Here is a 72,089-nt window from a genome sequence, read left to right as displayed (position 1 = left end):
CATTAATAATGCACATTGTGCCCCCTAATAGTAGTGATGCCCACTGTGCTAATAATGCCCTCTGTGCACCCTCCATAGTAGAAATCCCCATTGTGCCCCCTTCACAGTAATAATGCCCTCTGTGACCCCTTCATTTTAGTAATGCCCTCTGGCTCTGTGCGCCCTCCATAGTAGAAATGCCCATTGTGCCCCCCTTCACGTTAGTAATGCCCTCTGTGCCCCCTATCCATAGTAGTAATGCCCTCTGTGCCCCCTCCATAGTAATAAAGTCCTCTGTGCCCCCTCCATAGTAATAAAGGCCTCTGCGCCCTCTCTGTTAAAATAAAATAAAAACACAGTGACTACTCACCTTGTCCTGTTCCTGAAGATCACACCTCTCTTCCCTGCAGGCACAGATCACTCTGCAACCTGGTGTGGGCGGAGTCTTTGCAGATTTTCAGGCTGCAGGCTCCGCCCACACATACCAGCAGTGCGATCTGTGTCTGCAGGCTGAATGGTGAAGAGGGGGGAAGTCTTCCTGCTTCATCATTCTGTGCCCGCCAGCCTGAAGGAGGGGAGGAGAGCGGGGAGCTGAGCTGTGAGTGACAGAATCGCAGCTTCCAGAGCTCCAGCAATGAGCGCTTCCATCTGTATAAATGGAGCGCTCATTGCTTCTGGCACCCCCCTGAGAGTCGGCACCCAGGATGGACCGCCCCCCCATGCATCCCCTTTAGTACACCACTGATTACACTGCTAGATTTAGTAGATGATTGTTGGGAAAAATGCATTCCTTCCTGACCATCACCTGCTTGTCAGTGAAGGAGACTGCTACATTTACATGCAGTCTCCTCATTATGGGGGGGGGGGGAGTGATTGCTAATGCCATCACTCGTCATCTTTCAGAATCATTATTTCTCGGCAGCAGAAAGTGTTTAGACAGCACGATCTGCTGATGGCAAATGATGATTTTTGTGACCAAATGAAAGATGCATGTCGCTTGTTCATTGGGTTATTGGAAGTACCTTTACACTGGCAGATCATCTGTAACGAGCGTTCCTATGAGCGCTTGTTACTGCGTATCTGGCTGATTTTCAGCCAGTGTAATACAGTCCTAAGTCTATTTTTACATACAAAATGCTAGAGCAGGAGGTAATTGCAAATTGTTTGCTGTTTAATGCTTGTCATGTTAGTTAATGTCATTTTATGCTGTGTATGCCCAGTATGGTAATATATGGAAGTGACAGAGTTAATCAACTGTGGCACTGCCCCTACAGGAAGCTCGGGTGTGGATCCTAGATCCGCCCCAGCTCAATATAGAGTGCTCCTGTCTGAAGTTAGCAAGAGTTGTTATGTAATGTAATGTTATACTTTGTATTGCACCCAGTATAACCATGTATGGATGGCACAGCCAGGGTTAACAATCCTGGCTTAGCCCTTGTAAAAGGTTAGGTGTGGACTGCTTCCACCACTGACTCTAGTCTAGACTGGAGTTTGGAACAGAGAGTAAGCTGTGACTTGTGCTCCTTCTTCTTAGGCCCAAAAAGCCAAAGAGACTCACCAGTCTCTTCATAATCTACAGAAGAAGAGAAGGAGTAAGACAAAGGAGATAGCTGGAGATATTAGAGTCTTTATGGCCAAGCTTTGAGGTCAGTAAGGTAACCTGCTACCAGAAGCTGTTAAGACTTTACTGCAGTTAGGGACACTGTTAAGATACCCTGCACATCTGGACATGACTTACCCAGTCATATCTCTAAAACCCTGTATCCCTCAGTGGACATTACAGCAACCATGGCACAATTGCCCACCATTGATTCTGCAGGAAGAGACTTGAGATGGATAGAGAGATAAAAGGGCCATACATCGTTGTCTGGAAAGAATTGTAATGTGTACAATTGGAACTGTGTTTTGCTATTGTTGGATGTACTACAACTCTTATTTTTGCACTTCAGTAAAGAGAGAAGTTTATTCTGCTACATGTTGCCTGGTTACTGATTCCTTCACTATACTCTAACCATTGCATTCTGCACCCCCAGCCTTGCACCCATACAAACACTCAACTTCACAGACACTCTGACTACCATCAAGCAGGAGCCCCAACATCAGGGCGAAAGGGTGTGCCCTCCTTTCACTCCATAGTCCTAGTGAGCAATGACATGAGAAAAGCCTCTGTGATTAACCATAGCAGCCAGAGTTACTACCATTTCCAATTTCCACTCATGGTCCTGCTGGGCCGCTGGAGATGTAATGGACAGTGGGGGGTGAACCCACTGTGTAACTAAACAGTTTGTCTTTGGTCTAGACCTGTGGGCGTTGTCTTGGCTGTCCCCTGGTTTTCACTGTTTAACCCCTATACGAGGATCTGGCCTTAACTGCAGGGGACCCACCAGGCTGCTACATACCTCCTGGAATAATCCTAGTGTATTTGGCAATTAAACCATGTTGGTCAGAGACACCGGTGTGAATATCCGAGGGATAAGGCAAGACTCGTAGTCAAGAAACTGTTTGAGGTCAAGGCAGACAGAGTTTATGTGTATCTGTAAAACAAGTCTGAGATGTGGACAGGCAATAAATACACATAAGTGACCAGCCATAGGCTGGGGCAGATGTCCTCATGCCCTAAGGACAGAGGAGGGGGCTATAGCTTCAGGCACAGGCCACATGCATAGGACAAGAACAATCTGTTTTACAGCTACGTATCATGCTCTGTGATTAAAAGAAGCAATGAACATAACGGCTCTTTCACACTTGCGTTGTCCGGATCCGTTGTGTACTCCATTTGCCAGAATTACACGCCGGATCCGGAAAAACGCAAGTGAACTGAAAGCATTTGAAGACAGATCCGTCTTCAAAATGCGTTCAGTGTTACTATGGCAGCGAGGACGCTATTAAAGTCCTGGTTGCCATAGTAGTAGTGGGGAGCGGGGGAGCAGTATACTTACCGTCCGTGCGTCTCCTGGGGCGCTTCAGAGTGACGTCAGGGTGCTCCACGCGCATGGATGACATGATCGCATGCCACGTCATCCATGCACATTGGGCGCTCTGACGTCATTCTGGAGCGCCCCGGGAGCCGCACGGACGGTAAGTATACTGCTCCCCCGCTCCCCACTACACTTTACCATGGCTGCCAGGACTTTAGCGTCCCGGCAGCCATGGTAACCATTCAGAAAAATCTAAACGTCGGATCCGGCAATGCGCCAAAACGACGTTTAGCTTAAGGCCGGATCCGGATTAATGCATTTCAATGGGCATTAATTCCGGATCCGGCCTTGCGGCAAGTGTTCAGGATTTTTGGCCGGAGCAAAAAGCGCAGCATGCTGCGGTATTTTCTCCGGCCAAAAAACATTCCGGTCCTGAACTGAAGACATCCTGATGCATCCTGAACGGATTTCTCTCCATTCAGAATGCATGGGGATAATCCTGATCAGGATTCTTCCGGCATAGAGCCCCGACGACGGAACTCTATGCCGGAAGAAAAGAACGCAAGTGTGAAAGAGCCCTTACCTTGATTTTTGCATTGATTACAAACTATGAATAGCCCCTGGCCCTATCTTATATGAAGGATGGCCTTATGCCTATCCCATCCATGCTTAAACTCCTCCACTGTATTTGCAGCTACCACTTCTGCAGGAAGGCTATTTCATGCATCCACTACTCTCTCAGTAAAGTAATACTGCTCCGTACAGTATTAGAACGAAGTTTTATGGGAATTGACTTTGGATGTTTCATCTGAAGTTGATTTGCTCATCCCTAGTCACTTGTGTTGTCGATCGCCTGAACGACTATCCACTCATCTAAAATTAAACCTTACTTTTTCTGTGATACAATGCAACAATTACAAGTTTTATTCTTTTAATTAGCCTAATAGAAGTAGTGATTTGGGGCAACCAAATGGCTTTGCCACTATAGACATGTTAATATAGTCATAGGATATGCCATAAATGTCTAATAGCTAAGGGTTCGATCCGACTGTATTTTCATGGCAGTTATGGAAAAGCCTATCAGTCCCATAAAATGACTAGAACCTTGCAAATAAGCAGCTACCACATCACTCATCCATTGCCTGGACTGGACACATCACCCTTTTAAATAGGGATCCCAGAGGCATGGCTCGCCACCATTTATATACATGGTAGGATAATCCCTATAAACATAAATTTCTTCCCCAATGTGTTTTAACTCTTGGTATTCTAGGGATCACTTTTTTAAGTCCTAACTTTCCATGTAACAGTTACGAGAAGGGGTAGGGGAAAAGCGTCATGGAGGCTAGTCCTGATCCGGTAAACACTCTAGTAAATATGTGTGTTTGGCTGATATTAGGGATGAAAGTCCAGAGCCAGCAATACTGCAGTAGAGAATTGCTCCTAGCAACCAGGAGGATAACTGGTGTAAGAAGGGTGGGAAGAGAAGTGCAACAAAGTATAGGTATACTATACAATATATATATATATATATATATATATGTGTGTATATATATATATATATATATATATATATATATATATACTCTCATACATTGCCATTACATTGATCTAACATTGGAGAATAGGGGGTTCTTATAGTTACAATTAAATACGTTTTGTGTAGATTTGTTGTGTAAATGAGCAAGTGGGCTAAATATCTTGTTGTTTAAAGGGAACGTGTCATCAGAAAATGACCTATTGTTTAAATCACATTTTTATGTTCATCATATTTTTAAAGAATTTTTGATGATGTTATGTTTAATTTTCCATGTCGATATTTATTTTTAAACAAAAAACATGAAATCCTGCAGTTTTCCCACTGGCCACTAATCCTAATCATAGGCACCACTTTTTGGTCTGTACAGATCACTTTAGTTACCTGCTTATCAATACACATAGGTGATATCATTACAGGCAGGACTAGAATGGCAGATAAGACAGAATATACTTTTCACAATAGGTGATTATCAAAGCTTATCTATTCTTTCCTCGTACAATGACCTCCGCAAAGGTCACAGAGTATGGCTAGAAAACTCTACCATAGAAGTCAATGAGTTCCCCTTGAGTCCAATGTGTCTATGGACAATAGAATAAAAAATCTGCAATGAGAAAATAAAAAGAGATTAGAAAAAAGGGATGTGTGCTGCTATCTGGTTTTAACTGGCAAAAATAAAAAATAATGGGTGGCACATTTCCTTTAAAATAATGGGGTCATTATCAAACTGGTGTAAAGTAGAATTGGCTTAGTTGCCCTTAGCAACCAATCAGATTCAGCCTTTTATTTTCCAAACGAGCTGTCCAAAATAAAAGATGGAATCTGATTGGTTTCTATGGTCAACTAAGCCAGTTCTACTTTACACCAGTTTGATAAATGACCCCATAGATGCGAGAATTTAGACCTTTAGGGTTTGCCATGACAAAAGGCTGCAGAGTTTGGGAGATAAATGAATAGAGGCAACATAACTCTGGGTATAAGTATATTCATTCATAAGACAAATGCTATAATTAGAGATCAGCAAATTTTTCAAAAATTTGATTGGGCCAGTTCGCCAAATTTTCCAAAACGATTCGATCTTAATTTATTTGCGGCAAATCGCATTAAAAAAAACAGCTATTTCCTGGCTGCAGGAGCCTTTATAGTTGTGTAGAACACTGTGCCTTGCAGTAACACGCATAGGGAGTCTGCTGTGATAGTGAAACAATACTGTGAGTCAGTATGACACAGAGATGACAGGCTTATCTCTTAGAATAACTGCACACTTCAGTTATTTGGGCAGTTAGGGGGCCAAAACTGAACAAATAACTCAAGTATGAACTCAGCCTTACAGGTCGATGTTAGCACCAAGAAGAAGGGCACTCCTTTTACACCGTTGTCAGCTGATTCCACATAGATGTCTAAAAGATCCTGTTCCTTTAAAACGCTTATACAAGTAGAGCCCCTTCCCCCCCCCCGACAGAATGGAGAGGGTGTCAGCAGTAAGTTTGTGTTGATGTCACTGATTATTTTTCTACCGTGTGCCCGGATCATCTGACTCATCTTTCTCATCTCCCTTTTGCTCCTCCTGCTGCTCCTCCTCTCCTGTCACCTGTGTATAAAAAACATCCATTTCGCTACACATTGCTTGTGCTCCAATGTCCTGCTCTTCCTCCAGTTCAGCCTACATGAGATGTAGGTGCCACATCTCCAGTCCCCTGACCAGCCAGATTTACCAGCATCTTTTACAGGATATTAAGCAGTGGAATGATGTTGTTCATCCCATAGTCATGGCGACTGACAAATAAAGTGGCCCCCTCAAAGGGCACGAGCAAACGGCAGGTGTCACGCATGAACTGCCACTGTCACATCGAAGTTACACAGGGGAGTACCTCTGTCCGCTTGGATCATCAAGAAATAGTTTATGGCCTTTCTCTGTTTCTATGGTCTAACATATGGAGGGTGGAATTCCAACGGGTGTAAATGTTGCATATCAGCCTATGTTGGGTAACGCCGTTCTGCAGCTGCAGCTCAAGGAGGGTGTGCTTGGAGGTGTACGAGTGGCTGAAGTGCATGCAAAGTTTCCTTGCCATTTTCAGGATGTCTTGCAGTTGGATGGAAGTGTCATACCTTGCCCTGTGAATGTGCGGAGGTCTGTCAGACTGGCTGCACATGTCTGACTTCTCTGTTTGTTTTGATTTGGGTTTGAGCTGGATCCACCTTCCCTCAGGTGTACTGGGTTTCATTGTTAGTGAGGCTATTTATCCCTCCTTCCCCCCAGTGGCCTGTGCGGGTTATAGTTCTTTCCTGGGAGCTCTTGATGTGTGATAGATTGGCTGCTCCAGCTCTGCTCAAGATAAGTCCTCTTCATTATTTCCCTTTGTGTGTTTTATCTAGGCCTCTAGGGAGATGCTTGTTTCCTCCTGGTTTGAAGAAGCAAGTTGCCTCTTCCCTTTTCCCTGCTGCTTAGGGTTTGCCTAGGGTGTTTAGGTTAAGGCACAAGGGCATGTGCATATCCACATGGGCACAGCAGTTTAGGGAAAGCTTTTAGGGATTGCTAGGAGGTGACCCTTTTCTCCCTAGCTTTTGGGCCTAGTCGTTTGTTCTGTTTGTTTTCCTGTGTTTGGTTATTTCCTTGCTTACCTACCTATCGTGACAGGAAGACTTCAGGAACTGCTTTACAACCAGACTGAACACGTGCGCCATGCAGGGTGCATGACTCAGCACTCCTTGACGCAGTGCCGACACCATGTTCTTCCTATTGTCGGTCACTATGGTTCTGATTTTGAGTTGTCGCGGAGAAAGCCAGGATTTTATTTCTTGATGAAGGACACAGAGCAGTTCCTCCCCTGTTTGACTCAGTTCGCCCAGACAAACGAGGTGCAGAACAGCGTGACACCGCCGCGCTCTGCACATGTCATATGCTGGAGGAGCACTGTGAATTGTCCCTGCAGTGAAAGCTGAGGACACAGTGGAGGATGAGGAGGCAGAGGCGAACATTGTCGCAGGACCAACAGCATGAGAATGTGGAGGCAGAAGCAGCGTCACCTGGTCAAGTTGCTGGTGTGGCTGGGCAGGTGCGAATCAAATAATTCTTGAAATTCGGATCTAATTCCATTTCGTCAGCTTTGGTTCGCTCATCTCTAGCTATAATGCTTGCTTGGGTTCATTAATCAAACTGGTGTAGCATAGAACTGGCTTAGTTTCCCGTAGCAACCAATCAGAGACCACCTTTATTACTTGGAATCTGATTGGTTGTTATAGGCAACAGCCAGTTCTACTTTGCACCAGTTTGATAAATCTCCCCCACTGTCTCTGGAAAAAAATCAAGGGTTGCTTGTTGTGAAATTTTGGCTGTCCTGGTAAAAAGTGGACTCATCTTCATTCTCCAACAAACGATTATTATTTTTAACAACATTTTGGTGCCGAACACAAAGGTCAGGCAAATGCTGGTAGTAGGTGACTCTATCATGGCAAACAGTGTGTTGCCTTCTGGGTACTCGGGTTTGGCATATTGTGGATCAGATAGACAGATTGCTGAGCAGGGCTGGGGACGACCCGGCAGTCATGGTACACATTGGTACTAATGACAAAGTCAGGGGTGAGATGGAAGGTCCTCAAACATTATTTTAGGGAACAAGGATAAAAGCTCAAGTCCAGGACCTCCAAGGTAGTGTTTTCAGAAATGCTACCATTGCTATGAATGTCACTAGTGAGACAGAAGGAGCTTAGGAGTTATATGCATTTGTTGAATGTCGACCCAGCAAGCAATATAACAGACTAGTACTGCTAAACTCTGTTAATCACATCCCTGTACACAAATACGGAGATATCTGTTAATTATAATGGTCTAGGAAGCGAAATCTAGAATGGCACAACCGAGTGGAAACTTCTGAGACTGGCAGACAGCACTGGCTGTGATCTACTGTTATCTCTAAAACACATCAGCACTTGTGTGAATTAAACATAACACATTATGACTGTCAGACTAATCACTAGGGGTACTTATACATGGCAGATTTCCAGCCCTTAATGAATGCCAATCAATGATAACATGTCAATGAGCACTCATTTAAAGCTCCATGCAATCATCATGCATGTAAAGTATATAGCGCTAAATACCGGTAATCATTAATATGGTCATTTATCCCCATTCAGTTTGCATTTGTCAGCAGCACTTCCCTTGTTTATATGAAGAGATTTGCTGCCTTCAGTAAACATTTTCATGCATAAAAGTTACAATCAGCTGTCAAACACTGATTTGACTTTTTGTTGGCAGATCGGCAGGAAATTAGATATGGCAAAAATCATTTGTTCACCAGCCAGCGTGTCCATAGTTATGATCTTGGTGGATACCCTTTATGAATAATATAATAACCACTGCAACAACTGGCTTCCTCTGATCTCATGTGGTGTCTTGTCTCGGATTAATAATGTGAACAAGGTTGGATAGATCCACCAAAAGATTTGTGGATCTTCTAGGAAATGTTGCAAATAGATATGTGCAGGTTCCTTATAGTTTGACAATAGGTTCTCAGAATACTTTCCTCCGGCAGGCCCAAGACAAACCATTTTGACACCGTCTTTTTTAACTTAACATGCACTGGGTAAAATCGCAACACCGAGAAAGAAAAACAAGCTGTAAAGTTATGCAAATCAAAGAAGTAACAGGTGTCGCTAAGATCTCCAGATAATGAAATTCTCAAGCACCTAGCTCTAATTTGTGGCACGTGGGAAGGGCCAAAAACCCATATTTAATGCAAACTTTTTTTTGGCACAGATGATACAAATGGAACCAGCTCCCCTTCATCCACTATGTTGGTGGATGAACACAGGGCTGGCTTCCAGTTGATATATGGAAAATAGATGTTTGTCAAGCACTCAGATAAAATCCATCATACTTTATTTAGTCTTGAAACATAAAGAAAAAATTATAATGAATTTTATATACACGTTTGTGGTAGATTACCACCCTTAAAAATAATATAACAGTAACAAAGACAGGTGTACTCTGCGGTCTTACGAACCTTCAAACTGGTGTAAAATTGAGAGATTAGCCAACATATCCTACTCACTCACTGGCTCCTGGTATTGCCCATATGGCTCTGGTAGGTTTAGCGTTAGGTCCCGAGCTACTTAAGAAACCTTAGCGTGGTGCTCGGGCTCAGACTTGTCCTCCAAGTAGGATATGTTGGCTAATCTCTCAATTTTACACCAGTTTGAGGGTTAGTAAGACCGCAGAGTGCACCTGTCTTTTTTATTGTTATATTATTTTTACTGCTTATCACATCCACACTTTTGCTATCCTGTGTAGGATTTCCATTGAGGTACTTGTGGTCCGCTGCAGGCATCCTCCATTGTATGCATTTTTGCTGGGGTTTGCCATTAGAAGCGGACCACAAGTGCAGGATCTTCCCCCCTGGTATAGATGCACCACTGCATATGGGGTTGAGCACTTCCTGCTTTTTAACCTCCTCCCGACAGCCCAACACAGGTATGCGTCCTGCGGGCGGCCGGTTAATTCCTCCCTGACGCATTGATGGGTCATCTCGCTAGAGCCGAGATTATGCGTGAACGCACGCGTTCACAGCGACGCGCAGCTGAGAAGTTGATCTACAGCCTGCCAGCAGCAATGATTCGCTGGCAGGCTGTAGATGCAATTTTTTTTTACCTCAAAAAGGTATATTAGATGCTGTTTTGTTAACAGCCTTATAATATACCTGCTACCTGGTCCTCTGGTGGTCCCTTTTGCTTGGATCGACCACCAGAGGACACAGGCAGATCTGTAAGTAGCACCAATCACCACACTACACTACACCCCCCCTGTCACTTATTAACCCCTGATCACCCCATATAGACTTCCTGATCACCCCCCTGTCATTGATCACCCCCCTGTAAGGCTCAATTCAGACATCTGTATGTGTTTTGCGGATCCGCGGATCCGCAAAACACGGACACCGGCAATGTGCTTTCCGCATTTTGCGGATCCGCACATTGCCAGAACTATATAGAAAATGCCTTTTCTTGTCAGCACTTGCGGACAAGAATAGGACATGTTCTATAGGCTCTACAAAAAAAAGCAGTGTTCGCATACTTGCGTTCAGTCCGCCCCACCGCAGTGACAGAATATTTTTTTTTCTGATCACTGCAAAAACACCGTAAAATCGCCGCGGCGCTATAAAGATCACTTTTGAGGGGCATGGCGAGTTCATAGAAGATGCATTTTTTGGGCACAAGTTAGCGGAAATTGATTTTTTCCCCTCCCCCACGACAGCACCACTGAGAGATGGCTCCGCCTCCATGGACAGGAAACCTGTAGCATAAAAAAGGTGGAGCCACTCTCCCACCTCAGTGAGGTTTCCTGTCCCTGGAGCAGGAGACGTGTAGCTGTTTTTTTCTTGTAGGGACCCATGGCTTGGAAATCCTAGGAAAGCCTAGAGAGCCATGGGTCACGCCAGCCTTACCAGGCATGTTACCTGAGGGACGGTGGTTGGTCCGGGCCGGCTGCTAGTCCTAGGGCTGAGGACACCGGTCCCTCAAAGGAGAGGCCCGTGTGTTGCCGCCATGCAGGGCGGCAGAGGGAAACGCGCCAGAGGGCGGCTGTCCCAGACGCGCACCCGGTGAGGACTGCGGGCGGATGCTGGCGCAGTGGAGCGCATCGAAGCGCCAAACCGGAAGTCGCAGGAATGACGTCGGTTAAGACGTGCGTTCCACTGACGACTTCCGGTCCGCTGCCGGAAATAAAGGTATATTGTGCGTTTCAGCACCCGGAACACAGTTGGAGGAGAACACGGAAGGTGGCTGTGCTTCTCATCTGGGTCTCTGTGCGGCCAGTTTTTTCCCACATTCCTTTTTTCCAGGGGATCAAAGGGTGAGAGAAGGTCGCTTCGTCTAGGCACGGCGCTCCCAGGGAACTTGTGGAAGACTCAGAGGAGAGGTGCTGTTCCCTGCGGTATATTGATTATTATCCTCTATGCCTCCAGGAATATCATGGAGGAAGAGAAAAGACCAGAAGAAACGGAATCTGAAAAGCAGCCGGTATACAAGATGCTTCAAGGGGGTAAGACACGGAGTTTTTATGAAATCACTAATGTATCCCTTCGTAGCTATCATTGGTTTTTTAGATGGCAGCTAAGAAAGCCACATCAAAAAACAAGAATAAGGAGTGTGCATTGTGTAGATGCCCCTTGTCCACTTCCTATAACAAAAAGTTATGTCAGGATTGTATTGAGAAGACCCTGGCGGACGAATCCCCTAATTTTATGAAGGACATTAGAGAACTAATTAAAGCGGAGGTTAAGGAGTCCCTTAAAACTTCAAAAAAATCTAAAAAATCTGTAGACAGAACGGATTCAGAACCAGAGTCTATTAGCGAGGACGATAGGGACGATAGGTCAGAAGATTCATCCTTCGCGGAGGAAGAACAGGAGAAAAAATTCTTGTTCCCTGTGTCCGACACGGAAAAATTACTAAAAACAATTAGAGCTACGTTAGAGCTGGAGGACATCAGGGAAGATAGGTCTGTGGCGGACGCAGTCTTTGAGGGACTGCGTGAAAAGAAGAGAAGATGTTTTCCCTTACATAAGAGCGTATCGGCTTTGATAGAAAGGGAATGGAAGAAGCCTGACAAAAAGCCTTCGTTAGTAGAAATTTTAAGAGAAAGTACCCCTTTGAGGAAGAGGCTACAACTTCGTGGGATAAGGCACCAAAATTGGATGTGGACATTTCTAAGGTTTCCAAGAGATCTTCATTACCATTCGACGATATGGGATTTCTGAAGGACCCACTAGACAAAAAGATTGACTCTTGCCTTAAGAATACTTGGGAAGCATCTACTGCCTCCTTTAGGCCTAATATAGAAGCAACCGTTACGGCTAGATCCTTAGCCTTATGGCTAGAGAGGTTATAAGGTCAGTTGAGGGATAAGTGCCCTAGAGATCAGATCTTAAATTCTTTACCAACCCTGCAGAAAGCCGTGGATTGTCTGTCAGATGCTTCAGTGGAGGCAGTTCGACTAGCAGCCAGATCTGCTTCCACCTCCAATTCCGCCCGTAGAGCTCTTTGGCTTAAGAACTGGAAGGGAGGCGACGTGGCCTCTAAACAACGATTGTGTAGCATCCCCTGTCAGGGATAGTTCTTGTTTGGACCAGATTAGATGCCCTGTTAGAGAAGGCAGCAGATAGGAAAAAGAGAATGCCCCAGGAATCCTCCTTTTCGCAATTTAGACCTTACAGACGTCCCTTTCAGAATGTCCCCAGGTCTCAGGGAAGGAGACAGCGGGGAGATAGAGATCAGTTTCCCAGGGGGGTCAGGAGGTAGAGGTTTCATGTTTGGAAGTTCCTCCTCCTCTCAAAAGGACGAACTGTCTAAAAAATGACGCCAGACTACAGGTAGGAGGGAGACTAAGGTTCTTCCCCTCTGCCTGGAGAGAGATCGCAGGGAAATGGGTAACCGATATTGTAACAGAGGGCTTAAGGCTGCAGTTCAGGAGTCATTGTCCTCAGAGGTTCGTGGTAACAAAAGAATCCAAAAAGTTGTCAAAGGAGGTAGATCAGCTGTTAGAAAAAAGGGTGTTAGTACCAGTACCAAGGGCAGAACAGGGAAAGGGCTTCTACTCTACTCTGTTCTTGGTCAAAAAACCGGACGGATCCTACCGAACAATTATAAATTCGAAACATTTGAACAAATATCTACCATAAAAGACCATAAAATCTGTGACTCATTTAGTTTTTCAGGGTTGTTTCATGGCGGTGGTGGATTTAAAAGATGCATATCTACATATCCCGATGCATCCCCTTTTTCAAAAATTTCTAAGGGTAGCGGTTGCAGAGAGCAATGGAACCAGACACCTTCAGTTTCAGGGTATGCCCTTCGGCCTATCTACAGCTCAGAGAACCTTTACCAAGGTGATGGCGGAGGTAGCGTCCTTTATTCGAAAGGAGGATATCTTGTTCCTACCCTATCTGGACGACTTCTTGATTATTGCAAAGACGCGGGAAACATGTCAAAATTCGGTCCAAACAGTAATTCGGATCCTGGAGCATCTGGGTTGGATGATCAATTTGAAGAAATCCAAGTTGGAACCCAACACATGCCAGATATTTTTGGGACTTCAGTTGGACTCTGTGCGACAAGGGACTTTTCTTCCAGCAGAGAAGATAGTAAAGATCCAGAACGAAGTCCGGAGAGCCCAGGAAATTCCGAGGATGTCAGTCCGAAAGGCAATGTCCCTGCTAGGATTAATGACTGCCTGCATTCCAGCAGTCCGTTGGGCTCAATTTCATTCGAGAATATTACAGGGGGAAATTTTAAATTTGACAAAACAAAGGGAGATAACCTTGGACTCTCAGATATATCTCAGCCAAAAGACTCTGATCTCCCTCAATTGGTGGTTGGAGGTAGAAAACCTAGACCAGGGTATCCCGTGGAATTACCCCGATACAGTAGTGATTACAACAGACGCCAGTCCTTGGGGATGGGGTGCACACTTCCGGGGTCAGTTGAGGCAGGGAGTCTGGTCCCCGTTGCAGAGAGAGTTCTCTTCCAACAGAAAGGAATTGGGAGCAGTATTGTTGGCTTTAGGGACAGCCCTTCCAGAACTCCAGCACCAGCATGTCAGGATCATGTCAGACAACAGAACGGTGGTGTCGTACCTAAACCGCCAGGGAGGTACCAAATCCCCATCTTTAATGAGGGAGGCAGAGATGATATTCTCGGAGATAGAGATGCAATTATCCTACATATCCGCTCTACACATAAGAGGAAGGGAAAATGTCCAGGCCGACTTCCTAAGCCGTCATCGTTTGAAACAGGGGGAGTGGTCCCTAGACCCGTCTATATTTGCAAAAATTGTGGATCTATGGGGTGTACCGGAAATAGATCTATTTGCCACCAGGGAGAACAGGCAGGTAGGAAAGTTTTGCTCCCTCAATCCCTTCGAATCCCCATATGGGGTGGATGCCTTCCTCCTGGAATGGAAGTTCCATCTGGGATATGCCTTTCCTCCTCTTCAGCTCCTGTCCAGAGTTCTCAGAAAGATAAGGGAAGAAAGGTCGGACATGATGGTAATCGCACCCTTTTGGCCAAGGAGAGCATGGTTCTCTCTTCTCAGGTCCATGTCGATATCAGAGCCGTGGGTTCTTCCCGAGATTCCAAATCTCCTGAGGCAGGGTCCGGTAATGCACCCAGAAATAGGATCCTTAAATCTTACGGCATGGAGATTGAGAGGGTGCACTTAATTAAGAAAGGCTTCTCAGAAGCACTGACTTCCACCATTCTTAGTAGCAGAAAGAAGGTGACTAACAATATTTATGCAAGAATATGGAAGAAATTCCTTTCCTTTTCAGGTCTGGACACCGATGTTTGGCCAGAGAGAATTTCCACCAGACAGGTCTTAGAATTTTTACAAAGAGGCTTGTCCTTGGGATTGGCCAAAAGCCCTCTGAAAGTTCAGGTTTCGGCCCTCTCAGGTTTAAGTGGTAGAAGCTTGGCCATAGATCCCTGGATAGTCAGGTTCTTCAAGGCAGTTGATAGGGTTGCACCTGTTAGGGGTCCCAGATTTCCCCCCTGGGACTTGAGCCTAGTCTAAAAAGCTTTGACCAGTCTCCCCTTTGAGCCAATTGAGGAGTGCTCTATTAAAAATCTTACATTAAAGTTGGTTATGTTGATAGCCTTAACTTCAGCATGGAGAGTTAGCGAGCTTCAGGCACTTTCTATTAACTCCCCATTTATGACCATACGTGAGGATAGAGTAATTCTTAGACCAGATCCAAAATTCATTCCTAAGGTACCTTCTAAAACTAACAGGTTGCAGGAGATAGTCTTGCCAGTCTTTTTTTCCAGATCCAAAATCTGAGGATGAAGATAGATGGCACTTATTGGACGTAAGAAGGTGCCTGATCCAGTACCTAGAGAGATCAAAGGATTGGAGAAGATCCTCATCCTTGTTAGTATTATACGCTGGGGCTCGAAAAGGTAATGCTGCCTCCAAAAGTACCATCGCTAGGTGGATACGAGAGCTTATTTCCTTAGCCTACTCTTGTTCTGGTCTTTCTCCTCCACTGTCCTTGAAGGCTCACTCTACTAGGGCGATGTCTACCTCCTGGGCAGAAAGGTCTAACGTTTCTATTGACCAGATCTGCAGGGCGGCCACGTGGGCTTCTCCCTCTACCTTCTATAGGCACTATAGACTTCATCTCGACTCTGTTTTTGACCTCCTTTTTGGTACTAAGGTGTTAGAGGTGGTCACCCTCCCTTGAATTCTACGTAATCTCTCTCAGTGGTGCTGTCGTGGGGGAGGGGAAAAATGATGATTACACTTACCGGTAATCGGATTTTCCTGACCCCACGACAGCACCCGTCTAATTCCCTCCCTAAGGTGGTGGTTGGTGCTAAAATTCACGTGGTGTGATGCAAAAAAAAAAAGATGGATATATTGTGTTAACCAAAAGGGGAGTCCCTCTCATGCTCTGTAAACCCACTGAGGTGGGAGAGTGGCTCCACCTTTTTTATGCTACAGGTTTCCTGTCCATGGAGGCGGAGCCATCTCTCAGTGGTGCTGTCGTGGGGTCAGGAAAATGACGATTACCGGTAAGTGTAATCATCATTTTTTTGTTTTTTCTTACAAAGTCTCATATTCCACTAACTTGTGACAAAAAATTAAATCTTACATGAACTCACCATACCCCTCACGGAATACAAATGCGTAAAAATGCCCTGTGAAATCCTAAAGGTACTCATTGGAATTTGGGCCCCTTTGCGCATCTTGGCCGCAAAAAAGTGTCACACATGTGGTATTGCCGTACTCAGGAGAAGTAGGGCAATGTGTTTTGGGGTGTATTTTTACATATACCCATGCTGGGTGAGAGAAATATCTCTGTAAATTGACAACTTTGTATAAAAAAATGTAAAAAGTTGTCATTTACAGAGATATTTCTCACACAAAGTATGGGTATATGTAAAAATACACCCCAAAACACATTGCCCTACTTCTCCTGAGTACGACCCTACCACATGTGTGACACTTTTTTGCAGCCTAGGTGCGCAAAGGGGCCCAAATTCCAATGAGTACCTTTTAGGAGGGCATTTTTAGACATTTGGATTCCAGGCTTCTTCTCACGCTTTAGGGCCCCTAAAATGCCAGGGCAGTATAAATACCCCACATGTGACCCCATTTTGGAAAGAAGACACCCCAAGGTATTCCGTGAGGGGCATGTTGAGTTCATGTAAAATGTTATTTTTTGTCACAAGTTAGTGGAATATGAGACTTTGTAAGAAAAAAAATAATAATTTCCGCTAACTTGTGCCAAAAAATAACTTCTATGAACTCGCCATGCCCCACACAGAATACCTTGGGGTGTCTTCTTTCCAAAATGGGGTCACTTGTGGGGTATTTATACTGCCCTGGCATTTTAGGAGCCCTAAAGTGTGAGAAGTAGTTTGGAATCCAAATGCCTAAAAATGCCCTCCTAAAAGGTACTCATTGGAATTTGGCCCCTTTGCGCACCTAGGCTGCATAAAAGTGTCACACATGTGGTATCGCCGTACTCAGGAGAAGTAGGGCAATGTGGTTTTGGGGGTATTTTACATATACTCCTGCTGGATGGGAGAAATATATCTGTAAATTGACAACTTTGTATAAAAAAATGTAAAAAGTTGTCATTTACAGAGATATTTCTCACACACAGTATGGGTATATGTAAAAATACACCCCAAAACACATTGCCCTACTTCTCCTGAGTACGGCGATACCACATGAGTGACACTTTTTTGCAGCCTAGGTGTGCAAAGGAGCCCAAATTCCAATGAGTACCTTTAGGATTTCACAGGGCATTTTTACGCATTTGGATTCCAAACTACTTCTCACGCTTTAGGGCCCCTAAAATGCAAGGGCAGTATAAATACCCCACAAGTGACCCCATTTTGGAAAGAAGACACCCCAAGATATTCCATGGGGGGTATGGTGAGTTCATGTAAAATGTTATTTTTTGTCACAAGTTAGTGGAATTTGAGACTTTGTAAGAAAAAAAAATATTCAATTTACGCTAACTTGTGACAAAAAATAAAAACTTCTATGAACTCACTATGCCCATTAGCGAATACCTTGGGGTGTCTACTTTCCAAAATGGGGTCATTTGTGGGGTGTTTCTACTGTCTGGGCATTGTAGAACCTCAGGAAACATGACAGGTGCTCAGAAAGTCAAAGTGCGTAAATTAATTTATTTGCACCATAGTTTGTAAACGCTATAACTTTTACCCAAACCAATAAATATACACTTATTGCATTTTTTTTTATCAAAGACATGTAGAACAATAAATTTAGAGAAAAATGTATATAGAAATGTAGTTTTATTTGAAAAATGTTACAACAGAAAGTGAAAAATGTCATTTTTTGCTAAAATTTCGGTCATTTTCGATTAATATAAAAAAAAAATGTAAAAATGTCAGCAGCAATGAAATACCACCAAATGAAAGCTCTATTAGTAAGAAGAAAAGAAGGTAAAATTAATTTGGGTGGTAAGTTGCATGATCGAGCAATAAACCGTGAAAGTAGTGTAGTGCAGAATTGTAAAAAGTGATCTGGTCATTAAGGGTGTTTAAGCTAGGGGAGCTAAGGTGGTTAATACCACAACAATCTGTAGTTAGATTACCACCCTTAGCCATAGCCATGCTATGACTAAGGGTGGTTGTCCACAAGAAACGCATAAATGACAACCACCCTTAGCCATGCTAGGACTAAGGGTGGTTGTCCACCAGAAAATCGTAAGCAAAATTCATGACATTTTTGTATATGTTTCAAGACTAAATAAAGTACAATGGATTTTATCTGAGTGCTGAATAACTTTTTTAGGCACATGAAACCCCAGAAATTGGATGAAGACATGTGAGATGATTTTGTGATGCCTCCTGCTTGTTCATGTGCCAATTATTGCCACTTGGCGCAAAGAGGGACAGAAACCTTAAACAGTTTTATCACTCTGGCAGATCACTACGTGACTAGATCAAGATATCAGCAGTGTTCAAAGTTTCATGTCCTGGTGATTGGGAGAACAATAAGCAACTGGAATGAGAGCAAGAGGTGCAGAGAGGCTAACCTCTGCATGGACAAATCATCTGATTAGATGAATAGTGCATAGTGATCCATTCTGTCCTGCAATTAAAATTGGACATGACATCCCAAACCTAGGGTTCCAAACAGTATCTACACAAATCATTAGAAGGCGTTGAGCTACATGTCCAGCTACATTTGTTCCATTGACCTTATGCCACCACTTTCAAAGCCTATCATAGTGCACAGCAAGACAGCAATGGAGGCAGGAGTGGAGGTATATCCTATTTAGTGATGAGTCCAGCTTTTGTCTCAGATGCAATGATAGTCGGAGAATGGTGAGACCACATGGACAATACCATGAAGAGGCCTTCACAAGGAAATGTCACATTAGTCCTACTCCCGGGTTATGGTATGGGGTGGCATAATGTATGGTTGTCAGACCCCTCTAGTCCTCATTTCTGTTACACTATCAGCTTGGAATTACATTGATTTGATTAGGAAACCAGTGGTATGGTCATTGCTTCAAAGTGTCCCAGCAGCAATTTTTCAACAGGACGTCAGGCTGCATGTTGCTCTTGCTACTGTGTGTAGTCTAAATATGCTACCATGGCCTGCAGAATCTTTAGACTTGTCTCCTATTGAGCATATTTGGGATGTCATTTGTCAGCAATTGTAGAGAGAGCTACCAGCAGCAGATCTTGATGATTTGCATGCCCAAGTGCATTCAGTGTGGTAGAACATTCCTTAGACAATCATTAATAACCTCATTGATAACATGACAAGGTGTGTTAAGGTCCCTTTACATGGGACAATGTTAAAGAAGATTGTTGGGAAGGAAGCGTTCCTTCCTGACAATCTGCTAATTGCTGGTGGAGGAGAGGACTCCATTTATATGCTGTGATCTCCTCCAGAGATGGGTAGTAGTGATCCCTAATGCCATCGTTCTTCCCAATAACTACTCATTGTTTCACGGCAGGAGATCTTGTTTATATAGCACCATCTGCTGTCGTAAAATGATGATTTTTGTGTTTGCACAAACCATCCAATTACCCAATGAACGAGCATGACTATGAATGCTCGTTTGCGATAACCAATGCAATTCTTAGCCCATGTAAAGGGCCCTTAATTGTGTGTATTTCTGAATGTGGTGCTTGATACTGGAAAAATTTAGATATTTTGAATATTTAGTTTCTATTTTTTTTATCATTTGCATATCATTAACATATCTACCAAACCTATGATTTCTATTTCACCTGTTATTTCACTGCTGAGGACAGCATGTAAATATGAAGTGTAAAGCAAGCAATGGCTTTCACCTATTTGCATTCTTAGAATTATTACAATTTAATTTGCTACGTAGCTATTTTTAGTAATACGATACCATAAAGCTATACAATGAATTCCTAAATGATATGCACTTTGGATTACTTAAAAACTGTTGAAACTCTCCAGTATCTGAAATTTATCAAAGTGTCTGCAATTTGTACTGCTAAATAAATCAAATTCACAAGATAAAATGGAATTTGTAACATTCTCCCACTAGAGAATATGTGTCATGACTTAATGAATCTAGGTGCTAATGCTAATATAAATGACAAGCACGGAATTCCTACTTCCTGTTTTGTAATTTTGCAAGTAACTTGAAAAATAGAAGATGCTGAAACTTTCTCGTAATGCTGTTAGCTGTTCTGGAAATTACACCTGGTTTGTCAGAGCAGTGAGCATAATAATAACTTGTAAGTGCATATTTAAACGGTGCTGAAATTACTGGCGTACTGAGCACAACATGACTCCTTTGATGGAGTAATTGTCTCACTGTGGGAAGCTGATGTTGCTCAAATTTTCTGGCATCTTGACTATAAATTAATCCTTATATTGGTTAATGTAAGGCATGGGAGCACCACCAAGGATACAGGGCTGCCACTAAACAGTTAATGATTGTCAACTAGTGCATGAACGGAACTCCAAAGAAATGAGTTAGAAAGTAGCAGAATGATCCTGTACCCGATTCTGTCAGCAGCCATACTTTCACATAAGAAATAAATTAGATTAAAGCTTATTTTTTCCAAGTCTTCAGTTTTCAAGTATGTTATAGTTATCAAAAGATTTATAAAACAAAGAGATTTGAGAAAAAAAATCTAATTTATGCAAAAAAAGTGTTCTTGATCAAGACCACTGAAAAGGTGCTAATTAATATATGATCCCAGAAACTGGTAGGGATACATAACACTGGTGCCCAGGAGGCATTTATGAGATAAACATGTATTTTGGTGGATTGACTTGCAGTATATGGATTTATTATGGAAGGCCTGTCAAGGGGTTTTCTAGCTAAAGTAACAGTGGACACATTTACATAAAAGTTGTGTTTCTGCATCTATAAATTAGGTGAATATGGGTAGGTGAGGGTGGCTATTGCTTTTTGTCAGCTGCTTTCACCACCCTGAATATGGGCCATGTATGTATGAACGCGGCATCTGAGGGGTACAATGAGTGGAACTGTGCAATCACAGCTCCCTCTCATTGTATCCACTACTTACACAGAAATGTGCTTCGTGACCAAGTAATTCATTACAAAGCAAGTTTTTTTGTAAAATTCGGTGAAGCAGCCGAATAGAATTTTTGAATAATCCACTCATCTCTAATAACCACTTTAAATCTGGAACAAACCACAAATCAATCAAATCAAGCATAATCATAATGACCTGTAAGTCTCCCTTAAATGAAATTCACAATTTTTCTTCTTATATCGAATGAACCAGAGTTAAGAAATTGTCCAGGAGCACAAAAAAATAAATGGGAAATATGAAGGCTATGTCCTAGCAGCCATAATTGACAAATTAAAGTAAGTCTCTGTCTTTCCTTTTAGCAACATAGGGTTTTGTCAGCAAAAGATGGATGAGTTATTCCTCAGGGTCTACTTTTTTGGCTTTGGCATGACATATCCTATTACCTTCATAAATTCTTATCGTCTCCATCAAGTTTTGGAAACTGCTCAGAAAAAAAATAAGATAAAAACCTGAAACAGACATTTTTCAAAGTGGCATTTATTTCAAAAGATAATCTTGATAAATGACATATTGGTCTTGGAGTGTTTCATGTACTGTTCAATTATTTTGATTTAAATTATGCAGTTTTTAATTCAGGCCAGAAAATATGAGCAACATCAGCTTCCCACAGTCTTTCATACAGTTAGGGTTCATTCACACGACTGTATATTTTTTCAGTTTCAGTTCCGTTTGCGGAACCATTCATTTCAATGGGTTGCAAAAAAAACTGAATGTACTCAGTGGGCATTCCGTTTCCATATGCCTGTATTTTCGTTCTGCAAGATTTTGAGTCTTGTCCTAATATTGTCCGCAAATCACGTTCTGTGGCTCCATTCAAGTCAACGGTTCCAAAAAAAGCGGAATGCATATTGAACGCCTCCGTGGGTCATTTTTTGCGGATCTGTGATTTTCTAACTATAGGACAAACCCACTTTTGCCATGTGCTTTGTGTTTATCAACATTGCCTTGCCAATGTTCAGGCCTGAAAAACTCCAGCAAAAAGAGCTTAGTGAATTTCCTCCAAAAGATGGATATAGAGAAACTCATCTGAGTGATCCAGGAACACCCAGAAATATGGAACACCAGAAGTGATTGCGACCATAACCGGTTAACAAAGGAGCGGGCCTGGGATGAGGTGGCACATACGATGCTGCCACGACAATGGGAGAAGGTGAACTTCAAGAAACGGACAGATTTAGGTTAGACCTCCCATGACTAATATCTTAGTGTGTTAATTTTTAAAAAATTGTGTATAGTAGAATCTCGCTAAGTTGCCCCTAGAAAACAATCCAAATACAAACTTATTTTTGGTCAGCTAATTTTGAACTTGAAAGGTTTTTAATCTGATTGTTTGCTGTGGTCAAGTAAGCCAGTTCTGATGTACAACATTTGAATTTATTACCACATACGTTTTAGTTCATGTCTTTTTGCACATTGTGCATTTGCATATCTATAGTGGAATAGGGCACGGAGGCAGCTGGGGGCCAACTAAGTAGCCCCCAACCCCAAAGACAACGGACATGTTGGAGAAGAGGGGCTAGAGTCACTTCTGTCTCTGGCTCAGATAGTAGATCAAGTGTAGATACTGAAATTTTGCAGTATCTGAGCCAGAGGAGGAATGAAAGTCCAGAGGAGAGTATGTTGCGGGGCCTAGATCTCCTTATCCAAAATTGGCCTGTTCAAAAAATGCGCCTCTATGATAGCGCTATGGCCTCTGTAGCTGCAATAATGGAGTCCCCCCTAGACCAAGTGGAACTAAATTGGTTCCTCGACCACATGAAGCAGCGGGCGGTTGCGATGACAATGGATCCCCAGCCAGGGCCAAGTTTTCACCCACAACATCTCAGCCCAGCCCCTTCTTCATAGCCCTTATATTATTAGGAACGGGAGCATATATTGCCACATCATTATTCCAGGCTACCACAATAATACCACCCACAATGTCCTGTGGGTGGGCAACCAGGCCCTATGCCTGGTCCTTTCACCAGGGAATTGTTTTATTTTAATTGTTATGTTAAGACTTTTTTATTTGAGTGCTGAAAATGAAGCTATATTTTATTTATATTTGTGGAACATAAAAAAAAAATGATACCTTAAAACATGGTTTGAATGTATTTTATTGATGTTCATATTTATCAAGTAGATATTACTTGAATTAAAATTTCATTCTTCAAACATAGTTAGAAGAATGAAATTAGGTTTTCAACAATTAATTAGATGTTAGGCCATGTATTGAAAGCAGAAGTGGATTGTCCAATCAGATTTGTATGTTACCTCATTCAAATCTCAGGCCCATACACTTATTGTACCTTGGACAGTGCCTTCAAGTGTCAGTTTGTAGTGAGTCTTTCCAGGATGACCAACCGGCTTCAGCACCACATTTGCTGTCAAAATACAACTCTAAACAGATCTTGCTGGAGAATAATAGCTTTAGCCTGTCTGGCCATGATGGGATTTGTACTTTGACAACAGCTTGAGAGCCACTGTTTACGCATCCCTTGAGTATTGCTTAGTACAAATCTACTACATTTGGCTACATGTACACATAACACACATCACAATACATGTTAATGTGGTTTATATTTAATCCAAAAAAAGGTATTTGAGGATTACAGTAGGCCAAAAGATGTCGACTTAAACATTATCTATACTCGTACACATTTAAAGTGCACTGGAAATCAAGATCACTTTTGCAAATATATTTTGTCCTGCTATCAATCCCAGCCCGCAAGCTCATGTCAAGGGTCCTCTTTGTCTTGCGAGTCCCTAAACTATCTTCGAAAAATAAAATGAAAAGCTGTCTACAAATTTAAATTATAACAAACCTAGGCCTAGTCCAGATGTAATTATTGTCTGCCCTGAACTGCATCGATCTGCCATGGTAATGCACCCTCAGGTCTAGAGACGTACTCAGCATAGAGGTCTCGAACTGCAAATCCTGCAGTTCTAGGCCAGCTATGACGAATCAGGTCCAATATGCCAGATGAGACATATGTTCCTGATTCCTCCAAACTAGCATCTAAGGGAGCATCTTCAATTCTGACGAAGTTGTGCATGATCACACATGCTTGAAAGGAATACTCTCCACTTGTTGGAAAGTATTCCAAACGCACACTCTACAAACTACAAATTGGTGTGGTATTAAAAAGCAGGAAGTGCTCAACCCCATATGCAGTGGTGCATCTATACTGGGGGGGCAGATCCTGCACTTGTGGCCCGTTGCTAATGGCAATCCCCAGCAAAAATGCATACAATGGAGGATGCCTGCAGCGGACCACAAGTACCACAATGGACATCCTACACAGGATAGCAATTGTGTGGATGTGATAAACAGTCAAAATAACATAACAAAAACAGAGACAGGTGCACTATGCGGTCTTACTAACCCTCATACTGATGTAAAATTGAGAATTAGCCAACATATCCTGCTTGGAGGACATGTCTGAGCCCGAGCACCACGCCAAGGTTTCTCAAGTAGCTCGGGAACCTAACGCTAAACCTACCTGGGCCGTATGGGCAATACCAGGAGCCAGTGGGCGAATTACAGGTGCGCAAGGTCCGACTCAAAGCAATCTCCCAGTAACCTCCAGCATGTGACCATGCATACAATGGGAGGAGGCAGAGAGCTCTGAGCCCCACCCAAGACTGGCTGATATAGCCCGGGCCTCACATGTGCACCAGAATGCTGCCTGTGGATGGAAATAAAGGCACATTCAGACTAGGAGTTTCTACACCTCCAAAACTCCTAGCAATACTCAGGTAGGGGCTAATTTTTTGTGGGATAAGGTGATGGTTAGATTGGTGCTATTTTGGTGGGCAAAGCCTTTTTGATCGCTTGCTGTTGTACTTTTTGTGATGTAAGGTGACAAAAAAATTGTTTATTTAGCACAGTTTTTCAACTTTTTTTACTTTATTTTTTGTCCCACTTTGGGTCTTCAACTTTTGGGGGTCTAATCCCTTTTACAATGCATTCCAATACCTATGTATTGGAATGTATTGGCTGTATGAGTAATACAGTCTGTATTTCTCATACAGCTTCCGGCCTGTGAGATCCAGGGGGCTGGATCTCACAGGCGCGTCACCAGAAGGCAGCGCAGATGCCTAAGGAAGGCATCGCGCTGCCTTCCATGCCATTGGGTCCCCCCTACAGCCGCAGGGGGACCCGATGGCACCGCCACCTGCTGCCCGCCGGATAAGGTAAAACTGAAAACCGCAGGACTGAGCTGTTGCTGCTGTTCAGAGCAGGCCAGAGGACTCTGTGCCACTGGCTTGTGTCACAAAAGCCACAACTGCCTCAGCATCCTGAGATGAAATTGGGTGGCTGCCACTACCCAAAAAATCCAGGATGAGGCAGATGCCCCTGCCAGCCTGCGCCACGCCCCTCCGTGGGTAGAAGAGCAGTCCTGTGCTGGCAGCAGTCCAGCACTGGAACCAACTCCCCTACCGTGACCAGGGCTGCCGGCACACCCACGGCTGCTCATGATCGCTAAAACACTATACTGAAGCCATACAGACAGTTTTTGCGGACTCACAGAACGGAAACACAACGGAACGCAAAAACGGAACAACGTATCCGTGAAACACGGATCGCAAAACACATGTGTGAACAAACCCTTAATTGCAAGTTTGTCATACAGCTTTCCTATGCATTGTAACAATCAAGAAATTGTGCCCTTTTCATGTAATATTATATTACAAATACATCCATAGATTAAATAGAACACAGAATCATTAACACAATTCACACAAGATCATTGACATAGTTTTAAAGAGACATCTTTAGCATGAATTTGCAAAATACATTAAAGGGGTTATCTGATTTCTTAAACATCCCCCCCCCCATGTGCCGGGCACCTCACAGGTAATATTCTTACCTTGCTCCCCGCTCCTGGTCCCCGCACCGCGACTTCTTATTTTCCCTGCACACGGATGAAAACATCCGGTGTCGTGGGGGAAGGAAGGTGCAGAAGATGTCCACTCGTCACAGTCACAGTCCTGGGGATAAATAGATGATGGGAGAGATCACTGTACTGACCCCTGATATATTTATACACACTGTAGTTATTAGATCTCCCCTCAGTCGTCTTTTCTCTAAAGTGAATAACACTAATTTTGATAATCTTTCTGTGTACTGTAGTCAACCCATTACAGTTATTACTTTAATTGCCCTCCTCTGAACCATCTTCAGCTCTGCTTTGTCTGTCTTGTTCACAGGAGCCCAGAACTGTACACAGTACTCCATGTCTGGTCTGACTAGTGATTTGTAAAGTGGCAGGACTATGTTCTCATCACGGGCATCTATGCCCCTTTTGATGCAACCCATTATCTTATTGGCCTTGGCAGCAGTTGCCTACCACTGGTTTCTACAGCTTAGTTTGCTGTTCACTAAAATTCCTAGGTCCTTTTCCATGTCAGTTTTACCCAGTGTTTTACCATTTAGTATGTACTGGTGACTTGCATTATTCCTTCCCATGTGCATAACATTACATTTGTCAGTGTTAAACCTCATCTGCCACTTCTCTGCCCAAGCTGCCTCCAATCTATCCAGATCCATCTGTAGCAGTATACTGTCCTCTTCTGTGTTAATTACTTTACATAGTTTAGTGTCATCTGCAAAAAGTGCTATTTTACTGTGCCTGTTACCCACATACAGACATTTTCCCCCAGTCCAAGCATTCTCATTTTATATACTAACCTTATAGACTACATGCATTGATTTGCTGCTGTCAAGTCTAGAACTTGTCTCCTTATAGAAACTGATTAAATTAGTTTGACATGACGATCCCTCATGAAGCCATGCTAATATGGCGTTATTTGCTTATTTTCATTGAGGTACTTCAAGATAGCATCTCTTAGAAAACCTTCAAACAGTTAACCCATAACAGATGTTAAACTTACTGGCCTATAGTTTCTGGGCTATGTTTTTGGACCCTTTTTGAATATTGGCACTACATTTGCTATGCGCCAATCCTGTGGAACACTCCCTGTCAGTATAGAGTCTATAAATATTAGAAATAAGGGTCTGGCTATGACATTACTTAATTTTCTTAGGATACAGGGGTGTATGCAATCTGGTTCCGGCGTTTTGTCCACTTACATCTTTTTAAGACGTCACTGTACTTCTTCCTGGGTCAGACAGGGAACTTTTAATGGGGAATTTACTTTTACATTCTGTATTTCATCTGACAGTTTATTTTCTTCAGTAAAGGTGGATAAAAAAAATATTTAATAGCTTTGCTTTCTCTTCCTCACTCTCGGCAACTCTCCCCTCATTACTCTGTAAAGGGCCAACACCTTCAGATTTATTCTTTTTACCATTTATATAACTGAAGAACATTTTAGGGTTAGTTTTACTCTCCTTGGCAATTTATCTCTCGGTCTCTAGTTTGGCTGCTTTTATTTGTCTTTTACATATTCATTTTTTTTCCTTACAGTTTTTCAATGTGTCACTGAATCACTCTTTTCAGTGGTTCTGTTCATGGTGCTCACCTCTTCTGTCTTCACAAGCGCCACTGTGTAACTGGCACTGTTGTGGGAAAAACTTTTATTTCATCTTGAGAAGAGGCATCTAAGGAGGTCAAGATTGGCCTATATAAATATATAACTGGACCATACAAAAAATTATGAAAAGGTGTTCCATGTAAAATCGCCTCAAAAGACAAGGTGGCACTGCCCAGAGGCATCAAGGCTTCTTTGCTGTAAGAACTGTAAGTCTGTGGAATAGTCTAGTTCAGGCCCTGATCACATCAGGAACAGTGGCTAGTTTTTAGATGAAGGTTCAGATGAATTCTTAAAAGTAAGTAACGTAAATGCATTTGAAAATAAGTAGAAATCTGTGTCTCACTCCCCTTTTCTAAAATTCACATCCTCACCTCCCTTGATTGAACTTGCTAGACTTATGTCTAATTTTAACCGTATCAACTATGTAACTATAAAGCTCAGATAGCTGCTGCTTTATGAACTCTTCATACACAAGCACTGTTAGGCCTGGGCCTTCTGCCATGCCTCCCGCTGTCTCACCTGTCATGTCCCCAGCATCTCCTGCTTTGCTGGTCGCTGCTGTCTCTGCCAGATGTAGCAGGCGCGTGTGTGAAGAATACCGCACCTCGCGGCCTGGCCTGACGTCAACTACGTCGAGCTCACGAGATACAGTTTCGTCAATGGTTTCCAAGACTTGACGTTACACCCTCTCTGGAAACACAGAAAGTCAGCTTGATACAGTGTATACAGACACCTCCTGTCCATACGGGCACAAAGAGACTGGGGTTGAGAGAAGATTGTCCACGCAGCCTCCAGTGTAACTCCACACTCGCTCACAGCCCTGACAAGCTGAGAGAGCCTTTTTACTGCCCCAGTGAATCAGAGCTTTCTCAGCCCGGTATATTGCCACCAGTTCCTCATTTGATATAAGCCCGATCCGCTAACGGGAATATATAGGGTGAGAAACCAACCTGCAGTAGCGTATAACTATGCCGAAACACACACATGGGAATTTGCGGACCGAGATACAAGAACTGCACAAGATTAAATTATATATTTAATTGCCTTAAGGGCGCACTAGACAATACATGACACAGAGAATATTTACAGTGGTCGGATGTGCAAATACAGGTGGTATGATACAACAGAATTAGACAGAGCAAGGGTCAGTTACCAGATGGATGAGTAGTCCTTTGGGTTACAATGAGTTCTGTAATGCTGTAATGCTTGGCTGCAATCACATGGGAGCAGTGATGTCAGAAGTTTGTCCACGGGCCCTCCATGCACATTACTGTGGCCTGCATGGGCCTTTTCACCTGTAGTTGGTCACGCCCTTCCCTTTGGGGGGAGTCCACCCTCCCTTCCTTGTCCTGGTAGCCAAAGACCCACAACATCCATTATGGCCTATAGCTCCAGACCCGAAGGTCACAGAAAGATGGTTCTGGGACCAACGGGCCCGCCTGGGTTCCGGCTACAGGTGGAGACCAAACATGGCGCCGTTATTAAGTTCCTGCTGTGAGATCTCTGTATCTCCCATTCCTGCACCCGACCCCCAAACTACGACCAGGGGCATGTCCGTCTTGGCCCCAGGGTCGCAGATATATAACTGGTTTATGCCTGTGATGGACGGGCAATTCATAATTCCTTATGAATCCCCATTTCTATGATGTCTGATGGATTTGAGTGATCTGGGTAATAGCTACAGTTTTTTTTCCCCTGTAGGGTGAGTTGGCCTCCGTGCTGTCTGAGTGAGGTGTGAATTGTACGCATGTGGCCTGCTTGAAGCTAGGATTGTACGCATGTGGCCTGCTTGAAGCTAGGACCCCTGCAGAGTTCACTCCCTCTGCTATCTCATAGCAAATAGCTGGAATTAGATCATGGCTGGCATTAGATCATAATTCCACATTCCTCACACCTCCCCCCTTTACAAGGTGCTAGGGAGTAGCACATTCCTGTGTTCCCCGTGCACCCATCTGCACCCTCTCCTTGCCAAGATAACCCATTGACGCTCCCGTGGTCACGGCCCTTCCTGTGGTGAATGGTAAAGTGATACTGCTGGAGAGTGAGGCTCCAGCGTAGCAACCTCCCAATCATTCCTGACACTGTGTTTACCCAGCTGAGGGGGTTGTGGTCCGTCTCCACATTGAAGTTGCACCTGTATTAGTACGGCTGCAAATGTTGCAGTGCCCAGACAATTGCCAGGCACTCCTTCTTCATTGTGGAGTAAGCCACCTCCCTCAGCAGGAGCTTCCAACTCAGATACAAAACGGGGTATTCCTGGCCTATAGTGTCGACCTGGCTGAGCATGGCACTGAGGCCAAAATCACTGGCATCGGTCTGTACTATGAACGGCTGCGTGAACTCAGCTGCTTGTAGTACAGGGAAGCTCAAGAGGCCGTCTCGCAGTCGTTTGTCCAATCCACTGCGGAGGGCAGCTTCTTCTTGGTGAGGTCCATCAAGGGTTTCGCCAGGCTACTATAGTGGGGGACCAACCTCCTATAGTACCCGGCGGTGCCCGGAAAGGGCACCTGTTTCTTGGTCCTGGGGGTGGGCCAGGATGTGATGGCATCCAATTTCCCAGGCTCTGGCTTCATGGCTTCCCCACCTACCCGATACCCCAGGTAGTGGACCTCGCTCATGCCCAGCTGGCACTTTTCTGGCTTTACGTTCAAGCCTGCATGGCGGATCCGCACGAGCACCTGGGTCAGGTGCTTTAGGTGATCCTCCCATGTGGGACTGAAGATGTCAATTTTATCCAGGTACGCGGCCGTGTACCCTTCAAATCCCTTAAGCAGCGGGTTGACCATCCGCTGAAAGATGGCAGGGGCATTCTTCATGCCGAACGGCATCACAGTGGACTGGAGGGGGTGATAAAGGCAGAGCGTTCCCACGCCTCACGGGTTAGGGGATTCTGCTAATATCCCAGGCTCACATCCTTGATGGTGAGGTACTTGGCCCCGGCCAACTGATTGAGCAGGTCATCGATGCGTGGCATTGGGTACCCATCGATGACCGTGACAGCGTTGAGTCCCCTGTAGTCCACGCAGAACCAAGTGGTCCAGTCTTTCTTTGGGACAAGGATCACAGGCGAGACCCAAGCGCTGTTGGATGCCTGGATGACCCTCCTGCTTGCTGCACCTCCAAGGAAACCCGATATGCTGAACATCGGATTGGGGGGGGTGATTCCCGGTGACACGTGATGGACGACCAACTTTGTCTTTCCGCTGAAAGCTTCTGGAAGGGGTGAAGGGTGGCCCACACCCTGGGACTGTTGGCTCTTCAAGAGCTGTTGGCCCACCACCACATCCTCAATGGACCCACCCGCCTTAACCTGGGCGAGCATGTCCAGAAGGGTCTCCTTCTCCCCTTCTTCTGGAAGGTTGTATACAGGGACGCACATGCTTCCCTCTCATGATGTGCTTTCATCATGTTCACGTGGAAGCCCAACATTACGGCGTTGAGTCACTGGTGCACAAGATACGGTCCTTCCCAGGCCACCTGAAGCTTGTCCTGAGGTACAGGGACCAGTACCCATACCTTTTGACCCACCTGGTAAGTCCTCTCACAAGCATTCTGGTTATACCATCGCTTCTGGTCGGTCTGGGCTCGCTCCATATTATCATGCACCAGCTGCGACAAGGCCTGCATCTTGTCCTGGAAGAGCATGACATACTCGACGACCGACACTCCAGGGGTGGCTACATCTCCCTCCCAGGCCTCTTTCATCAGAGCCAGATGCCCTCGCACATAAAGTTCGTACAGGAGCTTGAAGGGGGAGAACCCCGTGGAGGCCTGTGGGACCTCCTGGTAGGCGAACAGCAGGTGTGGGAGGTACTGCTCCCAGTCATGCCCGTGGGAGTCGACCAACATCTTAAGCATCTGCTTTAAGGTGCCATTAAACCATTCGCACAGGCCGTTGGTCTGTGGGTGGTACGGGCTGGTCACCAGATGTTGCACCTGCGTCTGCCTACAGAGGGACTCCATCAATTGCGACATGAACTGGGTCCCTCGGTCGGTCCTGGGGAGAGCCCACTCTGGAGAAAATCTCTAGCAAGGCGGTGGCCACCTTGTCGGCCCGAATGGATGACAAAGCTACCACTTCCGGGTACTGGGTGTCATAATCTACTACCATCAATATGAAGCGTTTCTCAGAGCCTCTGGGAATGGACATCGGTCCAATCAGATCCACTGCCACCCTCCTGAAAGGCTCTTAAGTTATGGGCAGCATTACTAGTGGGGTTTTGGGGCGCTGTCTGCCTTCCCCACCCGCTGAAAGGTGTCATATGAACGGCAATAGGCTACCACATCAGCCCCCATCTTTGGCTAGTAGAAATGCTGGGCTAATCTGGCCTTTGTCTTGGTGACCCCTAGGTGTCCAGCCAATGTAATCTCATGCACAACCCGCAACAACTCCGTCCTGAACGGATAGGGTACCACAAGCTGTCGGTCCCTAGGCCTCGCCTCCGTTGAGCCCTGCTGGACTGCCACCTGGTACAACCATCCTAGGTCCCAGACCTATGTCCCAGACCTTGAGAGCACTTAGGTTGGCATCAGCTACTAACGCTGCCTGAAACCCTTGACTGGACGTGGCCAGAATAGAGGAGACTGCCACGTCCTCTGTCAGGTCCCCGGGACCTGTATCCTGGCCTCTTTCTGACTCGGCAGCCACTTGGTCGGAAGGGGGAAAACCATCAGACCCCTGAGGGGCCCCTAGACCCCGTGCTCCCATTGCGTGTGACAACAGCTATGGCTGCTACCACTGCTGGTAGTGCTTGCTTCCCCTCGGCTTCCTACAAACAAGTCACCAGTCCAGATGGACTAACTTGGCCCTCTGACACCCCGGTTGTATAGAAACCCTGCACTTAGGCTTTACCTGGGAGCACTACTTCTCCTGGGACAGCCCTCATTTGCATCCTCCTCCTCCACAGCTGTCTTCCCCCTGCTTGTCCCCTCAGTAACCACACCTGAGGACAACAGGTTCCAGCATGCTTGCTGGCCACACCCTGGGATCTCAGCACAGCTGGCGTGAATGATCCCCTCCCCACTGAGGTAAGAGGCACACATTACATCCCCCACACCCACATCACCTTCAACAGGCATGTTAGGTACATTATCAGTACCAACAGGGGTGGACATGGCATCACATTCTGGGGGATCAGACCTTGAGGTGTCAGAGGCCATGTACTTAGACACAAGCCGCCCCAAGTCTGTCCCCAGCAAAACACTGGCAGGGATATTTAAGATTACCCCCACCTCCCTTACTCCTCGACCGGCACCCCAGTCCAAATAGACCTTGGCATTGGGCAGTTTCTACTCTCCCTATCCCGGAGACAGTAAGGGATCTCCCGGGCAGTAAATCGTGTGGTTCCACCAGTTCAGGCCATACCAGAGTCATCTGAGCGCCGGTGTCTCTACGTTCCATGGCCACGGCCTGGCCCATGATGACTGGTTGAAAATTGTCAATGGACCTCCCACCACCCCCACCCACACACAACACAGTGGACGGTTTCTGGGCTGAGAACTGGGACAGGTTCCTTTGGGCGCTGGTGACACAAGGCCTTGAAGTGCCCTGGCTGCTTGCACAGGTGGCAAACTCAGGGTTCCCCCACCGATGTGGAAAGCGAAGCAGGGGCCGGTGCCCACTTGGGTTTAGGGGCAGGGCAACAGGTGCAGCGTGCATCTTACCCCCTCTCCAGAAGACAGGTTTCCGGGCCTCTGAAGTCCTGTTGTTGGTGTGCTCATCAGCCAGTGTTGCTGTTGCGGAGACCCCCTTTGGCTTCCAGTCATGGAGGTACTGCTGGAGGTCCTCCGGGCAATTCCACGAAAACTGCTCTGTGGTGATGAGCTCCTTCAGCTGCTGGACGGTGGTGAGCTCCATTGGTCGACCGCTTTTAGCAAGGCCCGCATGTGATCGGCCCAGCTCTGGTTAGGACCCCGCTGCAAACTCCAGAGTTTCTTCTGGTACATCTCAGGTGTCAAGTTATACTGCCAGACCAGAGCCTGTTTGATGTATTCATAGCGCAGGATGGTCTCACTGGGCAGGTACCCAAAGATTTCCAGGGCTTTTCCCCTGAGATGTGGCATTAGGAATCGGACCCACTGGTTCTCTGGCAGCTGGTATTGATGGCAGGCCATCTCTAACCCCAACAAGAAGGTGTCCAAGTACCCATCTTTGTCCAGCACAGAGAATTCCTCCGCCTGTAGTTTTGGAATCCGGATCTCTGGAGACTCACATCGGGCTGGGGATGGCAGCTGGAGTTGGAACTGGAGCATGTGCAGCTGGTGCTCGCGATCAACCTGCTCGTGACGTTCTGCAGCCTCAGCTTGCTTGCGACATCCTGCAGCTGCCATGAGGATTTCGTGGGCAGCCTGGTCTCTAGCCTGGAGGCGGTCCAAGGCAGCTTGTAGGAGAGCAGCCGAGCCTGCCTTGTTGGGGGGGTGGGCAGGTGGAGAGCGCCCCACCGTGGTCCTGAACGCTGGCAATGGGCTCTTTGGGGAGCTTTGACTGTGCTCCCCCTCACCTTGAAGAAAGTTGCCTTCTACCTTCTTTTGGCCCCTCATCTAGACTGCGTCCTCCCCGCCACCATTCATATCATCGGCCATCTGCTTAGCTTTGCTCCTTATGATACTGCCCATCATTGCCACCGATGATCACTGGCACAGACTGCAACCTGATGCACACACACACCTTGTTGTATTTGCACTCAGACTGTCGGCGAAAGCTACTGCTGATGGTCTTTAGTGTCTGGGAGTATGAGTCCCATACTCACACACACTAGTACAGGGATCAGCAACCTTTGGCACTCCAGCTGTGGTGAAACTACAACTCTCAGCATGCACACTTGCTTAGCTGTTTCCATAATTCTTATAGAAGTGAATGGAGTATGCTGGGAGTCGTAGTTTCACTACATCTGGAGTGCAGAAGGTTGCTGACCACTGCAATAGTATCTCGATCCCACCTTGCTGCCACCAATATGTGTGTGACGAATACCGGCCCCGCCTGACGTCAACTAGGTCGAGCTCACGAGATACGGTTTAATCAATGGTTTCCAAGACGTGACGTTACGCCCTCCTTGGGAGCATGTAAGGTCAGCTTGATACAGTTTACACAGACGCCTCCTGTCCACACGGGCACAGAGAGAAAGGAGTTAAGAGAGGTTTAGAGATGGTGGTCCATGCGTCCTCCAGCGTAATTCAACACTCGCACATAATCCTGACAAGCTGAGAGAGCCTTTTCACTGCCCCAGAAAAACAGAGCTTTCTGAGCCCGCTAGACTGCCACCAGTTCCTCATTTAATATAATCCCGGTCCGCTAAAGGGATTATATAGGTGAGAAACCAACCTGCAGTAGCATATAACTATGTCGAAACAGGGACGTGGGAATTTGTGGACCGAGATACAAGAATAGCACAAGATTAAATTATATATTTATTGTCTTAAGGATGCACTAGACAATACACAATACACACAGAGAATATATACAGTGGTCCGATGTGCAAATACAGGTGGTATGATACAACAGAATTAGACAGATCAAGGGTCATTTACTAGATGGATGAGTAGTCCTTTGAGTTGCGATGAGTTCTGGGGTGCTGTAATGCTTGGCTGTAGTCACATGGGGGCAGTGATGTCAGCAGTTTGTCCATGGTCCCTCCAAAAACATTACATGATGTGACTGCCTTCAGAAATAGACCCTGGGGGGTCACACCCGTCTCTCCTTCTGGGAGAGAGGGGAACTTCAGATGAGAAAAAAAATTACAACTATTAGACAAAGAAGATTATAGCACTATATTAGCTAAATTGCTCTATATTAGTTTTTTTTTAATATTCGCTATATTGTTATATATTGTTGTTTTTGAATATTACGAATATTAAAAAAAACTAATATATTTGTTTTCTAGAATATTCGTCTTTTTTTTTAAATCTGTACAGTTGTTCCACTTTGGCATACTCCTCCCCGACAAGCGTCCCCGTCACCATGGGAACGCCTGGGGGTTAGAATATACCATTGGATCTGAGTTTTCATGATCTCATTGATTATCATTGTGAAAATTTGCATCACAAAAATTATTATTATGAAAAGTCGTATTACGAAAATTCGCAATCAACACTACTCCTAACGAATATTCGAATTCGTGAATATTCGATGAATATTCTATGACATATTCGCGAAATATCGCAAATTCGAATATGACCCCTGCCGCTCATCACTAGTCATTTATGCTTCCAGGGGCATTTAGTCTGTGCAAGTCATTAGAGTTCCTCTACATCAAACTCATCAAACAATGTCTTTGTGAAACTCAACTTTGTGAACAGGATCACCCCTAAACTGCTGTCACAATGTTGGAAGCAGGGGCGGACATACTGCCCAGTAGCTTGGACTGGCCCACTGGGGAGTTGATAAAATCCTATGGGTCCCAAACTAACAAGTTAGCTTTCTCAGTTGTTGGTAAGCTCCGCCTCTTGTGTGATCACACACATTAAGAAAAGTGACTGACTGCAGTGGGCCCCCCCTAGCTGAACTTCAGAGGGACTGAGAGATAATGTGCTGCTCAAGAGCTGAATACCAGCGCTGATTCATAGGAGGGATGACAGGTTTTAGTGTAATCAGCAGTCCTGGTCAGTAAGTCTGTGTCTGATTTTTACAAAATCGCGGCAAAAACACACCACAATTTGCTGCGATTTTCTCAAAAATAGCACCTTGTGGACTCAGCCTTACTGACCAGGAGTGCTGATTGGTCTAAAAACTGTCACTCAAAGTCGTTGACAGCCTCTCCTCCCATGAGGGGGGAGGTGCCTGGCTGAGAGGGAGGAGCCTGGCATAGAAAATAAGCAGAAGCTGCAGCCAAAAGAACCAGCATAACAGAGGTGAGGAAGGGATCTATATGTAATGTAGTGTAAAAGAGTGTCTACATGCATGACAGTGTGTATATGTGAGAGTACCTGCATGTGTATAAGTGTGTGTATGTGGGAGTGCCTGCATGCATGACAGTCTGTGTATGTGACAGTACCGTCATGTGTATAAGTCTGTGTATGTGAGAGTGCCTGCATGTGTATAAGTCTGTGTATGTGAGAGTGCCTGCATGTGTATAAGTGCATGTACGTAAGAGTGCCTGCATGTGTATAAGTGCGTGTATGTAAGAGCGCCTGCATGTGTACAAGTGTGTCTGTGAGAGCGCCTGCATGTGTACAAGTGTGTCTGTGAGAACGCCTGCATGTGTACAAGTATGTGTATGTGAGAGCACCTGCTTGTGTATAAATGTGTGTATGTAAGAGTGCCTGTGAGGATGTGAGGATGTGTGAAAAAGAGCAGCTGCACGTATTAAATTCCAGTATGTGTGTTAGGGCCCATTGAAATGGCTGTATGTATGGGTCCGCATCCATTCCAGCATGATTCCGCATCCATACTTCTGTGGCCCCACAAAAAAAGAGAGAACATGTCCTTTTCTTGTCTGCAATTGCGGATAAGAATAGGCATTTTCTATCATAGGATGCACACGGCCAGTCTCCGTGTTTCGAAGATCCACAATTTGTGAACCACAAAACACATACGTATAAATGGGCCCTTAGGCTAGCACCACAAGGTGGCTGCAATACACATTGTACAGCCAAAGACTGCAGCTACGCTACATCGCAAATAGCAAATGGGGCTGTGAACCGACAGTCACAAAATATCCGTGATGAATTTCTTGCAACTTTCTCATTGTGATTGTAAGAAACTTGAAGGTCACAGTGCGGCCCCATTCATTTTAACTCAATGCTTCACAGCGTTGTGCTGCTGGGAACCTTGGTTGCATAACACATTGTTGGCCTTAAAGGGGTTACTATATCTATTTTTTCTTTTCATTTCCCCCTTTCTCAATGGTACTGAATTTATTAAATGTTGCTTCGTGGGCCAGCACTGATCTCTTGGTCCTTATATGCTCCTTGGTCTTTCAGGATTATGCACGTATTGTATATGTCTGTATGTGTGGTTTGGGGAGGGGGTGGCGGTTCCAGGCATATTCTGTGAGCAGGGACCCTCTGCTTTCTCTGTCTGCCCCTGGTTGGAAGTATACAATTGTCTAAATATATTTATACAATGTATCATCAACATTACTATTAACATCAAGTACTTGGCCTAGCCTAAATTCTGAAAAACAGCCCAATACCATTATCTCTCCTCCACCAACTTAGGCATTATGCATTAGTGTAGGTAGCATCCTCTGGGCATTTGACAAGCCCAGGTTCATCTATCAGGCTGTCAGATAGTGACATATCATTCATCACTCCAGAAGACATGCTCTAGAGTTCAGTGGCAAAGTGCTTTACAGAAGTCTAATGTTTGCTTGGTATTTTGCATGGTGATCTGAGGTTTGTGTTCAGCGACTAGACAACAGTAACCCATTTCATAATGCACCTTACATACAGTTCTGGGGCTAATGTCACTTCAAAAGGCAGTCTGAAATTGTTTAGTGAGTCAAGCAATTTTTACGCCCCACCTCCTCCATCACTTTGTGAATGTGCATTGATTACAGCTGGTTGCATGGTTGTTCACAATAATAGCACTTGCAGTTATTTAGGGCAGATCTAGCAGATCAGAAATTTCACAGATGACTTGTGGCAAAAGTGGCATACTATAACATTGCCATTTTTAAAGTCACCGAAGCTGCACAATGCTGATTTTAGCAAAATGACTTGGGTGAATTCAAGTAAGTGACCCATTGTTTTGCTGAGGCTCTCACTCACCAGTTTTTGCTGCCCTCAGATAGGGCAGCATAAAACTGATGACAGATTTCCTTTAACAACTAAACAAAGAGATGCGTGATGTATTTTTATCTTGTTTGAGACCATTAACTTTAAATGAATTGTGCTATGTACTCCGACATGCAAGCAATTATATCACATTGAACAAACTCATGTCCTCAACCTCCTCAGGATTCGTTGAGACTGCTAATGAGTTTCTTTAGAGCAGAAATATAATTATTCTCTGCAGCACAAAATCATGGACAGTTCGTATTTGTCTTCAAAAGTTAATCAGTGTGAAAATATACTCATTCAGTTTCATGAATTCTGCTTGAAATTCTGCTTGACCTGTTTCAGCTTCCTTTTTATTAACCTGAAAACAGACGGCACAAGATTTTTTTCCCCTGGTATATTGGCTATTTGCAGCATGCACACAACATTACTGTAAAATATGGTACTGTTACATGGGGTTATCTGATGTGAAAAAATCAACAACAAATGTTTAAAAAACAAACAAAAAACAACTACGTGAGGGGTTTTCATAGAGGTGTTTTGCCTTTCTCTGGATAACCACCATAGGTTTATAGATTTGACTTGATGGATGTGTCTTTTTGCAGCATTATCAACTTTGTTGACCTTTTAATATGTAGTAAATAAAGAGAAATGTAATAACTGATACCAGTTATTTGGTGAAATTTGGATTATCTTGAATTGCTTTGATTTCCATCAAGTATACTACTATTAACTTTCAAAACCTACATCAAAGAACAACTTTACGTACTGTAGTATTTTTCTTAATCTGTCATCTTCCTTTTGCTATCTCATTTAGTAATACTATATAGACCCTGAGAAATCATCTCCAAACATGTTCTTTGTGTAGGGAATTGAAGTGACCCCTGTAGTCTTAAAACGTGATTATATTAACGTTTACATCTTCATTGCTGACTAAAAAATTCAATAGATACAGTTGAATATCTTCATGACATATTATTCTATATTTGTTGCCAGGAACGGCTCCAGGTTCATGTATGCCCTTGGGCGATAAAGTCTCAGTGGACCCCCTTACACAGTGATAACTCTCTGAGTACAGAAAATGTAGTAGTGTTACCTGCAGTCCTATGTAAAACCACAGATAACACTAATGCTTATAATGTGGTAGTGTTACCTGCAGTCCTATGTAAAACCACAGATAACACTAGTGCTTATAATGTGGTATTGTTACCTGCACTCCTATGAAAAACCACAGATAACACTAGTGTAGATCATGTGGTAGCGTTACCTACGTCCTTAGTGTGCCTCCCTGTGTCTCTCCCACACAGAGGCTGCCTCCTCTTCTATCTTCTTGCCCTGCACAAAACGTCCTGATGCAGCAGCGTCAAGGCATAGGAACACTGTGGGCATGGTGATGGTTACACACCTGATGATTACCGCCCAGTCTGGGCTTTTGACGTCTCTACATGTGGTTTAATCGGCTTCCCTCCCTATATATATCATGCATATGCACATACGAAGGTACCTGTTGATGAAGGCATGTAGCCGAAACGCGTCCTGGTTGTTGGGACATAAGATGTTGATGAAGCAGACATATTTATAAGACACGGCTGCATGGGATTTTTACATATAACACACACAGGGACAGACACACACACAGGGGCACACAGGGGCACACACACACACACACACACACACAGGGACAGACACAAACAGCTAGGCCTCACCACATCCTAGCCTTGATATTCTCTGTACAGGAATACAGTTCTCTGCTCCTCCGGCTTCCCCACTGGTCACATGGGCGGATGACATCAGGAAGGTCCTTTAGCCTGGTAGGAAACTCCATCTACCCTGTTGTTAGTCCTGGGGCTGCCCACCCTACTAGTGCGCATTGCTGGGGTAAGCTGCCCTAGAATTCAGAACAGCCAGTTTAATGAAGACAAGGACACAGCTGCAGTAGTGAGCGGGCACAGTTGGACCCCCAAGGAGCAGTGAGCCCCGGCACTTGCCCGGGTGTGCCGGGTGCTGACGCCGCGCCTGTTTGTTGCCAATGGAAAATGCAAAATGTTTTGTAGCCAGTAAGGATTAAATATCTACAATAACAACAAAAACCATTTTAAGTTTGTAAACTTATTCTGCTGCTATTTATATAAAACTTTTGTTTGTTTCTTTACTGTGTGTTATATAATATACTGTGAAAGAACATTGTTTTCTGTTTCTCAGGTGGCTCGTGTGAGCCATTCGGTATACTGTCTATTAGTAAACCCGAAGAACATTTAAATCACCTTACTGGCTATATCCTTTGGGTCTTGAACTTGTATTGGTTTTGACTCATGAACACTTTAAATGTGACTTTACTGCTTATAAAGTGGAAAACAACAAAAGTTTTCTAGTAACAGAATAAATCCACTTCAACTTGTAATTATTTTTTCCTTTATGTATAACTTTTTCTTGAAAGCTTTCTTTAGGTTATTTTTTATAATATTTGTAGGTGCATTTCCCGTTCAATGAAATTTGTGTCTGCTCTAACACAGCCCAATACATTTTCTATGTCTTCACAATATATCTATCTACTGAGCCTCTGATTGGGGATAATTGACGTACAGTAGCATGAACATCACTTCCAAAAATAATGAGTTAAAAAGTTCCTTAATAATCAATCCATTTTTATTAATTTACCATGCTTAAAATATACAGATAACTAATTGATATTATGGAATACAAAAAATTCATGCCACTTTGCAATACCTAATAATAAGGCAATCAGTATACCACAATAATTGATCTAACCCATATCTAGTCTGTTGAACAACATTGAGAATAAGGTCACCAATTGATACCTCTTCACCGTGCTATATGCAGTAGCTTTCTACACCTGACATCCTACAATGACATTCCATCTTCTAAAAAGAGGGACCGGGATGAGGAAATGGCTACAAAGTTCTATAATAAAAACATACCAAAGTGCTGCTGGGCATGTGGCAGGGATCCTCAATGTGCGTTTTGTGGTCTAAGCTTTGTCAGAAGGAGTGGTTTTAATGGGGATTGTGTTATTTTAAAAGGAGCCTAAGCCAATCATATGTTGGAGCTTCGGACACATGACTAATTAGCAAAAAATCACCATTCAGCGGCACATGACTAGACCTCCCCAGCCGGGGATAAGTCACTTCCACCCTTCACCCGAGACTCACGCCGGAGAGGGCAATCATGTGTCATATAATGCGGATTGACATTGCCGGCGCTCTGTCTCTATGGAGAATGAAGGAAGCGTCCAAGCTTAGAGATCATCATGTGCACTGGTGAATTTCAAATCTGTGTACTAGAAGGGAATATTTACCTTATAAATGTATTGATTGTATATACAGTATATCTTATCTCCCATAAACTTTTGATCTAATTAATAGTGACTAATCCCTGTGACATATAAAATAATAAATTATATATATATATATATATATATATATATATATATATATCTATATACACAGTTGCAAGAAAAAGTATGTGAACCCTTTGGAATGATATGGATTTCTGCACAAATTGGTCATAAAATGTGATCTGATCTTCATCTAAGTCACAACAATAGACAATCACAGTCTACTTAAACTAATAACACAAAGAATTAAAAGTTGCCATGTTTTTATTGAACACACCATGTAAACAATCACAGTGTAGGTGGAAAAAGCATGTGAATTCCTAGTCTGATGACATCTCCAAGAGCTAATTGGAGTGAGGTGTCAGCCAACTGAAATCCAATCAATGAGATGAGATTGGAGGTGTTGGTTACAGCTGCCCTGCCCGATAAAAAACACACACCAGTTCTGGGTTTGCTTTTCACAAGAAGCATTGCCTGATGTGAATGATAGCTCACACAAAAGAGCTCTCAGAAGACCTACGATTAAGAATTGTTGACTTGCATAAAGCTGTTTACCAGTCCACGGTAAGACAAATCGTCTATAAATGGAGAAAGTTCAGCACTGCTGCTACTCTTCCTAGAAGTGGCTGTCTTGTAAAGATAACTGCAAGAGCACAGCGCAGACTGCTCAATGAGGTGAAAAAGAATCCTAGAGTGTCAGCTAAAGACTTACAAAAGTCTCTGGCATATGCTAACATCCCTGTTAGCGAATCTACGATATGTAAAACATTGAACAAGAATGGATTTCATGGGAGGATACCACAGAGGAAGCCACTGCTGTCCAAAAAAATCATTGCTGTACTTTTACAGTTTGCACAAGAGGACCTGAATGTTCCACAGCAGTACTGGCAAATATTCTGTGGACAGATGAAACCAAAGTTGAGTTGTTTGGAAGAAACATACAACACTATGTGTGGAGAAAAAGAGGCATAGCACACCAACATCAAAACCTCATCCCAACTGTGAAGTATGGTGGTGGGGTCATCATGGTTTGGGGCTGCTTTGCTGCGTCGAAGGAAAAATGAATTCCCAAGTTTATCAAGACATTTTGCAGGAGAATTTAAGGCCATCTGTACACCAGCTGAAACTCAACAGAAGATGGGTGTTGCAACAGGACAACGACCCAAAGCATAGAAGTAAATCAACAACAGAATGGCTTAAACAGAAGAAAATGCGCCTTCTGGAGTGGCCCAGTCAGAGTCATGACCTCACCCCGATTGAGATGCTGTGGCATGACCTCAAGAAAGCGATTCACACCAGACATCCCAAGAATATTGCTGAAATGAAACAGTTCTGTAAAGAGGAATGGTTAAGAATTACTCCTGACCGTTGTGCACGTCTGATCTGCAACTACAGGAAACGTTTGGTTGAAGTTATTGCTGCCAAAGGAAGTTCAACCAGTTATTAAATCCAAGGGTTCACATATTTATTCCACCTGCACTGTGAATGTTTACATGGTGTGTTCAATAAAAACATAGTAACATTTAATTCTCTGTGTGTTATTAGTTTAAGCAGACTGTGATTGTCTATTGTTGTGACTTAGATGAAGATCAGATCACATTTTATGACCAATTTGTGCAGAAATCCATATCTTTCCAAAGGGTTCACATACTTTTTCTTGCAACTGTATACAGTGGATATAAAAAGTCTACACACTCCTGTTAAAATATCAGGTTTCTGTGCTGTAAAAGAATGAGACAAAGATAAATAATTTCAGAACTTTTTCCACCTTTAATGAACCTATAAACTGTACCACTCAATTGAAAAGCAAACTGAAATGTTTTAGGTGGAGGGAAGAAAACAAAAAAAACTAAAATTATGCGGTTGCATAAGTATAACTCGGGATGTAGCTGTGTTTAGCATTAAGCAATCACATTCAAAATAATTTTAAATAGAAGTCACCATACATCTGCCATCATTTAAAGTGCCTCTGATGAACCCCAAATAAAGTTCAACTGTTCTAGTTGGACTTTCCTGAAATTTTCTTAGTCGCATCCCACAGCAAAAGCCATGGTCCACAGAGAGCTTCCAAAGCATCAGCGGGATCTCATTGTTAAAAGGTATCAGTCAGGAGAAGGCTACAAAAGAATTTCCAAGACATTAGATATACCATGGAACACAGTGAAGACAGTCTTCATCAAGTGGAGAAAATATGGCACAACAGTGACATTACCAAGAACTGGACGTCCATCCAAAATTAATGAAAAGACGAGAAGAAAACTGGTCTGGGAGGCTACCAAGAGGCCTACAGCAACATTAAATGAGTTGCAGGAATATCTGGCAAGTACTGACTGTGTGGTACATGTGACAACAATCTCCCTTATTCTTCATATGTCTGGGCTATGGGGAAGAGTGGCAAGACGAAAGCCTTTTCTTATGAAGAAAAACATCCAAGCCAGGCTACATTTTGCAAAAACACATTTGAAGTCTGCCAAAACCATGTGGGAAAAGGTGTTATGGTCTGATGAAACCAAGATTAAACTTTTTGGCCATAATTCCATAATATATGTTTGGCGCAAAAACAACACTGCACATCACCAAAAGAACACCATACCCACAGTGAACCATGGTGGTGGCAGCATCATGCTTTGGGGCTGTTTTTCTTTAGCTGGAAAATGGGGCCTTAGTTAAGCTAGAGGGAATTAAGAACAGTTCCAAATACTAGTCAATATTGGCACAAAACCTTCAGGCTTCTGCTAGAATGCTGAACATGAAGAGGAACTTTATCTTTCAGAATGACAACAACTCAAAGCATACGTCCAAATCAACAAAGAAATGGCCTCACCAGAAGAAGATTAAAGTTTTGGAATGGCCCAGCCAGAGCCCAGACCTGAATCTGATTGAAAATATGTGGGGTGATCTGAAGAGGACTATGCACAGGAGATGCCCTCGCAATCTGACAGATTTGCAGTGTTTTTGCAAAGAAGAGTGGGCAAATCTTGCCAAGTCAAAATGTGCCATGCTGATAGACTCATGCCCAAAAAGACTGAGTGCTGTAATAAAATCAAAAGGTGCTTCAACAAAGCATTCGTTTAAGGGTGTGCAAACTTATGAAACCATATTGTTTTATTTTTATATTTTTTCTTCCCTCTACTTAAAATATTTCAGTTTGTTTTTAAATTGATTTGTACAATTTATAGGTCACATTAAAGATGCAAAATGTTCTGAAATTATTTATCTTTGTCTCATTTATTTACATCACAGAAACCTGACATTTTAACAGGGGTGTGTAGAATTTTTATATCCACTGTATATATATATATATTTCAAAAGGATGAGGCAGCACTCCAGGCGCAAAGTAAAAAAAAAGTGGTGGATCTTTTTATTCCCCTCTGCAACGTTTCAACCGCTCAATGCGGTCTTTATCAAGCATACAACATGGTGTCATACAGGGGTGTAAAGAACACAGAATACATAGCAATTAATCAAGTGATAGTTATTCAATCAGAGAAATATATAAATATAAAAAACTGTGTAGAAATACAAACAATATCTCCATTGTATGAATAGCATATCAATAGTGGTATACATAGTGTAAATCAATAATAACCATAATCCTCACAAATTGTGTAAATAAGACTCATTATAACAGTGTAACACCACCTGTGTACACGTGGTAACAATAATCATAATTAGTAAAATTAAAAACTCACTGAGCGGTGACAGGATTACGGCGCCGTCCGGGTCCTCAAAATCAGACTGCGCATGCCCGGAGACCTAGCATCACCGCCCAAGCAGACGGAGCCAAGAGACGTCACACAGGTCACGTGAACGGTCACCCGATCGCCCACATGACCAATGACACCAGTTTTTTTCTGCAGTTATGAGGGACTGCCATGGGTCTAATGTGGTGCCCACCTACGCCAATGTCTTCATGGTGGCCCTCGAGGAGGACCTTGTCTATGTATCCCACCACTTCAGCCATGTACTGGGGTGGTGGCGGTACATAGACAATGTCTTCCTAGTCTGGCATGGTGACTCCACTTCTTTAGAGTCATTTCATCATTTTCTGAATAACTTGGATCCCGATATTGCATTTACCCTGCAACACTCTGACACTCATGTTCAATTCCTCGACACCACTGTGACTATTGTAGGTGACAAATTATCCACTGATATTTTTATTAAGCCTACTGATTGTAATACTTTGTTGCATTACAATAGTTGTCACCCTAGGTCCATCATTGATTCACTGCCTTACAGTCAACTCCTTAGGGTCAAAAGGGTAGTACAGGATTCAGAAATGTTACCGACTTGGTATGCTCAGATGGTGCACGAGTTCAGAGAGCGTGGTTACCCTACTCGGGTTATCAATAAACACCTTACTAAAGTGAGACGGCCACAACAGGTGTCATCATATACTACACATAGTAAAGTGGAAAAAATTCCATTTATATCCACATACTCTGAACAGAGTGGGAGAGTTGCCCAAATTGTCCGCAAACATTGGTCTATATTAAAAAGTAATCTGCCCAACATTACAGCGTTCACTGTGCCTCCCCTGCTTTCCTGTAGGCGCCCTACCAACTTCCGTGACAAATTGGCTGATACTCCAGCCAAAGCTTTGGTACAAACAAATATTGGTCCACGGAGGAGAGGTTGCTATCCCTCCCTTAATTGTGTGAACTGTTCATACATGATTAAGGGGGATAGATTAACTCACCCAGTTACAGGAAGCCATTATGAGATTGGTCAATTTTTAACATGTGATTAGGGATGAGAGAACCCGAACTGTGTTGGGGTGTTCATGACACGGACCCGAACATTTTCGTAAAAGTCCGGGTTCGGGTTCGGTGTTCGGCACTTTCTTGGCGCTTTTTGAAAGTCTGCAAAGCAGCCAATCAACAAGCGTCATACTACTTGCCCCAAGAGGCCATCACAGTCATGCCTACTATTGGCATGGCTGTGATTGGCCAGTGCAGCATGTGACCCAGCCTCTATTTAAGCTAGAGTCACGTAGTGCCGCACGTCACTCTGCTCTGATCAGTGTAGGGATAGGATGCAGCTGCTGCTGTTAGGGTGAGATTAGGCAGGGATTTACTCTTCCAAAACACTTAATGAAGTGATCGATCTACAGCTGTGAATCATTCAACCTCTGCTATTTAAATGCTCACTGTTTTTAGGCTGCCCAGAGCGTTTTTCTGTCACTTTTTTCTGGGGTGATCGGCGGCCATTTTGTGTCTTGTAGTGCGCCAGCACAAGCTGCCACCAAGTACATTTAACCAATAGTGTTGTTGTTTTTTGCTATATCCTATATCAGGGGCTTGGCTGTGCTTACTATTTTATTGAGAGGTGAAATACAATTGCCAAAATAGCAGTACCCTAAATCTGGTGTTACAGCTGTGGCTAGCCAATTGTAATACTGTCTGCTGTCTGGCAAAGGATATATTTTTTTCTGGGTTGAAATACAATTCCCAAATTAGCAATTCCCTAAATCAGTGGTTTCCGGCTGTAGCAGGCCAAGTTTAAACTATCCATAAAAGGGTATATTAGATTGAAGGTGCTGATAGGGTCATCCTCAATAACTTCACATGCTACCGTGCATTTCCAAGTCTAATTCTTTCTGAAAAAGGGATACCTGTCATCCAGGGCCTAAATACTAGGCCTACAATTTATATTAAGCTAAATCTGTGGTTATTGCTGTGGCTGGTCAAGTTATTTGGTGTCCGCCAAAGCACAGTTTTTTTTCTGGGTTGAAATACAATTCCCAACTTAGCAATTCCCTAAATCAGTGGTTTCTGCTGTATCAGGCCAAGTTTAAATCTATCCATAAAAGGGTATATTACATTGAAGGTGCTGATAGGGTCATCCTCAATAACTTCACACGCTACCGTGCATCTCCAAGTCTAATTCTGTCGGTAAACGTATACCTGTCATCCAGGGCCTAAATACTAGGCCTACAATTTATATTCAGCTAAATCTGTGGTTATTGCTGTGCCTGTATTAGTGTAATATGGTACCTAAATAGATAGCCAGATAGTGTTAGGTGCCTGTAAAAAAAGGCCTGAATTTTAATTCAATACATTGGGCCAAATAATTTTTTTCTTATTGTTGTGAACGGTAACAATGAGGAAAACATCTAGTAAGGGACGCGGACATGGTTGTGGTGGTGTTAGAGGACCCTATGGTTCTGGGAGAGGACATGGCCATTCTGCCACAGCCACACATCCTAGTGTACCAACTACCTCAGGTCCCAGTAGACGACAGAATTTACAGCGATATTTGGTGGGGCCCAATGCCGTTCTAAGGATGATAAGGCCTGAGTAGGTACAGGCATTAGTCAATTGGGTGTTCTTCAAACAATGTGCTGATGACAAGACCCGAGTGGTTTGCACGCTGTGCCATCAGAGCCTGAAGCGAGGCATTAACGTTCTGAACCTTAGCAAAACCTGCATGACCAGGCACCTGCATGCAACGCATGAACTGCAGTGGAGTAAACACCTTAAAAATAAGGCACTCACTCAGACTCCCCCTGTTACCTCTTCTGCTGCTGCAGCCTCGGCCTCTTCCTCCGCCTCTGGAGGAACGTTGGCACCTGCCGCCCAGCAAACAGAGGATGTACCACCAACACCACCACCTCTGTCACCAAGCATCTCAACCATGTCACACGGCAGCGTTCAGCTCTCCATCTCACAAACATTTGAGAGAAAGCGTAAATTCTCAATTAGCCACCCTCGATCCCTGGCCCTGAATGCCAGCATTTCTAAACTACTGGCCAATGAAATGCTGTCATTCAGGCTGGTGTACACAGACAGCTTCAAATAGCTCATGTCGCTTGCTGTCCTACAGTATGTTGCTCCCAGCCGCCACTACTTCTTCAAGAGAGCCGTGCCTTCCCTACACAACCAAGTATCCGATAAAATCAAGTGTTCACTGCGCAACGCCATCTGTGGCAAGGTCCATCTAACCACAGATACGTGGACCAGTAAGCACGGCCAGGGACGCTATATCTCCCTAACTGCACACTCGGTAAATGTAGTGGCGGCTGTGCCCCAGGCGGAGAGCTGTTTGGCGCACGTCCTTCCGCCGCCAAGGATCGCAGGGCAACATTCTTTGCCTCCTGTAGCCTCCTCCTCCTACTCGGCTTCCTCCTCCTCTTCTTCCACCTGCTCATCCAGTCAGCCACACACCTTCACCACCAACTTCAGCACAGCCCAGGGTAAACGTCAGCAGGCCATTATGAAACTCATATGTTTGGGGGACAGGTCCCACACCGCACGGGAGTTGTGGCGGGGTATTGAACAACAGACCGACGAGTGGTTGCTGCCGGTGAGCCTCAAGCCCGGTCTGGTGGTGTGCGATAATGGGCGAAATCTCGTTGCAGCTCTGGGACTAGCCGATTTGACGCACATCCCTTGCCTGGCGCATGTGCTGAATTTGGTGGTGCAGAAGTTCATTCACAACTACCCAGACATGTCAGAGCTGCTGCATAAAGTGTGGGCTGTCTGTGCGCGCTTCCGGCGTTCACATCCTGCCACTGCTCACCTGTTTGCGCTACAGCATAACTTCGGCCTTCCCGCTCACCGCCTCATATGCGACGTGTCCACCAGGTGGAACTCCACCTTGCACATGCTGGACAGACTGTGCGAGCAGCAGCAGGCCATAGTGGAGTTTCAGCTGCAGCACGCACGGGTCAGTCGCACTGCGGAACAGCACCACTTCACCACCAATGACTGGGCCTCCATGCGAGACCTGTGTGCCCTGTTGCGCTGTTTTGAGTACTCCACCAACATGGCCAGTGACGATGACGCCGTTATCAGCGTTACAATACCACTTCTATGTCTCCTTGGGAAAACACTTAGGGTGATGATGGAAGAGGAGGTGGCCCAGGAGGAGGAGGAGGAGGAGGAAGAGGGGTCATTTTTAGCAGTTTCAGGCCAGTCTCTTAGAAGTGACTCAGAGGGAGTTTTTTTACAACAGCAGTGGCCAGGTACAAATGTGGCTTGCCAGGGCCCACTACTAGAGGATGAGGAGGACGAAGATGAGGAGGTGGAGGAGGATGAGGATGAAGCATGTTCACAGCAGGGTGGCACCCAACGCAGCTCGGGCCCATCACTGGTGCGTGGCTGGGGGGAAACATTTATAACTACCTCCCCTTAACCATATATTATTGTACTCCAGGGCACTTACTCATTCAATCCTTTTTTTATTTTCATTTTACCATTATACTGCGGGGCAACCCAAAGTTGAATGAACCTCTCCTCTGTCTGGGTGCCGGGGCCTAAAAATATCTGACAGTGGCCTGTTCCAGTGTTGGGTGACATGAAGCCTGATTCTCTACTATGACATGAAGCCTGATTCTCTGCTATGGGACCTCTCTCCTCTGTCTGGGTGCCGGGGCCTAAAAATATCTGACAATGGCCTATTCCAGTGGTGGGTGACATGAAGCCTGATTCTCTGCTATGACATGAAGCCTGATTCTCTGCTATGGGACCTCTCTCATCTGTCTGGGTGCCGGGGCCTAAATATCTGACAATGGCCTGTTCCAGTGTTGGGTGACGTGAAGCCTGATTCTCTGCTATGACATGAAGCCTGATTCTCTGCTATGACTTGAAGCCTGATTCTCTGCTATGACATGAAGCCTGATTCTCTGCTATGGGACCTCTCTCATCTGTCTGGGTGGCGGGGCCTAAATATCTGAAAATGGCCTGTTCCAGTGGTGGGTGACGTGAAGCCTGATTCTCTGCTATGACATGAAGCCTGATTCTCTGCTATGACATGAAGCCTGAATCTCTGCTATGGGACCTCTCTCCTCTGTCTGTGTGCCGGGGCCTAAAAATATCTGACAGTGGCCTGTTCCAGTGGTGGGTGACGTGAAGCCTGATTCTCTGCTATGACATAAAGCCTGATTCTCTGCAATGGGACCTCTCTCCTCTGTCTGCGTGCTGGGGCCTAAATATCTGACAATGGCCTGTTCTAGTGGTGGGTGACGTGAAGCCTGATTCTCTGCTATGACATGAAGCCTGATTCTCTGCTATGACATGAAGCCTGATTCTCTGCTATGACATGAAGCCTGATTCTCTGCTATGACATAAAGCCTGAATCTCTGCTATGGGACCTCTCTCCTCTGTCTGTGTGCCGGGGCCTAAAAATATCTGACAGTGGCCTGTTCCGGTGGTGGGTGACATGAATCCTGATTCTCTGCAATGGGACCTCTCTCCTCTGTCTGGGTGCCGGGACCTAAATATCTGACAGTGGCCTGTTCCAGTAGTGGGTGACATGAAGCCTGATTCTCTGCCATGAGACCTCTCTCCAATTGATATTGGTTAATTTTAATTTATTGTATTTTTATTTTAATTCATTTCCCTATCCACATTTGTTTGCAGGGTATTTACCTACATTTTGCTGCCTTTTGCAGCCCTCTAGCCCTTTTCTGGGCTATTTTACAGCCTTTTTAGTGCCGAAAAGTTCGGGTCTCCATTGACTTCAATGGGGTTCGGGATCCCGAACCCGAACATTTCCGGGAAGTTCGGCCGAACTTCTCGAACCCGAACATCCAGGTGTTTGCTCAACTCTACATGTGATAGCTCATATGTTGTATATGTGCTCTCCTGTCCCTGTGGTCTCCTATATGTCGGGGAGACCACATGTGACATGAAGACACGTTTAAACAACCATCGTTTCTCTGGCCTGCAAAAGACAAACCTTCACACGATTCTGTAGAGAAACATAAAAAGTTATAGACATATTTATGGCGATGCAAAGATTTTTTTCTTCTATTTTTTAAAAGGTTTTTTTCCTGTTTTTTAAAAGCAGTAAAACAAAATGAAAACTATATAAATTTATTACTGTAATCAAAATAACCCGCAGAATAAACTTGTCATGTCAATTTTAAATTAGAGTGAATACCATAAATTAGAGTGAATGCCATAAAAACAAAACCTGTACAACCATTGCGAAAATGGGTTTTATTTTTATTTTGCCGAGCAAATAATTTTTTGCAATTTTTAAGTACAAGATTGTGAACTAAATAGTGCAATAAAAAATCCGAACAATACTTATACAATACTTGTTCCCAAAAAATAAGCCTTTATAAGGCTGTGTGAATGAAAAAGTAAAAATGTTATGGGTCTTGGAAGGGAGGTAGGAAAATTCAAAAAAATGAAAGTGTCCTGAGCCTTAGAGTCACTGTAATTTCACACAACTTTACATAAATAAATAGTACAGACGACCACAAGAAACTTTGTAATGTGTTTTATCAGTGAAATATATTTAGTTCTCCTGTTATCAGCTGTTAAAGGGGTATGCCCATCACAGACAATGGGGACATATCGCTATGATATGCCCCCATTGTCTGATAGGTGCGGGTCCCAGAGGTGGAACCCGTGCCTATGATGAGAATGGAGCAGGGAAATGAACAGAGGGCATGCGTAGCCGCCCTCCATTCATTTCTATGCTGGCTCGGCTATTTCCGTCTGTCCCATAGAATTGAATGGGAGCAGAGGCCGTGCACGCGTGGTGCGCTCCTAATTACAGATGTAGCAGGGTTAGCATTCAAACTCTTAACTAAAATTTCTTAATTCATTGTGTTATCTTGAAACTAAAGCCATTGAAAAGCAATTAAAGGTGTTTGCTTAGTTTAGATAACACATCTCAGAAATCTCAGAAAGCATGAGTGTTAACTCTACTACATCGGTACTTCTATGGGAGCAGCGGGGAGCAGCGCTTGGTGGTGGACAGACCCTGGGAAATCCAGGGTCCTCCAGCCACAACTCTCCCCACTCCGTTCTCGTTGTAGGTGCGGATCCCAGTGGTGGGACCAGCACCTATCAGACAATGGGGGCATATCCTAGCGATATGCCCCCATTGTCTGTGATGGGAATACCCGTTTAACCTCCCCCTGTCTAATTGATTTTCACTTTGAAAAATGCTTTAAGTTCTGTTTCGAGATCAGAGCAGATCCACAGGAGGATCATATTACCAATGTCAATACAAGGCCATGGCGAAGGGAAGAGGGGGAGGGGAGGAGTGAGTAGTAGCATGAGTGAGACAGGGCTCAATGAGAGACACTAAAGAGACTGCACAGCTAAATAGGAGATTTATATCTCAGTACAAGTGCTAAATTCACAACCAATACAGGTCAGTACCCCTCTATAATGCCTGTCAAGATCCTGGGGCATATCTCACAGTAAGGGCTCGTTCACCTGAATGTGTGAAGCCTGTGCTGTGGACCGCAAATTGCGGTCCGCAATGCACGGGCACCATCCATGGGGCAGGCGCATGGGGATTGCAGAACCCATTCACTTGAATGGGTCCACGATCCTTCCGTTCTGCAAAAAGATAGAGCAAGTTCTATTTTTTTTCGGTGTTGAAGCACGGAACGGAACACTAGAAAGCACTCTGTAGTGCTTTCGTAGTGTTCAGTTCCGTTCTTCCGTTCCGCATCTCCGGATTTGCGGACCCATTGAAGTGAATGAGTCTTTATCCGTGATGCGGAATGGCCACGGAATGGGGCCCATGTATAGTGGATCCACAAATGCGGTCCACAATACGGCAACGGGCATTACACGTTTGTGTGAACGAGCACTAAGTAAGAGACGCTTAGGAAGCAACTTCTAAGTTCTCTTCGGCTTTCTGTGTGCAGTGGCTGGCAGCTAGTCTCCACCCAACATGTTTGAGTGACCTACAAACTAGATGTTTTACATATACACAGAACAACTGCGTGTACTAAGCTAATAAAGACATACCACAAGAGGCTTACACTCTGTACAGGGGCGTAAATAAAAATCACAGGGCCCCATAGCAAGAATCTAAATTCTGCCCCCATGCCCTGTACCTGGCCACTCCTACAACCCATCCTTGGCCCCTACTACTACCTATTTATCATATTCCCCAATGAACTATGTCTGCAATCCTATCAGCCTGGCTATGAACTGTGCAGCAGCAGTCTTATAAGCCACCCTTAGCATCCCTTAGGCCTCTTTCAGACGGGCGAGATTTCCATGCAGGTGCAATGCGTGAGGTGAACGCATTGCACCCGCATTGAATCCGGACCCATTAATTTCTATGGGGCTGTGCACATGAGCGGTGATCTTCACCCATCACTTGTGCGTTGCGTGAAAATCGCAGCATGCTCTATATTGTGCGTTTTCCATGCAACACAGGCCCCTTAGAAGTGAATGGGGCTGCATGAAAATCACAAGCATCTGCAAGCAAGTGCGAATGCGGTGCGATTTTCATGCATGGTTGCTAGGAGATGATCGGGATGGGGACCCGATCATTATTATTTTCCTTTATAACATGGTTATAAGGGAAAATAATAGCATTCTTAATACAGAATGCTTAGTAAAATAGGGCTGGAGGGGTTAATAATAATAATAATTTAACTCACCTTAATCCACTTGTTCGCGCAGCCCAGCTTCTCTTCTTTCTTCTTCTTTGCTGTGCAGGAGGAAAAGGACCTGTGGTGACGTCACTGCGCTCAACACATGGTCCGTCACATGATCCATCATTATGGACAAGTGCATGTCCTATATTAAGAAGGCAAGATTATGACTCGTGTCCCCTGACAAAATGGGGAAAGCCCTCGTGGAGGCTAACTTGCAGCAGTAGGAGGCTAACAAGCAGCAGCAGGGAACTAACCAGCTGCTATTAGAACATGTAATGGCGTTGCAAGTGGCAGGAGTGTCCCAGAACGTCCACGATGCCCGGAAAGCTGTCCGTGCGGCGATCCCTAAGATGACGCCCTCGGATGACGTCGAGACCTATCTGGCGGTGTTCAAAAAGGTGGCCATGAGGGAGAAGTTACCTCGAGATCAGTGGGCTGAGGTCATCTCTCCGTTCCTGGCATCTGGACCCCAGCCAGTGTTTTTCGATCTCCCCAATGATCAAGCAGCCGACTACTCGACTGTTAAAGGTGAGATCCTGGCAAGACTGGGGGTGAATGTATTGTTCCGGACCCAGCGGGTGCATCAGTGGGAATTTAACCCGGCTGAACCCGCCAGACCACAATATTATGAGCTACAGCGGTTGCAAAAATGGCTGCAGCCTGACATACTCCCACTGCTATGCTGGACGGTCTGTAGGTGGATGTGTTCTGGAGGTCTTTGCCGTACCATCTCCAGCACTGGATTAGCCAGGTGTCTCCTGGTAATGCTTTAGAGATGGTCGACCTGGTGGAGCGCTACGAGGCAACCAGAAATCTGCAGGGGGGTTCTTTTGGAAGGGGGCCAGTGAAACCCCAGAAATCTCCACCCCAGGCCCAATGACTGGTGCCAGCCAAACCCGCCCGGGACGTACCCCCTGCAGGCCCAGCCCCGGTGGTCTGCTGGTGGTGTCAGGAGCCGGGACACATAAAGGCCGACTGTCCCCATTGGGGTGAACCCATGGATACCAACTATGGGTACCGCCACTCATTGAATGCCAGTAAGATATGTGCCACAGGAACCTCCGAGACTATAGACAATAGCCACTTGGAAGTGGGGGACACTCTGGCGGTGGCACGTCTGGATTCAGGGAGCCTGATGTCCCTGGTAAGAGCTTCCCTGGTGCATGGCATGCATTGTGTGCATTCATAGAGACTTAAAGGACTATCCCACCTCCCTAGTCTCTCTATTAACGGTGGCCGGCAGGTGGACTCATGAGGTGGTCTTCGCCACAAAATTACAGTATGAACTAATAATTGGGAGAGAATTCCCTGATTTCCCGGCGCTATGGCCAGATACGAAAGTTACCAATACCCGTGAGACAGATGTAACCCTAGCAGAGTGGCCTGGCTCAGGGGGTAGACCCGAACCCTGGGAACCTGAGTCCAAAGGGCCAGCGGTAGGGGTGACTGCCACTTTGGTGGAAGAGGGGGAGACAACCCAGCTAAGTGGGATGGTGGGAGACATGGAGGACTTGCCGCCGGGTCCTGAGCTGGCAGACCTCATTGTCGCCGGGGATAATTTTGGTACTGCACCCTATCCTGGGCCTGGGAAAATGTATTAATAATAGATAGGGAACCACAACAACCGAGGGCAGAGTCAGTGTTTCCCCGTTTTGTGGTTTATCAAGATATGTTGTATCGGGTAAACCAGCTGCGAGGTGAATCCATTGAACAGTTGGTGGTGCCCCAGGCTTATCACAAGCTCGTGTTGGAGTTAGCCCACCAGCATGTTCTCGGCGGTCATCTGGGAATGCAGAAAACACAGGACCGGATACTATAATGGTTTTACTGGCCCGGTGTGTTCAGAGAGGTAGAAGAATATTGTAATTCTTGCCCAACCTGCCAGATAACGAGCCCCCAGCCACAATTCCGTAGTCCCCTGGTACCCCTCACGATTATCGAGGTATCGTTCGAGCGAATCTCTATGGATCTCGTAGGCCCAGTACTGAAGTCTGCTAGAGGGCACCAACACATCTTGGTCGTCCTTGATTACGCCACTCGGTACCTGGAGGCGATGCCACTGCGTCATACATCAGCCGAACTCATAGCTAAGGAGTTAATGGAGATGTTTTCTCGAGTGGGTTTGCCTAAGGAGGTTCTGACTGACCAAGGGACCCCGTTTATGTCCAAGGTCATGAGGGAACTCTGTAAGTTGCTCCACATAAAAGAGTTACGGATGTCCGTGTATCATCTGCAAACGGATGGCCTGGTAGAGAGGTTTAATCAAACATTAAAAAATAATAAAATATGTTAAAAAGAGTGGTGTCTAAAGATGGGAGGGACTGGGACCTTCTTCTGCCCTATCTCATGTTCGCAGTGCGAGAGGTTCTCCAGGCCTCTACTGGGTTCTCGCCCTTCGAACTGCTATACGGCAGACACCCTCGCGGTCTGTTGGATGTGGCCAAAGAGGCGTGGGAACAACAACCCACACCACACAAAAGTGTGGTTGAGTACGTCACCCAGATGCAAGGACGGATAGAAACAGTTTTACTTCTGGTTAGAGAGCATATGGAGGCAGCACAACGAGCCCAGAGTAGGGTACATAATCGGCAGGCGAGGGTCCGGAACTTTAATCCGGGTGATAGGGTATTGGTTCTGGTACCAACCGTAGACAGTAAGTTCCTAGCTAGGTGGCAGGGGCCATATGAGGTACTTGAAAAAATTGGAGAGGTAGATTACAAGGTACGCCAGCCAGGGAGGCAAAAGCCGGAGCAGGTGTACCATGTGAATCTCCTCAAACCATGGAAAGATAGGGAAACCTGTAATGAAGACAGCCCACAACCAGGGTTTCTAGGGGAAGCGGTTTTGGCCCCTCTGTTTGAGGCAAGCAAAGCGGCTGCCACAGTGAAAATTGCTTACAGCCTCTCCTCTAAACAGACTCAGATAGCCAGGGAGTTCATTAGTCGGAACACAAATGTGTTCCTGGACCTCCCTGGACACACTTCCATAATCCAGCATGACATTGTCACTGAGCCTCAAGCAAAAGTCCGGTTAAAACCATGACAGGTACCTGAGGCTTGGCAACAAGCCATCGCGGAGGAAGTGCAGCTAATGATTCAGCTAGACATCATTGAGGAGTCCAAAAGTGAATGGGCCAGTCCGGTAGTCTTAATACCCAAGCCGGACGGGACATTACGGTTCTGTAACGATTTTCGCAAACTAAATGAAATCTCTAAGTTTGATGCAAATCCCATGCCTCGGGTGGATGAGCTTATTGAGAGGTTGGGCCAAGCTCTGTCTTTTTCTGTTTTGGACCTCACCAAAGGGTACTGGCAGATATCCTTGACAGAGGCTGCCAAAGAGAAAACAGCTTTCATCACACCAGAAGGGCTATACCAACATAAGGTGTTACCCTTTAGTCTGCATGGCACCCCTGCCACTTTTCAATGGCTCATGAACGTTGTACTTCGTCCACATCGTCGGTATGCTTCGGCTTACCTGGATGATATTGTCATTCATAGTACCGATTGGGAAAGTCATCTACCAAAAGTGCAGGCTGTAGTGGACTTCTTTAGGAAGGCTGGACTGACCGCTAAACCAAAAAAAGTGTGTGATAGGGTTAGAAGAGACCAAGTACCTGGGGTATGTAATTGGGCGTGGAATTATCAAACCTCAGGTGAACAAAATTGAGGCAATTCGGAATTGGCCCCGACCTGTCACCACTAGGCAAATAATGTCGTTCCTGGGAATGGTGGGCTATTATATGAGGTTTGCTCCCCATTTTGCCACTTTAGTGGCTCCGTTGACAGGGCTCCTGAAGGGATGGAAGTCCGTGATGGTCCACTGTAATGAGCAGGTGGAAAAGGCTTTCTCCGCTTTGAAGTCGGCCTTGTGTGGGTCACGGATTTGGTGAGTTTGTGGTACAGACCAATGCTTCTGAAGTAGGCCTCAGAGCAGTACTCTCTCAGGAAGTCAATGGGGAGGAACATCCCGTTGTTTTCCTGAGCCGCAAACTTACCCCAGCCGAGACTAGGTACAGTATAGTGAAGAGAGAGTGCCCAGCCATCATCAGCTGTAGTACTTCATAATACACACATCAGCTGCTGCTAAACTTTCTAATACACACCTCAAGTTCTGCAGAACACCATAACACACACCTCAGTTGCTGCAGAACATCTCAGCTGCTACATAAGCTCATAATACACACCAGTTGCTGCAGAACGTGATAATACACACCTCACCTCTGCTATACATCTCAGCTGCTGCATAACATAATAATCTGATGCTACAAAGCACATAAGTCTTTGATCACATCTGTGATAGGGCCTTCATCGCAGATCAGGTCATAAATGCTGGACAAAATTTTGCTGTCTGCCAGTTTCCATGAGGTAAACCAATCAGATCTCATCATAGTCAACGGGATCTGTCAGGTGTTATCACCCATGATCTTTATTGTTGTGCTCCTATGACTGAGCATAACAGAGAAAGTCATTAACGGATGTGAACAAAGCCTTATAAACACATCAGATGCTGCAAAAAACATCATACTAGTAATAAGAGAACTACAAGTGTCATCATCACCAGGTTATTATTGGAAATTAGAGGGCAAAATATGGATGTGGTAAAAAAGGAGAAGATTCTACAGCATGTCCAGGCTGTTATTATGGGACACTAGTGTACATTGCAGGGATGGAGTATAAAAGGAAAGAACTACAACTCCCAGCATGTTCTGACTATTATGTGTTATCAGTGGACTTTATAGGGATAGAAGTATAAGAGGAGAAAACTACAGCTCCAAGCATGACCAGACTATTATAGGACATCAGTGGACATTACATGGACAGGGATAGAATAGAAGAAAACTACAAATCCTAGAATTTCTAGGATGTTATTATGGGCTATTACAAGACATTACAACGTTATAGAGGAAGAGAAACCACTAACCTCTCCTCCACACACAGCACAGAAGCTCCGTCCCCTTGTATCGTCACACAGGTCCTTTTACCACTTCTGTTCTACACTGCTGAGCTCTCTTTTCCTGCACTGGTCACATGATGACATCACTCAGGTCCTTCTCCACCTCCTATCTGCCCTTCTGTATAGCCAGCTTGTCAAGTGTATTATGCTGCAGGCTTTTGTGCACAGCCAGGCCCTCTTCCCACATGTGCCCCATAGCAACTGCATGGCCTGCAATGGAGGTATGCTACTAAATTTGTAAGTTCAGCAAAAAGTGACTCCAAAAAGTATTGCATTTCAGGGGGTGAATACTTATGCACATAAAGGTTATATGTGTTTTGCCTTAATTATTGTTTGTGTAATTGTAAAAAATGATTTTGCACCCTCAATGGGGTAGGCATGTTGTGTAAATCAAATGGTTTAGAGCCCCCAAAAATCCATTTTAATTCTAGGCTGTAATGCAACAAAACACGAAAAACCTCAAAATACACTTTTAAATAGATACTAGCACATTCAAATCTGCACAGTGTGCCCCAGATTCCTCTCTATGGGACTTTCAAAAATAGCCGAGCAAGGTGGTCAGCTATTTTCGACACTCCCATAGAAATTAATGGACTGTGGCTGCTCATGAGCAGTGGTCTCCTGTTCACTTCGGGAGCTCCGTTCTAGAGATAGGTGTTGGTCCTAGAGGTGGCATGTCCTAGCGATATGCCACCAATGTTGGAGGTGAGACAACACCTTTAGGCTACTTTCACACTAGCGTTCGGGGCTCCGCTTGTAAGTTCCGTTTGAAGGGGCTCACAAGCGGCCCCGAACGCATCCGTCCAGCCCTGATGCATTCTGAGTGGATGCGGGTCCGCTCAGAATGCATCAGTCTGGCAGCGTTTGGCCTCCGCTCCGCTCAGCAAGCAGACATCTGAACGCTGCTTGCAGCGTTCGGGTGTCCGCCTGGCCGTGCGGAGGCAAACGGATCCGTCCAGACTTACAATGTAAGTCAATGGGGACGGATCCGTTTGAATATGACACACTATGGCTCAATTTTCAAACGGATCCGTCCCCCATTGACTTTCAATGTAAAGTCTGGACGGATCCGTCTGAGGCTACTTTGACACTTAGAAATTTTTTTGCAATATAATGCAGATGGATCCGTTCTGAACAGATCCACCGTCTGCATTATATGAGCGGATCTGTCTCATATGGATCCACTCTGAATGCAAGTGTGAAAGTAGCCTTAATCAGTTACTGTGTCCAACTGTGCCACAAGCTGACCCTTCTTTTGATAAAACTCCCACAATAAACTGTGAAGTGGATCTACTAATCATGATGTTCTGTATAAGGGGACTTATCCAGCGCAAAGAACTCCTCCCGATAGATGTCATGGCTAGTATACTACTATAAGATGGCCTAGAAAAATAAGGTGGTGGCTATATTTACACCACATTTTTGGACTCTCAAAAGTGCTGTTTGGGTCTACAAATTAGGGTACACATACAGTAGGTCTGCTATTTCAATTAGTGTGTATATTTTATACATAAAATATACAGAATAGTTCATTTTAGCGCACAATAGTACATTTTATATACGTGCTAACTGGTGCCATATGTGACATAGAGTTTTTGGGCTACAGTAGATAAAGATTTAATTTACTAATTTCATTTTCTAATACTATAATGCCAAAAAGTAAATAAAAAAATACACATTCAGTTTACCAAGATTTTGAAAAATAATGATGATTTTAATATATTAGTTGTGGCCAGATAATGATACTGCATTGTTGTTAGTGTTACTATAGTAATGTCACATTGACCTCAGAATCAAAAAAGAAGGATTGTTTTTTGTTACTGAACGGATAAGTGCAACCAATATGTTCTTTTCTAATTTAATTTAACATCCTAAAATATATGTATATGGAAGCGTTTCCTTCATGAAAATAGGCAACTAAAAATAAGTATTTATTTAAGAGACATTTGCCTGCTGTGTTCTGCAACATGTTGATTTCTACCTAATTTCTTTTACTTTATTTTTTCTCAAGAAAAGTAACAAATATCTGTATTGACTATTGGCATGCAAAAGTAGCAGTCTCACCTAAGCCCGGATACCTAAAGAGGCTCAAATGTCTCTCTGCTACATAAGAAGACACAAGTTTTATAAATGGCACATGGTAGTTTCAGAGCCTTGTTATTGCTTTTGCAAGCTATGTTGTGGGCCAACACGAATTCTGTGCAAGCCAGGTAGGCAGCCTGTCCCATTGCTAAAGTGACAAAATGGTGCTTTGTGACTTGCTGGACTTTCTGGCATCATTGCTGCGGACATGTAAACAAAGACTGACAGGTATATAACTGGTAAGTACAGTGTCAGTGATGGGCACACTGCTGTGCAAGGGTATGGCATGTGACCACTGCAGCCAGTCACTGTCCTCAGCATTGGACCCTGAGAGGAGATTGCCTGCAGTGGTAACATGCCATATACCAGTAAGTTCCCGGCACAGTTTGTAAGCAAGCAGAGGTAGGAGAGAACGGACCAGAGCTACAGGCAATGGTGCTGAAGAAAGGGTTAAGTATAACATGTATCCACAAAGCATATGTGCCAAATTGCTGCTCCAATCACCCCCCCCCCCCACAGCATTAAAGACATTTAGATGGACATCACATTCACCACTACCATAAAAGAGAACACAGCAGTGCATACCTCTTACATCCAGTGATGTTTCCCCTGATGTAGACGTTATCGTTCCTCATCTTCTCCATTCAGACCAGACCACCATGATGATTTAGTTAAGCTACATCATCTCTCTGCAGAGTTTACCACACAGACATCTTAGATTTTCTATCATCCTCTTTCTGCCCCAACATTTTTTATCCTGCTGCTCCCCAATACTGTCCCCACTGTGCTGCTCCCCAATGCCTCCAAACACTATACTGCAGGAATAGCAGTGCCATACAGATAGTTCCCCATACTAATAGTGCTCCCCAAAGTCCCATTAATACTAATAGTTCTCTCCTAGAGTGCCCTCATTAGTAATAGTGCCCTAATCGCAATAATGCTCCCCAATAGTATCCACAGTAGTTGTAATAATGCCCCATAATATAAATAATGTTTTTCATAGTGTCTCCAGTACTAATAAAGCCTCCCATAGTAACAGTGATAACCCTCATAGTGCCCCTAAAGGTAAATTGCCCTCAAAATGTCCCCAGTATAGATACAAACCTCTATAGTGCTCCAAGAAAGTAATAAGGCCCCTCTGTAGTACTCCTGGTAGTTATAATGCTCCCATATAGTGCTTCAGTAATTATAATACACCCAGTAACTTAAATAATCCCCATAGTGCCCTCAGCAGCATAAACATTCCCCTATGGTTTCACCATTAGTTTAAATGGTCCCTTATGGTTTCCCCTTTAGTATAAATGGTCCCATATGGTTTCCCTAGTAGTTTAAATATTCCCCTATAGTGCCTCCAGTAGTATAAGTTGTCCCCTATAGTGGCTCCAGTAGTTTAAATGGTCTCCTAAGGTGCCCCAGCAGTATAAATAGTCACCTATAGTGGTCCCAGCAGTATAAATAGTCCCCGATAATGCCCCCACTAGAATAAATGGACCCTATAGTGCCCCATGTATTATAGTATAAATGGTCCCCTGTAGTTTCCCCAGTAGTATAACTGGTCCCCTATAGTGCCCCAGTAGTACAAATGGTCCCCTATAGTGCCCCCAGTAGTATAAATGGTCCTCTACAGTGTCTCCAGTAGTATAAATGGCTCTCTATAGTGCCCAGTAGTATAAATGGTCCTCTATAGTGTCCCCAATAGTACAAACGGATTACTATAGTTCCCCCCAGTAGTATAAATAGTCCCACATAGTGCCCCAGTAGTATAAATGGTCACCTATAGTGCCCCCAGTAGTATAAATGGCTCCCTATAGTGCCCCCAGCATTATAATTGGTCCCCTATAATGTCCCCAGCAGTATACATTGTCCCTATAGTGCCTACAGTAGTTTATATGATGCTTGTAGTGCCCCCAGCAGTGTAAACAGTGCCCTATATGGCCCGTGTGATCTGTATCTCTGCTGAAAAGAAAAAAAAAAATGTACGTGATTCCTACTCCCTACCATGACTCTTCAAGGCCATTCTGCAGTCTGAATTACTTAGCTGTGTCTTGGCACAGACAGAGGGCCGCAAAGCGATATAATCACGCGGCACGCCGCCTGCACCATGATAGAGCTGGGCCACGAAGTAACTCCGGCTGCTGGAAGTAACTCAGTCCTGCGGCCTACTGCGGCACAGCGGCCGCAGCTGCAAATTCTCAGTATTCACGACGCATGTGCCGTGAATACTTAAGGTAACTCACAGACAGTGTTTTTTTCTGCAGGATGCTATGTACGACAGAAAAAAATACCCTGTTTTTGTAGACTGTCTGTAAATCTACAGATGGTTGGCAACCCTGGGCAGAGGTGATGTTCCAGGGTATGGCACATGACTGCTTCCGCCAATCCCTGTCCTCACCAATCTACCCTTATATTTCAGACAAGCCCTAAAATGGACTGCAGCTAATCAATGTCTTCAATAGTCTACCGCAGAAGACAATGATTGGCTGTACTGTTTAAGTGCTGTATCCTGGCACGTCACCAACACTGTGATGTGCACAGTGATATGCAGGTATATGGAACATCTCTGCTGCAGGCACTCACAGTCCACAGAGGTGCTTTGACCTGCTTTGCTTAATTCCTCTTGGCCGAACTATTGTTGTACCTACTTGTAGCCCAAACATGTGACCCTGCCTACTAATGTCTTTCTTGAACCTAGCATTTACTTGTTTTTTGTGAACTTAGATGTATCTTGACTGTTCCGCTCTCAAATCACTGACTATGTGTGGTTCTAAACTGACAGCTAAGCACTTGTCCGAGACTCCAGTAAACAGAAGCACACTACTTGTGGTGTCTACCAAAGGAATCAAACTTTATTCAAATTTTTTTTGTGAAACTGAAATATAATACAATAACAACATATCAGTATACATAGAATAAACTAGTATAGCATAACTAACAGAAAACACCACAGAAAGACACTTACAGGTGATGATGTCTCAAGCCTCTTGGGAGAGAAGCAGACAGGCTGCATCCATAGAGAATAGCAATCTAAAATGGCTGAAGACACTTCCTAGACCAAGGGTCATTTCCTGCCTAAGTGATTTTCGTAAACTGGTTAAAGCTGCCACTCACTTTTGGCACTAGATGGCAGTGATAAACTACATAAACTATATAGATAACTATAACTTAATTAGCCTGTAAAGGCAGCACACTGACTATGCCTTTTGTTTAGCCTCTATCAGCTATCCTCTATTGAGAGCTATTCTATGGACTGTGACACAGAAACCCTTTCAGTAAAATTCACTTCTCCTTGCAACGGTTAAAGGTTAAGAAGATTGTACTTCATGATAGTGGTAAAACTTTGTAAACAAATTTCATTTTTATTTATAAAAAATACCAAATTTACCAAACATTTGTAAAAAGTTGCAAATTAAAAAATTTGTATTTATCTACTTTTATAATTGATAGTAATAACTCAAAAAATAGTTATTGCTTTACATTCCCCATATGTCTACTTCATGTTTGGATCATTATGTGAATGCCATTTTATTTTTTGGGGACATTACAAGGCTTAGAAGTTTGGAAGCAAATCTTGAAATTTTTCTGAAAATTTCCCAAACCCACTTTTTAAAGACCAGTTCAAGTCTAAAGTCACTTTGTGAGGCTTACATAATAGAAACCACCCAAAAATGACCCCATTTTAGAAACTACACCCCTCAAGGTATTCAAAACTGATTTTTCAAACTTTGTTCACCCTTTAGGTGTTCCACTAAAATTTTGAGAAAATGGAGATGAAATTTGACAGATTTTCCATTTTGATCATTTTTTTCTGCTAACAAAGCAAGGGTTAACAGCCAAGCAAAACTCAATATTTATTGCCCTGATTCTGTAGTTTGCAGATACAACCCATATGTGGTCGTCAACTTCTGTACGGGCACACGGCAGGGCGCAGAAGGAAAGGAACGCTATATGGTTTTTGGAAGGCAGATTTCAGTGGCATAATTTTAAGCTGCCATGTCACATTTGAAAACCCCCTGATGCACCCCTAGAGTAGAAACTCCAAAGAAGTGACCCCAGTTTAGAAACTACACATCTCAAGGTATTCAAAACTGATTTTACAAACTTTTTTAACCCTTTAGGTGATCCACAAGAATTAATGGAAAATGGAGACGAAATTTCAGAATTTCACTTTTTGGGCAGATTTTCCATTTTCATCAATTTTTTCCAGGACCAAAGCAAGGGTTAACAGCCAAACACAACTCAATATTTATTACCTTGATACAGAAACACCCCATATGTGGTTGTAAACTGCTGTACGGCCACACGGCAGGGCGCATAAGGAAAGGAATGCCATATGGTTTTTGGAAGGCAGATTTCACTGGAATAATTTTAAGCTGCCGTGTCACATTTAAAGACCCCCTGATGCACCTCTAGAGTAGAAACTCCATAAAAAAATGACTCCATTTTGGAAACTACGGTATAAGGTGGCAGTTTTGTTGGTACTATTTTAGGGTAAATATGATTTTTGGTTGCACTATATTATACTTTTTGTGAGGCAAGGTAACAAAAAATAGCTGCTTTGGCACCGTTTTTATTTTTTGTTATTTACAGTGTTCATTTAACAGGTTAGATGCTGTGGTATTTTTATAGAGCAGGTTGTTATGGACACGACAATACCAAATATGACATTTTTTGGTTGTTTGTTTCAGTTTTACATAATAAAGCATTTTCGAAAAAAAATAATGATTTTTTTAGTGTCTCAATATTCTCCATAGTTTTTGTTTATTTTGTGCGACTGTCTTATGTAGAGGATTATTTTTTTCAGTACGAGATGACGGTTTTATGGGCACTATTTTAGGGTGTATATGACTTTTTGATCGCTTGGTATTATACTTTTTGTGATGTAAGGTGACCAAAAATTGCTTTTTTGACATACCTTTTTCCCAAAAATATTTTACAGTGTCCACCTGAGGGATTAGGTCATGTGATATTTTTATACAGCAGGTTTATGGATGCGGCAATATCTAATATGTATAATTTTTTTAAAATTATTTAAGTTTTATGTAATGATAGCATTATTTAACAGGATGACTGTCTTAGGTAGGGTATAATTTTGTGCAGGATGAGATGACCGGTTTGATTGGCTTTTGACACAGTTTTTTTTTTTTTTTTTACGGTGTTCATCTGAGTGTTTAAGTCATGTGATATTTTTATAGAGCAGGTTGTTATGGATGCGGCAATACCTAATATGTTTTACACAATAATATCATTTGAAAAATAAATAAATCATGTTTTAGTGTCTCCTTAGTCTGAGAGCCATATTTTTTTATATTTTGGGCGATTGTCTTAGGTAGGGTAACATTTTTTGTGGGATCAGATGACGGTTTGATTGGCCCTATTTTGGGGTGCATATGAATTTTTGATCACTTACTATTAAACTTTTTAACATAGTACATAATACATAAGGCCGAAAAAAGACATTTGTCCATCCAGTTCGGCCTGTTATCCTGCAAGTTGATCCAGAGGAAGGCAAAAAAAAACTGTGAGGTAGAAGCCAATTTTCCTCACTTTAGGGGAATAAAAAATTCCTTCCCGATTCCAATCAGGCAATCAGAATAACTCCCTGGATCAACGATCTCTCTCTAGTAGCTATATCCTGTAATATTATTACACTCCAGAAATACATCCAGGCCCCTCTTGAATTCCTTTATTGTACTCACCATGACCACCTCCTCAGGCAGAGAGTTCCATAGTTTCACTGCTCTTACCGTAAAGAATCCTCTTCTATGTTTGTGTACAAACCTTCTTTCCTCAAGACGCAGAGGATGTCCCCTCGTCACAGTCACAGTCCTGGGAATGAATAGATGATGGGATAGATCTCTATACTGTCCCCTGATATATTTATACATATTAATTAGATCTCCTCTCAGTCGTCTTTTTTCTAAAGTGAATAACCCTAATTTTGATAATCTTTCAGGGTACTGTAGTTGCCCCATTCCAGTTATTACTTTAGTTGCCCTCCTCTGGACCCTCTCCAGCTCTGCTATCTCTGCTTTGTTCACTGGAGCCCAGAACTGTACACAGTACTCCATGTGTGGTCTGACTAATGATATGTAAAGTGGTAGGACTATGTTCTCATCACGGGCATCTATGCCCCTTTTGATGCAACCCATTATCTTATTGGCCTTGGCAGCAGCTGCCATATGCAGTATTCCTGGGTTCAATACCCCTTTCAATCGTTAAAGAGCAACTAAATCTTTGAATAAAACTTTATCAAGATGTTCCTAATGGTGTAGATAAACTTTTTGTAATATACATCATTAAAGGATTGTCTGATTGTACACAATGGGGCCATATAACTGCTGAGACCCGCACCTATATCGAGAATGGGGCCACGCAAGTGAAGGAGGGCGCATTGTGCATGTGCAACCGCCCTCTATTCATTTATATTGGGCAGCCGAAAATAGCTGAGCACTGGCTTGCGCGGTACGCTCCCATTTACTTCTATGGGAGCAGCGCCTGTGGTGGACGGACCCTGGGAAATCTGGGGTCCTCCAGCCACAGCTCTCCCCGCTCCGTTCTCGCTATAGGTGCGGGTCCCAGCAGTGGGATCCGCAACTATCAGACAATAGGAATATATCCTAACGATATGCCCCCATTGTCTGAAATGGGAGTACCCCTTTAAGGCTTTTTGTATTTTTATTACAGTTTTACCCCCTACAGCGCACCATTCCCTGTGAGCTTAAATTAACTTCTCTGTACACCGCTGAGCGGTGTACGGAGTACAGACATGACATTTTATGAATGGGGCCGCAACAGCAGGGTGTCCAGGCAAGAGCGCATACTGCTGCTCCTGCTCGTACCGCCGGGAGGTTCACTAACCCTGTACCCATGTGCTATGTCAGGATTAGCTGATTGGAGCGGCTCCTGCTTCTGCCTGCTTTGCTAAGAGTCCTGAATATCATCCCACCTGGTAACTAGCCAGAGACTTCATCTTTGGATGTTCTTTTTCCATGCTGACTTTGCAATGTGTTATTACCTGTTATAACTGGGATACCATCTGAGTATTTCTCACTTTTGCTACTCTCCAGTCCACTGTACCTTATCCACCATATTCTGTTGTGTAATTTATATTGCCGGGACTTTTTATTACTGTAGAGTCTGTGCAACTTTTTTTATTTTCTGGTGAGCAGCTGCTCTAGCTGTAGTTTTCACAGCACAATGCTACTAGCTGTTTCTACTCTGTGCCCTTCCACTACCTCCCCTCTCTCAGTGTTAGAGATAGAAAGAGAGTTATGAGACTGTAGACAACGTTGGGGATTCTGCAGTGGAAAGAGGAAATTCACACAGTCTTCAGCACCAGGCAAATGTGGTGTCCATATTCAAAAAAGGATCTAGGTCCTCCACATGTAATTATAGACCAGTTAGTTTAACTTCTGTTGTGGGAAAATGTTTGAAGGACTCTTAAGGGACTATATACAGGAGTATGTGACCATAAATAATATTATAAGTGATAACCAGCATGGGTTTACCAAGGACAGAAGTTGTCAGACTAACCTAATTTGTTTTTATGAGGAGGTGAGTAGTAGCCTGGATAGAGGGACGTCTGTGGACACTAAATAGCTGTTTAATAGGAAAAATAAGGTCTATAGGCTTGAAAAGTATAGTTTGTAATTGGATTTAAAAGTGGCTGAAGGACCTTGTCCAGAGAGTTCCTATTTAGAATGGTCCTGGGTTTTAAGTGGTGTACCCCTAGGTTCAGTGCTGGGTCCTCTATTATTTTATTTATTTATTAATGATATCGCGGACAGGATTAATAGCACCATTTCTATTTTTGCAGATGACACTAAGCTATGTAGTACTGTACAGTCTATGGAAGATGTCCATAAACTACAAGCTGACTTAAAGACTCTGAGTGATTGGGAATCAACTTGGCAAATGAGTTTCAATGTGGATAAATGTAAAGTTATGCATCTTGGTAGTAATAATCTCTGTGCTTCATATGTCCTAGGGGATGTAACACTGGGGGAGTCACATATAGAAAAGGTTTTGGGTTTACTTGTAGATCATAGATTGAATAACAGCATATAATGTCAATTAGCTGCTTCTAAGGCCACCAGGATATTGTCATGCATGGGCATAGACTTGGGGGCAGGGATGTAATATTACCACTTTACAAAGCATTGGTGCGGACTCATCTGAAATATGCAGTTCAGTTCTGGGCACCAGGAAGGACGCACTGCAGCTGGAAAAAGTACAGAGGAGAGCGACCTAACTGAGAAGGGGCATGGAGGGTCTTAGTTATGAAGAAAGATTAAAATAATTAAATTTATTTAGTCTTGAGAAGACACGTCTAAGGGGGACATGTTTAACCTATACAAATATATAAATGGGCCATACAAAAAATATGGTGAAAAACTGTTCCATGTAACATGCTCTCAAAAGACAAGAGGGCACTACCTCCAACTGGAGAAGAAAAAGTTCAGTCTCCAGAAGCATCAAAGCTTCTTTACTGTAAGAACTATGAATCTGTGGAATAAACTTTCTCAGGACGTGGTCAAAGGAGGAACAGTGGACAGTTTTAAAAAAGGTTTAGATGAATTCCTAAGAGTAAACAACATTAATGCTTATGAAAACGTGTAGAAACCTGAGTCTCATTTCCTGGGATTTACATTTCCACCTATCCCTTGGTTGAACTTGATGGACTTATGTCTTTTTCAACCGTATTAACTATGTAACTATGTAACTATATGTGTCTATCAGCACAAGGGAAATTATATCCCTCTTGGGCTGTGGAAGGTTAAGCAGTACAGTAAGAAAGCTGTGCTAATACATTAGAGCTAGTGAAGGCAGCAGCATCTAACTCACATCTATTATGTATTATTGGGATTTGGGAAGGGAATAATCCACATCAGAAAAATAGAAAACTAGGAGTTGATTGCAAACTGAAATCAGAAAGTCTGAAAATGAATAAAGGAATGAAGAATGCTACCTTAATGCATAGCTCATTTTTTTTTTACTTAAGGTAGACACTAATATGCTGTACATAAAAAAAATTCCATCACAAAGGTGTCCATAGCTCTTGATTTTACTCAATAAAGAAAATAAGCTTTTTATATGACTACAAGGTTAAGTGGTACATATTTATTTTTCTCGGATTAAATGTAAACAGGTTCTCTAGTTCCATAATGAATATTGGTTATTTGACCACTGTGTATTGATACCCTTTTTTTATGTTTACACTTTCCTTCCTCTGTTGTTGGCATCATTGCATCCTGGTAGGATGTTTACATGGCTTACTTCCTGTTTTCATCAGCTTCCTGCAGGGTTTGCTAACCAAACACAGCATGCTTTTCTGTGTAATGTTTCTCAGGGCTTGCTCTGCCTGCCATACTGTCTCCTCTGCAGCCATGTCCTTACACCTTCCATGGCCATGCTAGATATATGGAATAAGCTCTGTGAAACATTAAAGAGCAAAGCATGCTTGGTTTTGCTAGAAAACCCAACAGGAAGCTGGTGAAAACAGGAAGTAAGCCATATAAACATCCTGCCAGAATGCAGTGATGCCAAGAACAGAGGCAGGAAAGTGCTAACATAAAAAAAAGATATATGTATCAAAAACACAGAGGGAGATTTATCAAACTGGTGTAAAGTAGAACTGGCTTAGCTGCCCATAGAAACCAATCAGCTCCCACATTTTATCTCCAAAGGAGCTGTGAATAAATAAAAGGTAGAATCTGATTAGCTGCTATGGGCAACTAAGCCAGTCCTACTTTACTCTAGTTTGATAAATCTCCCCCACAGCGTTTGGGGTACTCTGAATAGATAAACTAAATTTCATTATTGGACTGGAGAACCTTTTTAAAATCACAGTAACATAATTTGCTAGGCTGGAAAAATACATAACCTAATTCACTTCAGATAACCTTTAATATTATTAGACTCAAGAAAGGGTATAATAACTAAACTAGGACATCCAGGCACCCTTTGAACTCTTTTAGTGAATTATCATGACAGGTTCATCTGCCAAAGCGTTACATAGCTACAGTGCTTTTACAGTAAGCCCCTGAAACTTTTATGTCTTTCTTGTGCACTATGGCCCCAAATTACACACAATATTCCACATCTGACAAGTGTTTTGTAAAGTGGTAGAACTATGTTCTCCTCATGTCTAGTGCATTCGATCATATTATCATATTTTCCTATTGATTTTGCTAAGACTAATACAATCATCTTTTACTTAGAACTACTGTAACTCAGTACTAATTAGTATACTGTTAAACAAAAAGTGATGGGGGTTCTATGAGCCACAGTGTCCCCATCAATGCCATATCACTGATCAGTGCTATGTCACATTTTTTAAATCAGTCCTAAACACATTCTGATACCACTCCCTTAGGCACCAACAGAACTTGTTCCACCTAGGTTCTGTGCGATTGCCAAATCTGTATAGGAATCATCAGATCCTGAACAAAAAGTCAGAATTGTCCCCAACCTCCCCTAATGACATCAACAGAAAAATAAACAGCAATATAAAAGTAAAAATATAAAAGAAACATGGGGCCTGCAATGGCAGACTATCAGACTTTGGGGGTAAAAAGTCCAAACGATGTTTATTCTTGTATCCAGTACAACACAATACAGGGCATTAACCATCACTTGGGGTGAAGCTACAGCCCACGAAGTATAACATTAAAATTTTAATGAAACACCTGCCTGTCTCGGTGCTAACTATACAGAGGCTTCTCTCTCCATCTCACCTATGTTTTCAGTATTTCAGGGTAACTTGACTGAGGCTCTGAGACCTATATTTATTCCCTGTAGCCCCACTTAGGATCGCTTTAGGCTACGGAAACAGCTGTACTGAAGTGGGGGTGTGAAATGCTAGGTCCCTCTGCCAGACCTAAGTACTATTACAGAAAAAGGCAGCCCATAAAGTCTGAATAAAGCAGCTCCAGCAAACTACACTTTGCTGAAACAAATATAGCTTTCTGGATTCTTTTGTCTCACCTAGCTGAAATATACAGCCCTTACAGCACTTTACAACACACATTGAGGGACAAAAGTTACACATCGTGGCGCATGGCATACAGTGCTGCCCATAATTATTCATACCCCAGGCAAATT

The sequence above is a fragment of the Bufo gargarizans genome, chromosome 4 (genome assembly GCF_014858855.1).
Source record: "Bufo gargarizans isolate SCDJY-AF-19 chromosome 4, ASM1485885v1, whole genome shotgun sequence".
Lineage (NCBI taxonomy): Eukaryota > Metazoa > Chordata > Amphibia > Anura > Bufonidae > Bufo > Bufo gargarizans.
The sequence above is the reverse complement of the archived record's forward strand: the minus strand, read 5'-3'. Positions refer to the sequence as shown.